At 34.2% G+C, this 58,792-nt stretch overlaps 3 protein-coding genes and 1 pseudogene across 4 annotated transcripts in view; 3 read left to right on the top strand and 1 right to left on the bottom strand.

Moving 5' to 3' along the window:
- Window positions 1–16,581: 16,581 nt before the first annotated feature.
- Window positions 16,582–24,839, top strand: LOC123202232 (probable LRR receptor-like serine/threonine-protein kinase At1g06840). Of its 2 annotated transcripts, XM_044618058.1 has the most exons (20): window positions 16,620–16,809; window positions 17,428–17,578; window positions 17,741–17,812; window positions 17,929–18,000; window positions 18,829–18,972; window positions 19,069–19,140; window positions 19,274–19,345; window positions 19,542–19,616; window positions 20,008–20,076; window positions 20,192–20,260; window positions 20,606–20,677; window positions 20,787–20,873; window positions 21,082–21,150; window positions 22,243–22,745; window positions 22,850–23,011; window positions 23,111–23,394; window positions 23,523–23,574; window positions 23,639–23,889; window positions 24,022–24,156; window positions 24,241–24,839. In XM_044618058.1, exons 1-20 carry the CDS (start codon window positions 16,716–16,718, stop codon window positions 24,589–24,591), a joined length of 2,856 nt encoding a protein of 951 aa, XP_044473993.1. In that variant the 5' UTR covers window positions 16,620–16,715; the 3' UTR covers window positions 24,592–24,839. The 2 variants fall into 2 exon arrangements, with proteins under 2 accessions (XP_044473995.1, XP_044473993.1); XM_044618060.1 differs by lacking the exon at window positions 24,241–24,839 and having other exon boundaries at window positions 16,582–16,809; window positions 24,005–24,133.
- A 1,573-nt stretch (window positions 24,840–26,412) lies between these two features.
- LOC123202239 lies at window positions 26,413–27,708 on the bottom strand (annotated as a pseudogene).
- Window positions 27,709–34,204: 6,496 nt separating this feature from the next.
- On the top strand, window positions 34,205–38,449 carry LOC123202238 (probable ATP-dependent RNA helicase ddx6). The gene is made up of 9 exons (XM_044618065.1): window positions 34,205–34,518; window positions 35,147–35,343; window positions 35,518–35,756; window positions 36,115–36,366; window positions 36,462–36,636; window positions 37,077–37,165; window positions 37,257–37,330; window positions 37,458–37,532; window positions 38,296–38,449. Exons 1-9 carry the CDS (start codon window positions 34,205–34,207, stop codon window positions 38,447–38,449), a joined length of 1,569 nt encoding a protein of 522 aa, XP_044474000.1.
- Window positions 38,450–51,863: 13,414 nt separating this feature from the next.
- The window catches only part of LOC123202237 (probable LRR receptor-like serine/threonine-protein kinase At1g06840), an 8,242-nt gene continuing 1,313 nt past the window's right edge, over window positions 51,864–58,792 (top strand). Inside the window, exons 1-18 of the mRNA XM_044618064.1 lie at window positions 51,864–51,881; window positions 52,058–52,160; window positions 52,756–52,909; window positions 53,072–53,143; window positions 53,261–53,332; window positions 54,143–54,286; window positions 54,383–54,454; window positions 54,588–54,659; window positions 54,861–54,935; window positions 55,328–55,396; window positions 55,512–55,580; window positions 55,926–55,997; window positions 56,107–56,193; window positions 56,402–56,470; window positions 57,513–58,015; window positions 58,120–58,278; window positions 58,378–58,661; window positions 58,788–58,792. The exon at window positions 58,788–58,792 is cut by the window's right edge and continues 47 nt beyond it. Coding sequence (XP_044473999.1) covers window positions 51,864–51,881; window positions 52,058–52,160; window positions 52,756–52,909; window positions 53,072–53,143; window positions 53,261–53,332; window positions 54,143–54,286; window positions 54,383–54,454; window positions 54,588–54,659; window positions 54,861–54,935; window positions 55,328–55,396; window positions 55,512–55,580; window positions 55,926–55,997; window positions 56,107–56,193; window positions 56,402–56,470; window positions 57,513–58,015; window positions 58,120–58,278; window positions 58,378–58,661; window positions 58,788–58,792 — 2,099 coding nt within the window. The remainder of the gene's footprint in view (window positions 51,882–52,057; window positions 52,161–52,755; window positions 52,910–53,071; window positions 53,144–53,260; window positions 53,333–54,142; window positions 54,287–54,382; window positions 54,455–54,587; window positions 54,660–54,860; window positions 54,936–55,327; window positions 55,397–55,511; window positions 55,581–55,925; window positions 55,998–56,106; window positions 56,194–56,401; window positions 56,471–57,512; window positions 58,016–58,119; window positions 58,279–58,377; window positions 58,662–58,787) is intronic.

The following is a 58,792-nucleotide window of genomic DNA, read 5'->3' as shown; positions in this document are numbered from 1 at the left end:
CTCAAGACTGGGCACATGGTAAAAGAGGCCCAGAACCGATATTGGGTACACCCAAAGGCTATTATCAAATAGATAATTTACCAACAAATGATATTCACTTCCAAGAAAAATATGAATATCATGGTTATGATGATAAGGGTGATAGGGATTATAATGGTGGCAGTGATATTGGTGATGATATTGTTAATGATGTAGGGGTTGGTATGTTAGTGATAGCACCTGAAAGTTTGGTTGACATTGCTCCAATGCATTATAGTTCCAATCCATTTTTTGGTAGTCCAAAACCCTACCAAGACATTGAAAATGAGAGAATTGAAATTCATATAGCTACACCATCAAATGGCAGATTCAAAATGACAGACTAATTTGCATCTAAACAAGTTTTAATAGATACATTATATAGAGATACATTAGAAAATGGTTATCAATTCAAGGTTTCAAGTTCAAATAAAAAGAGATAGGATATAAAATGTGTGCATCAACAATGCAAATAAAAAGTAGGAGGGGTGAAGTTAAGTAACAACAATATATTTGTGTTGCAAAAGTTAGGAACACATACTTGTTCTCACGATGTCATAAGACCTTATCATAGGCAAGCAGAAAAAATGGCACTTCAAAAAATATTACAGACATTATTTACTGCAGATGACCATATGTATAAGGTAAAAGATATTATAACAGATATGACAGATAGGTATTGAAATGATATATCTCATGTACAGGCTTGACATGCAAAAAATTGGGCATTGAATGAGATAAGAGGTTCACCCGAGAAGTCATTCATATTATTACTGATATTTTGTTATAACCTTCAACAACAAAACCTTGACACTATTACATAAATAGACACTGACTCGGATAATCGATTTCAATTTGTCTTTATGGCCTTAGGATACGCCGTTAGAGCATTTAGTGAGTATTGTCGTCTTGTTATTTGTATTGACAGGGTGTTCTTAAAAGGTCGATATTGGGATAAACTTTTTCTTGCAATGGGTAAAGATGAAAACAATCAAATTTATCCACTAGCTTTTGGAGTTTGAAGAAAGGAGGAAATGATTACTTGGACCTTGTTTCTCCAAGCATTACATAGATGTATTAGGGATCTCTCAAATCTTGCAATCATCTCAGATAGGTACCATGTTATCACTTGTTGCATGGGAGAAGTGTTTTCTAATACACATCATGGTAAACGTAACCATCATGTAAAGGGGAATATGCATACTTGATACAAACAAACAAAATATATAGAAGTATTATTTTGACGAGGTTTTGCATATGATTAAAACTAAAAACCCCACTACAATAGCTTATTTGAAAGGAATTGACTATGCATGGTGGGCTCGTCCTCACTTTCTCAATATCCGATATAATATTATGACCACAAATATTGTTGAGTCATTTAATACTTTGGCATAACAAGCATGCAAGTTGCCAGTGATGATACTCCTTGAATTTCTACGTTTGACTTTACAAAAATGGTTTTATACTTGTCGCAATATGACTGGTATGATCATTTGTGAGTGCAGATAATTTGATGCTTGTATAAATTCATAAATTACTAATATTTCAGTATTTGTGCAATCATGCAGGTACTTGTACTCATCCTCTGACTTTGTGGGCTAAAGACAAATTAGCTAGTCATATTCGCAAATAAGCCAATATAATTGTCAAACTAATAACCGTTGATAGATATGAAGTGCATAGTTCTGACAGACCAGTCGCTAAAGTCAATCTTGTAACAAAAGAATATAGCTGTAAGAAATTTCAACTATCAAAAATAGCATAAATACACGTTGCAGCAATTGCCAGATTTCAAAACCTCTCAAATTGTTATCCATAGGTGAATAAGGATTACTCAACTAAATATTGGAAAACAATTTATAGGGAGAGTGTAGAACCATTGGGCAATCCATCTGAATGGGTACACCCCACAATATAGTTCATCCACCACAAATGGAACATCGACGTTCCAATCGTCCTTCTAAACATAATAGGAGATCGTCTGAAGAGGAAGAAGTACTTCAAGTAGAATGCAGTAGATGTCATCAAAAAGGGCATACACGTTTAGTTTGTACAAATCCATTACCGCAGGCTCCAACATCTTCATCAGTTATTGATTCGTTAGGAAGAATATAATTTAAGATAATGTAAATCAGATATTTTAATTGAGATTATTAACTTAGATATATTGTATTGGTTAGATATATTGTTTTTGTATTTGCTTTCTTTTAATGTTCAATTGCTTTTGCATCTAGTATATGTTGAGTGTCTTGAAGACGATTGCAAATTTGTCTCTACAAAAGGAAATGGTCGGTATTGGTTTAGAATGTTGCTAGCTTGCCTCTTTCATTTCTTACCCCATACTAATTCATTTTCGTTAGAATAAAACTTAAGCATGCAACTTGAGCATGAAAAGCAAATTTGAGATGTATAAGTTGCAAAAAACTTTGGTTAGGACGTTTAGCCTGTAACGTAATTATCAAAGTGAACTAACAATAAAGGCAAAACTATTTAGTAATCATCATCTATTTGATTTATACATTGGTTTAAAAAATTTCGGCAGCATTTCCTTTATAATTCCAACAGTTCCCTACATGTATAAACCAAAATCAAATATCCAACACTCCAATATATATATATATATATATATTGAGGATTAATCAACCCGATTGTGCCCAAACATTAAGTAAATAAAAAATTAATTTAGGATATGCATCTAATCAACACATGCCTAAACCTCAACCAACCAATACGAAATAAATATGCAAATTTTTCATAATATACATAAGTTTAAGTATAATACGAAAAATCATGAAGAATGTGAATTGCCACCATGCTTCCATATCTTCGATACAACAATGCAACGCATGTGGGAAGCGTTTTTTGCATGAAAATCAAAATCACGTCCACTGGCAAAATATTCTAAAATATATAATGAGAATGTCTCGTAATCACTGAAAGCGGGGCCTTATTGGGGTACATCGACACATCTCATAATCATCAACGACTCTAATTTTGGCTCAAAACCTGAGGACTCCCAATAATTTGTCTCGTTTATAATAGATGGAAGATAAAGATAACATGTCATCGCCTGAGTGAACCTCTCTGTAGAGTCAAAAGTGCTTTGGATAAGTCATACACAGTCAAAGCATATGCATTTAAGTCTAGATGTACACCTACAATGGAAAGAATATTATACCATCAATATCATTGTGGCTAATATGCCTAATAAAATAATATATCAATATCAATTTAAATATAACAAACCCAATCCATGTGAGCCTATGAGATATAACCTCAATCTAAGTTTGGATTATTTATTCTTTTGATCAGCTCTAATAATAAATGTGACCACTGATAATTATCGAATCCATATTTTTTCCCATCCTTTATTTCATGCGGTAACCACTCATCGAAAGACGTCTTCACATAAGTCTATTTAGCTTATGGAAACACATGTCATAATACCACTAAATAATTATCAATGTGCTAAAGGAACAATATTATAAATATAGTGAGAAAGCATTGCAAAATAAAAATATGACGTCAAAATAATCTCATGTGTGAGTTCAAAAGTATATACCTGATCCAACAGCCATTGGTTATCTTCACAAAATAGCTTTTACCATTGATTTTTAACACATGGTCCGTACAGATAAGTGACTATCGTTGCCTCTTTGGGAATGTCCTTGTACCATTGCAAATATTCAAACATGTTATTTTCTTCTCCTTTTGGATACGATGGCTGAAAAACCTCTCATGCACGATGTTATTTGAAAGGATCAGTGACATTAGTTGACACTGGAGTGACACTGTACCATTGTAAAAACATCTCGTGCTTCGAAATGATTTACCCTTCTTGACAATTCTTCCTCGTAATGCCCTACGAGTACTCGAATGTTGCTATATTGGAGTTTCATTTGTGACATTAGTTGATTGATGGATACCTGCATCATCATTACTAGAGAACTCAATCACTATTTCTGTTGACTTATCCTAGAATTAGAAAAAGAATAGTATTGAAGACAAAATTAATCATTTATTTAAAAAAAATAATAGATTCTAAATAATTAATAATATGATTAAAAGACTTAACTCTTCACTAGGGTTTGCATGGTACCTATGTTGAAGCTCTATCAACTTGGTTTCAATTAATGCTTGATGTGTTTCAAGTATCGTTTGACGCTCGTTGATGTTTCCAAGTCATTCGTTAACTTTGTATATGAACCCTTGGAGAAGCTCCTAAAGTCATTCAAGTTTATCTTCATGTATTTGTGCAAATGCGGTTATATCCATTCCAGTAAGTGTTTCTTCTGTCAGTCGAGGTGATGATATAACAAGGCTACGCTCAAGTAGTTGTATAGCTAATGGCACAAGATTACGTATAATTATACTTTGTCACCTATACAGGAGTACTCCAACTTGAACGTGAAGATTGGATTTCTGGGGGAGATGTTATAGCGGCAGAAGTAGTATCACATCCTTCTCGATCATTAATGTATTCCATAACATCTTTCAACTAAGATGACTATCTTTCAACTGTGGATGCAATCAAACGAGGAGTAACATCCTAAAAATGTTCAAAACAGGTTAGTCAAAAGGTCAAAATAATAGATGTTTAATAGTATTAGATTATACAACATAATAACTTACTTCAAAAGAGTTCAAAATATGATCAATCTCCTCCCAGTTTAGACCTTCTAAACTTTTTCACCTTAACATTCGGGGAATCCTCTTTAGAGATTTACAAACCATAAAACCTTTTAAATAATTAAGTGTTTCGTATATCTAGATCTGTCATACAAAAAATATATTATTAATATATAAAATAATCAGAAATATATCAGTATTGAGACTAAATGTAAATATTACAAAAAAGTGAACATTACTTGAAATCCCACTACACATCCTCGCATCCCCGTAAGTTAATATTAAGATATTTTGTGAATATGGTAGATACATTTTCAAAACTTTATTATACTTTTTTTGTAAAGCCTTATCCAAAGATTTAACAGTCATCCTCCAAACAAGCATACCTCATGGATATGAGTTAAATGTATCCTAATCATCAACTCTATGAAAACATGCTTTGATACAATTTTTCTATTGTCTGATCCCAACAATCCATAATGAAGCAGATATAAGGTAGATATTTTAACGATATCTTCATCATTATTTTCCCAAATCCTTTTCTTTACTAAATTTCAATCCTATTATTAGAGTAAATTCAACAGGGTTAAATCTACAGTCAACCCAATTAAGCCGAAACCATAATTCTTCTCCTACCATTCCTTTGTTGATTTGCAGAAACAACATAAAATGCAATAAACTAAAGCTATATTTCAAAGTTTTCATATTTAAAAATCACTCGAAACAACTCTTTTTGAACAATTCATTCTGGGCATGAGTAAGAGTATTTTCGATTTCCTTTATCGTTTCCATGTGATCTCTAACTTTTAACTTTACGAAAAAATTATGAGCATCGTTATACCTTCTTTCCCCAGAGTGCTCATTAACTCCAATTCCCTGGTAAACCCACTGAAAATGTGAAAGGGTTTACAATGTTAAAATATCAACCAATATAATCCATCAAAGTGTAAAAGTGTGCATAAAAGTGTAAGTTGGTGGGTGGAAATTGTGAGGGGTGCGTGAAAGTGTAAAAGAATGCATGAAAATGTAAAAGGGTGCATGAAATTGTAAAAAGCATGTGAAAGTGTGAAAAGGTGTGTGAAAGTGGGAAAAGGTGTGTGAAAATGTGAAGAGGTGCATGATAGAGTGAAGGGGTGCGTAAAAATGTGAAAATGTCAAAGGGGTACATGAAAGTGCGAAAGGGTGTATAAAAATGTGAAAGGGTACGTGAAAGTGTGTAAAAGTGCGTGAAAGTGTGTAAAAGTGCATGAAAGTGTGAAGGGGTGTATGAAAATGTGAAAGGGTACGTGAAAGTGTGAAAGGGCATGTGAAGGTATGAAAGGGTGTGTGAAAATGTGAAGGAGTATGTGAAATTGTAAAGGGTGCATTAAAGTTTGAAGTGTGAAAGGGTACATGAAAATGTGAAGAGGTGCATGATAGAGTGAAGGTGTGCATGAAAGTGTAAAGTATATGTGAAAATATGAAAGGATGCGTGAAAATGTGAAAAGGTGCATGAAAGTGTGAAAAGGTGCATGAAAATGTGAAAGGGTGCTTGAATGTGTGAAAGGGTGGGTGAAAATGTGAAGGAGTGCGTGAAAATGTGAAAGGTACTTCAAAGTGTGAAAAGGGTTCATGAAATTGTGAAATGGTGCGTGAAAATGTGCAATGGTGCATGAATATGTGAAGAGGTGCATGAAAATGTGAAAGGATGCGTGAAAATATAAAATGGTGCATGAAAGTGTGAAAGGGTGCGTGAAAATATAATGGAGTGCATGAAATTGTAAAGGGTGCATCAAAGTGTGAAAGTGTGAAAAGATGCATCAAACTCTGAATAGGTGCATGAAACTAGGAGAGGGGCCATGAAAGTTATGAAAGGTGCATCTGTAAGTGTGAAGAAATGCATGAATGTATAAACGGGTGCACGAAGGTCCATTAGTATGGCTAAAATAACTTTTCATTCTCCCTTAATAACGAACCAACACAATCAATCCAGCAAAATCAATGACATTATATTCTAAACTGATAATACTGTAATGAAACCTATCAACATTCAAACATCCAATGAAATAAAAACCTAAATCCCAAGTTAAATATCCCAAACTCTAACTTAATTAATGTTAACAATGTATACGTACCTAAGATAACTCAAATGACATTGTTATAGTTTTTCCGACATCGGTTTGCCGAGTGTGAATCGAGGGTGGGGTAGTTTTGGTCTTGGCTGAAACTGTTGATCTTCTTATTATGTTTGCTTTGTCTGTCAAAAGATTATTAATTTTCTCATTCAACGTACCATTTCAAGTTGGACGCACCTTTCACACCTCCTTCAACGTTGACATACCCTTTCACGCACCCCTTCAGGTTATGATGCACCATTTCAAAGTGACGCACCTTCACACACTCCTTCAGTATTGCTGCACCCTATGACACACCCTTTCATGCACCCTTTCATGCAGCTTTTCCAACACACACCTTTTCCAAAGTAACACACCCTTTCACACACCCTTTAAGCATTGTCGCATCATATGATGCACCCTTTCACATACCCTTTTACGCACCCTTTCAATGTTATTGCACTCTTTCACACACCCTTTAAGGTTATGACGCACCCTTACAAAATGATACAACCTTTCACGCACCCCTTCATCTTTGCCACACCCTTTCACGCACCCCTTCAGCGTTGTCGCACCCTTTTAATTAAGATTTCACGCACTTTTTTACAATTTCACGCACCCCTTTAGAGATTGACAAACCTTTTTACGATTTCACTTACCCCTTGAGAGAATTACACACCCTTTTACGATTTCACGCACCCCTTCATAGTTGATGCACCCCTTTTATAGTTTCACTTATCCCTTCGCATTTTCATGCAACCCTTTACACTTCCGCACATTTTCGCATCCGCTCGAAAAAATGCACCGTTTCAAGAAAATGCCTACCCTTTCACTCATTTTCGCACCGTTTTGAAGAGACGCACACCCTTTTTCACCTGACACAACCCATACACATCCTGTCTTGGTTATGTCCATCATTTTGTAAAGGTATAAAGATATATAAATATCAATTATTATATCAAAAATTAATCTGTTTTTTATCTATAAATCTTATTTATTATAGAAAAATTAAACTTAATCGGTATACTTTGAAATATAAGAGTTTAATTTGTGAAAACTATTATAAATAGAAAGAAATAGGATGAAGGATATTTTTGGAATGAAAAATATCATTTGATTGAAAAGGTAAAAGTTGAAAAATCTTGTCGAAAAACATTTAGGCGGCAAATTCTGTGTTATTTTAATTAATTTCCCCCTAAAAAACCAAGTAAGCTCACAGAAAAAGAAAAACTTATACAAAACTACAGTAAGACGATAAACATCGCTATTCTAATCAAAACACAGAAAGAAAAATAATCAAAAATTTAAAGAAAGGAATATGTTTACAAAGATATCCAATCCATTGCAAACAAACCTTGTGGTAAAGGTAGAGGTTTGCACAATCCAATCTACTGTAGTTTGAAAGTTTTTTCAAACCACTAAAAAAAACTGTTTGAAAATTTTTTAACCAAATCAAACCATTTTAAGCTTTAAACCAAACTAAACTGGAAAAACATGATTTGGTCTAGTTTGGATTACAGTTTGAGCCTATTAATATCATTCACTTTAAAATATATATTACATTATAAAATTAATTAAATTATAGTTTTCTTGAATATAATATAAATATGTAAAATAAATATAAAATATATATGCAAAGAAAATGAAAAAATAAATACAATAAAACAAGTTGTACACCTTATTACTTATTAAAAAATTTTGTCAAATATAATTTTTTAAAAAATAAAATGGTTTACGGTTTACAGTTTGATTCAATTTAAAAATTGTTTAAACCATAACTCAAATTAAAAATTATTTTACAAACTATTTTACAATCTAACTGTAGTTTAAAACAAATTATGTACATCCTTAGATGAAGGAGCTGCAGAACTTGGGAGCGGGAAAGCGGAAGGAATGAGGAAAGGATAATATGAAGAAACCATGATCTCTTTTATCAACTACATTTAAACTCAGTCAGTCAAAGAAACAGTCAAATAACATTCTTCACCATGTAAGGCTTGAGAATGAACTTGAAACTTACGTTAATAACCTCAAAGTGGGCACAACTTTACTTGCATGACTTTTTCTCTTTTTGACATGTACAAGCTGATGAATTGAAGAGAACTGGAGAAAGAGTTACCTTTTCCTTAATCGTGGCAGCCATTTTTCTTAATCGTGGATAGAGAGATGGGCTTTTCTTGTTTGTGATTCTTTATCAGAAATGGCTGCTACGATTAAGAAAAATACTATTGTTTCATTCATATTCTCCTTACAAAATATTGTAAAACAATAGCAAAATAATGATCTAGCATTGTGTAAACTGGTGCATATTCGTTTGGCAGTCAATCTTCAACTTCCTGTCAAGTAAGTAAATAATAAAAGTAGTTTAAGTTTGATCTCTTTCACATGAAGACTCACTTTTTCATCTCCCCATTATATGGGTGAGAATTTTGGGAATAACATACTGAGAAGGAAAAACAAACTGCTATTACTTAAAGTTCAATTAATGACTTCCAATCCTCCAAAAATAGGGAAAACGTATTGCTCACGTAGTTTTCCACAGCCTCTTTGATGTGTGGATTGGATACTAATGTTGCTTTTTGTCCACTAAATACCAATAACGTAGTTGACACTTTAATCAACGTCTCATTACCCTCATATGTTAGTAGTTCTAATTTTATGACAAATTTTATATAAAGAAATTTGAAGGACTTGAAGATTGCCCATCATGTTACATCTTTATTCTTTTTTGCAAGTTCTTTTCAGATTTCTAGATCCTGCCCGTTTTGGTTGGACAAACAAATCTAGAACACCAAATAAGTCAAAGTTTCACAAACAAGTAGAAACTTAAACCCAGGTTTTCTTTTTAAAAGTTTTAATATTTTATTAATTTTGTTAACCTTAAAGTTTGTTTTACTAAGAAAATCTTAAGCTTAGAAAATTAAATTAAAAAAGAAAAACCCTTGAAGTGCTCATTAGGTTGCATCTTTTCTTTTTTTGAAGTTCTTTGCCGTGTCGCTAGCGTTTTTGTTCTACTTCCTATTAGGCTTGGATATAACCTTAGTCCAGGAAATACTTAAAAATATAATGGTTGACCATAAATAAAAAGAGAAAATACTCTTACTTCTTGTTATTCATGTAAGTTTTCGTAAAGTTTTGAAGTTGGGGCCAAGATGATTCGAGAAGCAGAGCAAACACGCTGCACTTGTACATTATCGAATTAAATATCAAAGGAAACATGGACATGGAGTAGGGCTGGATTCGATAAGTCTGAAAAAAGTTTGGCTCAAGGGAACACCTAGCTTGGTGAGAGTTGCAGTCTGGAGGATTGCGGGAAAATGGTGAGAGTAGTGGACAGTGATGGTGATGGTGATGGTGTGGTTGATGTGGACGAGTTCATGACCATGATGACTCACTCCATGAGCAATGGCTAGAGAGATGGGCTTTTCTTGTTTGTGATTCTTTATCAGAAATGGCTGCCATGATTAAGAAGAACACTATTGTTTCATTAATATTTCCCTTACAAAATATTGTAAAACAATAGCAAAATGATGATCTAGCATTGTGTAAACTGGTGCATATAAGTTTGGCTGTCAACCTTCAACTCCCTGTCAAGTACGCAAATAATAAAGTGGTTTAAGTTTGATTTCTTTCACATGAAGACTCACTTTTTCATCTCCCCATTATATGGTAAGAATTTTGGGCATAACATACTAATAAGGAAAAACAAACTGCGATTATTTAAAGTTCAATTCATGACTTCCAATCCTCCAAAAATAGGGAAAACGTATTGCTCACATAGTTTTCTACAGCCTCTTTGACGTGTAAATTGGATACTAATGTTGCTTTTCATCCACTAGATACTAATAACATAGTTGACACTTGAATCAAGGTCTTCGTCTTTTAGGGTTAATGTTATTCTCATGTGTTAGTGGTTCTACTTTTATGACAAATTTTCTATAAAGAAATTAAAGGACTTGAAGATCGCCCATCATGTTACATCTTTATTCTTTTTTTCCAAGTTCTCTTCATGTTTCCAGACCCTTCCCGTTTTGGTTGGACAAACAAAACCTAGAGTACCAGGTAAGTCAAGGTTTGAAAAACATAACAAAGACTTAAACCGAAGTCTTCTTAGTTAATGTTTTAATATTATATCAATTTTACTAACCTTAGAGATTATTTTACTGAGAAAATCTTGTTTGTTGTTTTGTTGAGAGATTCTCCACTTGAATTTTCTACAACTTGCCTCTTGATGTCGGCACTAATTTTGCCTACACTTCAACTAGGAAAACAATATTATGTTAATATAGAGTCTTCTTTCTAACATTCAAGTAAATCTTGATAACGTAGTTGACACTCTGGCCATATTATGCCAGTGTTTTTGCTTCTGTGATGAATTTTCATTGTCTAGATCCCTTTCTTTTCAAACTCTAATATCTTTACTGAGCTTAGAAAATTAAATTTTAAAAAAAAAAAAACATATCAAAGATGCTGACTTGTCTTAAAAAAAAAAAAACCTCTAATATCTATTGATGTCGGTACTGATAGACAGGTTATTGTGATTGGCTCCTAAACCTATCAAAGCTGCTGACTTTTCTAAAAAAATTTTATGTGGCCGCTCTCAATAGTGTCCGCGCAATTGAATATATGCCTGTATGCATTGAAGGAACTTCAAAGGTTTAAAAAGCTTGTAGTTGCCTTTTTATAAGTTACTTTGTATTTCTCATTTCAATGGCATCAAGTGGGAGCTGTTTTGCCAAGAGAGAAAGCAGTGCTGAGAGAACCTTTTTGAATGCCCTTTGTTGTTGAATTGTCTATGGCATCGGATCTTGCAAACAATTTAGCTGCTGGTGACCAAATCATTTTGGAAATGATATTGCAATTGGAGGGTAAAAATTGCATTTGGGACTGGGAAATGCTACATTCAACTTAATTGTTTGGGGTGATGGATAAACTTGGATTGACTTGATCATGTACTTTATGACGTACAATTAAAGGCGGCTTTGGGCTCTGCCGGATATGGCCACCAGGAAGATTAATTTGGTCTTCCCGACGTGGCCCCAACATTTCATGATTCAAGTTCAGATCATGCGAGTTGTGTAACAAGTAAACTTACAGAAAGTCCATCTTCACTGTAGTAGTAAAAAACTGAAGCAAAATCTTCTCCTTACTCAAACGAATGTGAAAACAAGAGGACCAAAAGGTTGCTTCTTTTATTGTCTGTCAAAATTTCTTATGAAGAAAATAGAAAGCTTTATTATCTTTTGGGGTTTTAGATGAACTGACAGGATGACTGTGCCATCTCAGAAACCTTTTTCCCTCCACCTAGAAATGTCTATGGTGATCTATGTTATATGGTGCATCTCCTGGATAAATATCACTCCAAGAAAACTTGAACAAGCAATTACATCTTGTATCTATCACTCTCAAGAGCGTGAATAGATCTTTCATCCCGTAATAGTGAGAAGCTACAAAATGATCTTCCTATACTTCTCTGCTAGGTAGCACGGAAACGGAAACGTGGAAACGGAAACATAGAAACGCATTTTCTTAAAAAAGTAGGAAACGGAAATGTGGGAAAACGTGTAAATATAAAAAATATAGGGTTTTTTTTATAAACATGAAATTTTTATAAAAAATACAATAACCTATATTTTAATTAAAAAAATACAACAATTGATTTTTTCCAATCAATTTAAAATAACATATAACAAAATAATTTTATATCAAAAATAAATTAGAAATTCAAGTTCTTGAAACATGTATGCATAAATTAAATCAATACTTATATATTCATCTTTTAAGATGGAAAATAAACATGTATATAAATCAATATATTTTATCAAAATATAAATAAATCAACCTACAAACTCAATATTATTTCATCAAAATAATAATTTCCAAGGGTCAATATCAAAGTCATCAAATAAAATATAATGAAAAAAATTTAAAAACTAGTAAAATATTTATTGTATTTTCTCTATTTGATCATTCTCCTTATCCATTATGTCATTTGTATCTTCATCGAAAAAAACAGACTCTAATTCTGGTTCATCTAATGACAGGTTGGCTAATTGAAAAACTCCCACATCTTCCATACTCCCAAAGTCATCTCCACTAACATCCCACATCTTCTCCTTACCATCATACTACTTAGAGTTAACCCTTGAAATAAACGAAGATTATTATAAGCAAAAACCAAATCTTCTACATGTTTTGGAATTAATTTATTCCTTCTAATTGAATGAATGAAGGAATAAGTACTCCAATTTCTTTCACAACAAGAGGAGGAACTAGGTTGTCCAAGTACTCTGAATGCTAACTTTTGAAGCAATGGAGCATTTGAACCAAAACATGCCCACCACTTCATCGGTTCTGTATTAAATCTAGCACCAATTGAATCAGGATCTTCAAACGGTCCACTTTTGAGGGAGAAGTTAGCATACTCATCCAATGCTTTAAAACGCTCATCTTCAGAAAAGATCCTTCTAAAACATTTGTTCCTCTCAATAGATACTTCCCCATCCATATGAGGAGGCACTCTACCTTCACCTCCTTCAAGCTATTGTTCACTATAAAACCTTCACAAATAATAGATATATCAAATAGTTAACAAATTAATACCCAATTTAATAAATAAATATACCAAATAAGTATGAAAGAAATATATAATTCAATTAGATATTTACTTTGGATTCAATGAATGAGCTAGACAATGGAGTGGAGTATTACTTTTTGCCCAACGATCATAAAGAATACTATAGATCACTGAATAGAAAGGAGAATCTTGGGTAGAAAACTTTCCTTCATGTTCATAAATAACTTATTTAACTTTTTCAATCATAGAATCCTAATTCTCATAAATCAAATGAAGACATGACTTATTTGTATCACACATTCGAATCATATCATTAATCGGTGCAGTAAAAGCAAGAATGTTATTGACCTTCACCCACCAATTCTCATCCAACACCTTATCACGAACAAATCTTGCTTTACCTTAATCGTCTTCTTTATATTGTGCCCATTGTTTACTTACAATTATTGATTCTAGAGCACCCTTAATTAATTTAAATCTTTTGAGCATAACAACAACAGAAGCAAAACGAGTATCCGCAACTGAAAGTAATTTCAAAGGACTAAATCGATTAAACATAGCCAATCGCATTGAATGGTTCATTATGAAGTTTTTAATTACCATAACATCACCATAAACATCAGTTATCTAATGACATTCATCATATGTCTCTTGATTAGATTCCACATTTTTAGCTGCACATATATTTTTCAAAGCTAGATTCAAAGTATGCACAACACATGGGGTCCAATAAATATGTGGAAACATACCTTCAATGATTTCCCCAGCACCTTTACAATTTTTAGCATTATCAGTTATTACTTGAACTACTTTTTGATGACCAACCTCATCAATTATCTCCTTCAATAAATTAGCAATGAAATATTTATCTTTAACTTCACCTGCACAATTAACAGCTTTAATAAACATCGGGCCTGATTCACAAACTACCATGAAGTTAATTAAAGGTCTCCTTTGTGGGTCACTCCATCCATCACTAACAATACTAACCCCTTTTTCCATCCAAGTGCTTTTAATAGGTTCCAATAACCTTTCCACATTTGTTTTCTCTTGCTGAAGTAGTGTAGTTCTTAATTTATTGTACCCAGGAGGCACATAACCACCCAATGAATGATTAGCTGCAAATGAAAAGGCACTAATATAGTTTGGATTCCTACCAAAATTAAAAGGGAGACCACCAGTGTAAAACATTCTAGCAATTTTTTCATTTAATTGAGCTCTAGTTTGTATGTCAAAAGATTTAGCAATAGAAGAATCATCAACTTTTCTCTTCTTTAAAAAAAGATTTGACCCACTCGGTGATGGTAAGGATAAAGACAGGTTTACATTAGTAGTACTGCTAGGCAATGACACTTCCTTAGGTTGAGAATTATAAACCTTATTGGTAGTTTCATCATCTAATTTTCTCAAATCTATTAAATCTTCAAATTTCATTTTAGAACAAGCACCGATTCCTTTCCCCGTAATTTTTAATAGGTGAGCTTTAACTCTAGTATAAGTCTCTTGCCTTTCTTCTTGACAAAAATTACAAACCCATTTGCATGTAACCCCCTAATTCTCCAAGTTTCTCAATTTTTGTGACATATTTCCACAATGGATTTTGGTCTTCATCGTTATTCTTTTTTGCAGAACCCACACTACTACTTTTAGAATTTGAATTTTCCTTACCAGTAGCAGAATCCATTAATGATTAACTCAAAGTCAGTATCACCAACAATTTGCTAGAATTTATCAAAAAAATCAACCAAATCACATAAATCACCGACTATTCTTCTTGGCAGCTTACTATACAACTGAAATAAAAGCACAAATTGGAAACATAAATAAATCAATTTAATTATAGGAAAACTTTTATCTATAAATAATATTCAAATCAAACAACAATAACTAAATTACAAACTATAAAATCATTCGATTAAATTATATAAAATCAAATATTCAATAAATATTAATAAAATAAATTATGGATTATAATTACAAATTATATTCATGATATAAATATATTGCAAAAATTAACCAAATTGCATTGATATAATATATATGTATATATATATATATATTAGGGGGAATAGAGCATATAAAATAATTTAATGTTTTAAAATATATTTTATAATAAATTAGAATTCCAAGGTTGACACATCTGGAAGAAAGCATTCATTGACGACAAAGGCTAATGGAGTCTAATTCTACTTTGAGCAAAAGGCAGGCTAATGTAGAGTACATATAATAATTTAATTTAATATATGTTTTATAATAAAATAAAAGTCCTAGAAAACTAACAAATATTGGAAAGCTAACAAATCTAGAAGAGGCATGCAGAATTATAATCTTGGCCCAGAGATGCATTAAATTCAAATCTATATAAACTAATTTATATCATAGAAGGGCAAGAAAACTCAGTTTTTTCAGAGAGTTTTTTTTCTTCCAGCCACTGTTCAGAGAAGCAGAAGACGCCCAAGACAGTAAAGAAGAGAAGAAGATGCCCAAGACAGCAAAGAAGAGAAGAAGATGCCCAGCAAAAGAAGAAGACGCCTAGCAGATTGATGGCAAAGGAGATTGACAGCAAAGAAGAGAAGAAGACGCCCAGCAGATTGACAGCAAAGAAGAGAAGACGCCCAGAAGACTATTACGCACAGAAAATTATTTTTGTTATTTATTTTCAAAATCTTTTCAAAATCTATTTATGATACACTTTCAGAATCCTGGTAGGCATAGGAAACTCATTCTATTAAAGAAACGCGTTTCCATTTTATCTAAAATTACCGAAACAGCCCCGAAACGTTTCGGTAACGTGGAAACGCACACTGTGCGTTTCCGTGCTTCTTAGCTTCTCTGCGTCAACAAGGAAAAACTATCTTCCACTATAATAAACGTTAAGATTTCTTACCGCTGCTACTATAACCTAACTTATAAGAAGACAACATTTTATCAGAAACATACTTTTTGTTGGTCTGTCTTGATCAATTTGCTTTAGCTTTCAACGACCATAGGGCTGCTTGACTTCATTTGGTTGAGTTTTTTGGCCCCCAGCTCCTAGGTTTCGGATTCACATTATTCATTTATTTCTTGTCAAGTAAGATATTATCTTCGGGTGTTTTAAGATATTTTTCTTGCAATAAATTTGATAGTTCCACTTCTGGCTGGAATTATCTTTTTGTTTTTGAACTCAAGAAGAAGAAAAGTCAACTAATGATCGCCATTCGCCAAGTCAGTCTATAAGACTAGCATTTTGATAGAAAACTTGAGTTCATTGTTCCTGTTCCCCTTTCATCATGCTTCATGATCTTCTGGGGTTTAAATGCACATTCTTTTTGTGGGAATCAAATATTCTGTTAATTCCAAATTATCACTGACACTTGCAATTTCTGCTATTGGTAGCTTTTTAGGGTATCAAGATGATGGGGACGAGATTTTGTGGATTTCTTTATGTGGCGTCTTATGGTTACTTGGTGGTTTTTGCAGTTGCTCAGATTACAGATCCTTCAGAAGGTGATTCTTGCTGCAATTTAAGTTTTTTTTTTTTTTCCATTTTCTTCTTATCTCTCACTACCAAGTTTTCATATGTAGCTTTTCTCATCTACAAGTTCTTAATACATTTATAACATCTATCTGCTTTTGAACTTTTCTGCACTAAATTCCACATTATATCCTGAATACCAGATGATTTCTGCTGCCTAATTTACCATCAGTGTAAAGTCAGTCAAGTGTTTGAAGTCATACAAATAAACCGAAAGATCTAAAATACACCAAACAGCCCACCTGGTTTCCAAGCATCCCACCAGGTGTAAAGTACAATTTTTTATCACAAGGTGCATCATTTGTGCACATAAATTTCATAGTTTGTGAGATACATTTACATAAATAATCTGCCTCATCATGTTCTGCCTATTCTTGAACTATCTTGTTTTTGAAAAAATTCTACAGCAAGGGACTGATGAGGTCTTGAATTTAGGTGTTGGGTTGTATGTGTCATTTCTACTTTTTCAGAGGGTTTAGCATTAAAAGATAATTACTACCTCATCCCCTGATTGTTGTAGAGGTATCTATATTTGGTTTCAATAACTTTAGAGAGCATCCAGGAATGTATTTGCTAATGCCCATTTGCAGTCAGTGCATTGGTAGCAGTCCGAAGCAGATTAATCGATCCTATGGACAGTATAAACTGGAACCAGGAAGATCCATGCCTATCAAATTGGACTGGAGTTCTTTGTTTTGACTCAATTAATGGGACAGATGGTTACCTCCATGTTCAGGAGCTGTATGTCCTTCCAATACCCATTTTTACCTCTTTCATGTTTGCTTTTTACTTGGAATTTCCTGATGTTAGTCTTGCTCTTAGTTGCCTATATTCTGGCTTGGCGAATCTTCATATTCTAAAGATGTGACAGTTAATGATTCTAAATTTTTATCTTTGATACAGGCGGCTGCTGAACATGAATCTTTCAGGATCATTAGCACCTGAGCTTGGACTATTATCTCATCTTCAAATTTTGTGAGACATAAAATTCACAGAAGTTGATATCTTAAGAAAATGAGATTTTATCTTATATCTTCCAAGTTAATCATGCAGTTTTGCCAAAAGATTTTTCATTTATTGTCTGCTGGCAGGGATTTCATGTGGAATGATCTGACAGGAAGCATACCAAAGGAGATAGGGAATGTGTCATCTCTATCACACTTGTAAGTTGTAGATGCCGGTGTTCACAAAATTATTTATATCCAAATAGGGCAAAGGACTATTTCTCACTCAAGTTTTAGCTCAATCTTAATAATACACCCACGACAGATTAAAAACTCAAACACTCACTCATCCCTAAATTGCTTGTTAAATTTTTTATTAAATATAAGGTTAAAACTGTTATTTAATAAAAATATTTAAAAATATATAATTTTATTTCATTTTTTCCCTCAAATTTTAAAATTAAACATTTAACCCTCATACCTAAACTTTGAAAAGTGACTCTCCCCCCCCCCCCCCCCAATCTCTAAGTTTTTTTTTCACCCCTCCCTCCAACCACCGACGATCAGTGTGACACATTGCTAGACGACACTCGTTATCCTTCACTAGACGATGAAGCGTTGTCCATTCTCTAAACGATGCCCTTTGTCCAGATCTGGACGACTCCATCTTGTTCCTTCGCTGTCAGTCCACCATTCGCCAAAGAAAATGGTTGAATTTTAGGTTTGGTATCTTAGGAGGGAAAAGTAAATTTTTTAAAACTTAATCAAGGAGGGGAATGTTAGTTTTTCAAAATAAGGGGGGAATAAGATATAATTTTAATTATTTTAATATTACTAATAAAATAACGATTTTACCTCTTAACCCAAACAAAAAATTTTTTGTGTATCCTAACAGATTAAAACTGTGGTAGGTATTTAGATTTTTCATCTGTTACGGATATATATTTGTCATTTTATCAAAACTAGGGTGCAAAACTCTTCTTTTCCCATCCAAATATGATGTTGTTAGAGAATACTATACTTTGTATGATGTACATGCTTGTGCAGACTCTTGAATGGAAACAGATTATCAGGATCTTTACCAGAAGAGCTAGGCAAGCTTTCAAACCTGGATAGACTCCAAGTGGACGTCAACAGTATCTCGGGCACAATACCAAAATCCTTTGCTAACTTGAGCAGAGTTAAACACCTGTAAGTGGATTTTTGATCCGAAGGATTGTACCATGCAGCAAGGCAATTATATTTCTTCCCCTCATTTTGTCTTCTGATGTGTCTTAAATATTGCAGTCACTTGAACAACAACTCAATTGTTGGTCAACTTCCACCTGAGCTTTCCAAATTATCCGAACTTCATCATTTGTGAGTTTATAAAACAGATTTTGCTTTTATCATATATTTTCTGCAGTATTGTTTTTGTTTGGACTGTTTCTCTGTACTAAAAGCTGTTATCTGGTCATGAATGATATGTAATTGATTAAACACATGCTTGCAGGCTTGTGGATAATAATAACTTGACCGGATATCTCCCACCAGAATACTCAGAGATGCCAGCTTTGCGCATACTGTATGTTAGTCTGCCCCATACTGTCACAATTTTTATTTTTACTTGATCTTAACTATTCCTACATATCTGCTTGATTGCATTTGCTTCATTGATGGTATGAATTAAGGGCATTCCAAATGGGGTTAGGTTTACTGGCAACTTGGTTTATCAGATTGCAAATTACTGATTATATTGCTCTTCTTTTTTCCCTCTGCAGCCAACTTGATAACAACAACTTTGCTGGCGCAGAAATTCCACCCATGTATGGAAACTTTCCCAACTTATCAAAACTGTAAGTGCAGCTGTTATCACACTCTTCTACTGAACAATTATGTGAATTGTTAGGCCTTGAGATCTTTTTTTTCTTTTAACATACCAGTGATTGTATAATTCTAGTCATACAGCACATGAACTTGTAAGGAACTCCAAGAGAAGAGTTTCTATGAACTGATTATAAAGCAGGATCTACTAAAAGTTACTTCAATTTGAGTTTGAAACCTGAAGTACCTGTGCAATGCTCATGTCGTGGCCACGGTTGATATTGAGAACATGGATGCTTCAGGTTGCAAATATCACTACTTGGTCACTATTGTTGGAAGCAACAAAATGATAGTTTGTTTTGCCATACATCAAAGAATAGGCTAAGCTGATGCTGCTTTACTTTTCTCTCCCGAAATTGGCAGAAGTCTTAGAAATTGCAGCTTGCAGGGAGCTGTTCCTGATCTTAGCAGGATTACAAGGTTTTACCATCTGTAAGTTTGAGTATTGTTCTAATTTTGTATCAGATTTTTTGTAATTCTCTTCCAGTAGGTTGCATTAGCTCTTGCAGAAATTCAACTTGTATATTTTTTACTGGACTTGTGACAGGGATCTTAGCAGGAATCAACTCAATGGACACATACCATCAGATAAGCTTTCTGATTTTGTGAGAATCATGTATGCAACAGCATTTAAACTTGTCACTCTGCTTTTTCTCAACATCCTAGTCCAATAGCGTAGCCTACTGTCAAGACATCGTCTACTTTGAATACATAGTGCATCACAATTTTCTTTTTGGGTTTTGCAACCTAAAACATATCTTAACAGCTTAAAACCTTATAAACTATTTAACCAGTTTTATCTTAGTATCTCCAAACGATGTAGGATGTCTATACATATCCAACATCTCTCCTTTGTTTTCCCAGTGTAGAATTTGCCTATAGGTGTGCTTTTACAGTTTTGTTCAAAATAGATAACTAAAATGGAGAGGATGTCAGAGTAATTTTACTTTTGCCATATCAGTGATCTGTCAGAAAACAATCTTACTGGATCCATCCCAGAAAGTTTTGCAGAGCTTCCTTTTCTTCAGAGACTGTGAGATCATATATACTTCTAACTTTTCCTTGTCATTTCCAATGAATTATTATGTCCATGATCTTTCTAAGCACTCTGGATAAGATTTTCAAATTATCTTCTACTTCAGGTCACTTGAGAACAACTTTTTGAATGGTTCCATCCCAGCTAGCATATGGCAGAAGAAGCCCATCAATTCAAATGATAGATTGTCACTGTAAGATCTCAAAAATGAAACTTTTTTCGTTTGATGTTATGCTTCACTAATTCCTGGATGTCTCATTGACAACTTATTATTCTGAAATATGAAGTAAGTGTTCTTATTTGTTAATTTTTTTGGAGTTAGCTTCATTGGTTTTGTTAGCCTGGCTCTGTAAAACATATCTCTTGCTTGTCATTTATCTTTGTTCCCATTCAAAATGCAGGGATCTGCGGAACAATTCATTCTCAAGCATTTTAGGAGATCTAAATCCTCCAAACAGTGTCACAGTCAGGTATGTTGTTTTCTTATTAGGAATATGTTGCTAGTCAATTACACTATGAATGAGGATGTTACGAAACCTAAAAAGACAAACAGCAAAAATGCACAAATACTCAATACAGAAACACAAGTATTTACTTTAGAAACACAATGCAGAAAAACCACGTGTAGATAATGGAGAAAATTTCACTATGAATGAGGAAGAGATTTCTATGCTCTCTCTTTCTGAGCTTGTAATCTTAGTGCACTCTAATTGTGGCACACACTCTCACTTACGTTACATACTCTTGAATATAACTTTGGTGTACAAACTCTAGTTGATAGTTATTTGACACGTATCTTATTGGTCACATTTCCACAATAAGTCGTACATGCAGTATAATAGGTCACTCCAATCCATAAGTCATACCCATTATGTTCGATTAGACTAACTAGCAAATAAGATCCTAACCCCTACTAGAATTCAAGTCACCACTTGAATTCAATCGTGATGGACTGCGTCTAAAATAGACAATACCTTGACAATAGGTCGAGTTATTTAACCGGATTATTACAAATGGCATTAAAACATCAGAGAGATGTTAGGTATATATGCAATAATAAAAGAGGATTGGCATTTGCGTCTAAAATAGACAATACCTTGACAATAGGTCGAGTTATTTAACCAGATTATTACAAATGACATTAGAACAATGGACGATATGATGGGTATGTATGGGATAATAATAGAAGATTGGTTAAATAGCTTACTCCTTAGCCATGGATGCTAGGTATGTATGAAATGATAAGAGAAGATAGGTATAAAAGTACAAGACAAATGCTGGAGTATTTATGGGATGATAAGAGAAGATTAGTTATATAGTTTATGAACTTCTTCAATGTCAAAAGCAAAACCGGACTTTGTGTCCAAAAGAGACAATATCTTGATAGTGAGTCAAGTTATTGCTCCAAGATGTTATATGTTTATTATATTTTTCCTCTTTACTACTTGATTTTCTACTATCTTCCGCTCATTCTTATCATTTGGAATATTGGAAAAGCTGATCTGCATATTGCTCCTTAAGTTTGCAATTCATTTCTTATCATTTTATCGGTTTATGTTTAGGCTTGGCGGCAATCCTATCTGCACAAATGCAAATATACCAAACATAGGCCAATTTTGTGATTCTCAAACAGAAGATGATGGGACACCTACAATACCGACCAATTCAAAGTGTCCTACTCAGGCATGTCCCCTGGATAATTTCTACGAATATGACCCAGCATCTGGTGATTTATGTGCCTGTGCAGCACCTTTGCGAATTGGATACCGGCTAAATAGTCCAAATTTCTGTTATTTCCCTCCATATGCCAACAATTTTTCAGCATATGTGACTACTTCTCTCAACTTAAGTTTATATCAACTATCAATTGATTCGTTTGTTTGGGAGGAAGGACCTCGTCTAAGGATGTATTTGAAGCTGTTTCCTCCAGCCAACACAACTATGTTTAGTCTAAGTGAGGTGCACCGAATTGGAAGCATATTTACATCCTGGGCATTTTCTGGTAATGAAATATTTGGACCATATGAGCTGCTCAACTTCACTCTCCTTGGACCTTATGCCAGTAGTATGTATCTAAGCTTGCCATTGCTCTTTAATTTGTTCTAATAAAACTGTTTATCCGCATGTTGCAATTTATAAATGCTCTCTTGATTTTTACTTATGATTCAGTGATTCCTGTGACAAGAAGGACTAGTAGTATTAGTAAAGGCGTTTTGGCAGCAATTTTAGTTGGAGCCATTGCCGGTGCTGTGGCAATAACGGCAACTCTAACATTCGTGGTGACAAGAACACATGCCAGAAGTCAGCAATCAATGTCAAGAAGGCGTTTGTGTGAGCTTTCTTATACAACTACCTATGATTTATTTTTGCAAGATCTTCAATATTAGCATACTACTGGGAAAGAAGTGTGAACTTCCTTACACTTCGCAGCCAGAAAAATTTCAACAAAAATTGATGGAGTGAAGGCCTTCAAGTTCAAGGATTTGGCATCGGCAACTGACAACTTTAATAGCTCAACTCAAGTTGGTCAAGGAGGTTATGGAAGGGTTTATAGAGGTGTTTTATCTGACAATACAATTGTCGCCATAAAACGGGCAGAAATAGGATCTTTCCAGGGCCAAAAGGAATTCTTGACAGAGATAAAATTATTGTCAAGATTACATCACCGGAACCTGGTTGCTTTGTTGGGCTATTGTGATGAAGAAGAGGAGCAGGTATGTTCTTGTAGATGCCAAGACATCTGATTTGTGAATATTTTACCCAAGAAAAAAAAAAAAAGTCTATACAAATTTGTTCAATCACAGATATGAACCATCTGCTTGTGTTCTTGGCACTTATGCAGATGCTGGTGTATGAGTACATGCCTAATGGCACCTTGAGACACTGGCTTTCTGGTATGAAACCCCTTCTATTTTTCTTTTCCTAGCTTAAAATTTTGATGGTGAAATTTAAATGTAGGTAAAGATAAGGCACGCCTCAATTTCAGTATGAGGGTCCGCATTGCATTACATGCAGCTAAAGGGATTCTTTACCTCCATACTGAAGCAAACCCGCCTGTGTTCCATCGAGATATCAAAGCCAGCAACATACTTCTGGACTCTAAGTTTATTGCTAAAGTTGCTGATTTTGGACTCTCGCGGCTTGCTCCGGCCCTGGATGATCAAGGAACCATGGCAACTCATGTTTCCACGATTGTCAAGGGAACACCAGTAAGTTTGAATCTATATAACTTTGCTCAATCACATGTTCCAGGATCATAAAGGTTTACAAAATTAATCTTTCTCAACAAATATCCATCTTCATAACAAGTATACACATATCCAGTGATCATATACATGCAGGGCTACCTTGATCCAGAATTCCTTTTAACTCATAAGTTGACAGACAAAAGTGATGTTTATAGCCTCGGAGTTGTATTCCTGGAGCTTTTGACTGGCATGGAACCAATATCACATGGAAAAAACATAGTTCGCGAGGTACTTTCTCACACAGAAAACTCTTTCTTGAATATCTATTCTCTGTTGCATTTTGTCTTATGAGAAAACAAAACCTATATCCAGGTGAATGCAGCTTGTGAATCGGGCTTGATGCTCTCCATCATAGACAATAGAATGGGACCCTGCCCATCTGAGTGCTTGGAGAGGTTTGTAGCTTTGGCCCTCAATTGTTGCCATGACAAGACAGAACGTCGGCCATCCATGTTGGATGTAGCAAGGGAGCTGGAAAACATAATGAAGATGATGCCAGAAACTGATGCAACATTTTCTGAATCCACCTCCATACATTTTACTGGTAAATTGACATCAGAATCAGCTTCTTCATCGTTCATGACAAGGGATCAATATTTTTCATCTCATATATCAGGCAGTAATCTTGAGAGTGGTGTCATTCCCACCATTTCCGCTCGTTAACACCCAGAAAAGGAGTTTTAATTTGGTTTTTCATGTGCCGTAGTACTGTAGTAGTGGTAGTTTGAAGTCTTACTATTTAAGTATGGAACTCTTTAGAAAAGGTAAATGTAAGGTGGGATTCAATATGAGCTAAGCCTAGAGTTGGCTCAAGCTCAAACTTATTTTAACTGGAGTATAGTATTATCAAATGATCATCGGTGAAGTAAACAGTATTATTAAAATGATGAATAATATCGTCGAATAAAAACACAAGGTGCTCTCAAATTAAATTGAAACCCCAGTTTGAGATCATTAGATTAATAGTATTCACATCATTTCGAATCAAATCAATCCCTAGTTAAGAGAACTTTGAAGGATGGAAACATATTAAATTCCTTGAACTATTTGTGGAAATTTGTATTTATGGTTAAATTACTGAATATTATGGTGTTTATATACCACTGTTTTTAAACCTAGATTTAGTTAAAGGTCTTGTTGATGGGTTGATTGGTTCAACCAATTATTCAAATCGATGATATCAGCATAATATTAACATAACAATTGGCATAATTAAAATTTTAAAATAAATTTTAGTCAAATCACATCAACATGACTTGAGCACTCCTTCCCTTTCAAGTTGACTTTTAAGAGTGAATTTGACATTAGATTAAATTTAAGTCAAGTCAATTTAGACCTCAATCTTACATTTCATAAGTGAGAGAAATAATTTACAATTATCTCAGAGTTAAGAATGCGTATTAGAATTTACATTTGTCTCATGTCATCAAATTGTTAAGTTGAGGGATAGATTTGAGTTTAGTTGAATTCCAAAAATTATCAATTTGGTTTAATTTGAATTTAAAATGATCGATTTAAGATCAGATTAGCTTATTTAAATATTAAGAGAGTAAGAAGAATTGTAGATGAAAAAATAGAGAAAAATTGTAGAAGAAGTTACAAGAATAGTCGGCGAAGTGAACTTCAATTAGAACCAAGCTAAATAACGATTTGAAATTAGTTCGAATTAAATCCACCTTTAGTTAGACTGTTGTAGAATATTTTATGTTGATATTGAAATAGTGATAACATATGTCATTGAATTTGTATTACACCAACTCTTGTAACATTTTTTAATACATAAAAATAAAAATTGATGTGAAATATCCAATGAGTCTTGTCTTATCACCCAAAATGATGTGAAATATCCGAACATATTCTACATCTCTCTCGTGACTAGCAAGCAGTGAAGATTCACATGCCCCTTGGTATTCATTTCCAACCTCTATCTGCAACTAGTGAAGATTCACTGTTCCAAGCATGCATTTGTCTTTGAATTCTACATAAATTTCGCGCTAAATCAAGACACAAATTGGTGGAGAATTAGAAGGCTCTACTGATAAGTCTAAAATAAGACAAAACTAATGATTTTAAACCTATAAAAGGTATACACAAGGCTAAACCTTAAAAGTGGGTTAGCTTGAGATCCCATATGGGCAGTTTTATTGTGCCAGATTAAGAAGCCCACGACACAATACACATAGACAAGTGATCAATGTGTGTATATGTGTGTGTGTGTGACACAATACACATACACAACCAGTGATTTCAAACCTATAAAAGATTATACAAAAGGCTAAACCTTGTATACAAGTGTAACCAGCAATTTTAACCTGTGATTGTAAACCAATGAAAGGTTATACACCAGTTTGAACCTTCAATGTGTATGTGTGTATGTGTGCATGTGTCTGTGTGCCTCACTCTCATTCTTGAGAAGGTTATACACAAGGCTAGACCCTGAGTGTGTGGGTGCATGCATGCACCTCACTATCATTCTTAGAGATCTTAAGCTTTTAGATTTTGGTTTTCCCTCCTCAAGGATGCATAGTTATCTCAATGGGACATGGCTGCACTGGTGACACCACTGCTTATTCTACATGACAGGAACCCATCTTCAGAAGTTCCAGATAAGGATTGAAAAGGACTAAAAATGAGGTTATGAATAACATCGTTAAGACTTGAAAAACATGTCCAGTCAGCATTGGATGAGCCTGGAAGAGAATATGAAAAACATCGACCAAAGTTAGAACTGAAAAGGAGAAAGCAAATAAACAAAATAACTCACTTTAGCAACACCAGTCATACTAATTGAGACTTGATAGGCATCTCAAAGAAAAATACATCATATATCTTCAGTTAAGAGGAATCATCAAGGCAACTTTCCAAGGTTTACTTATGATTTTAGAATCATTAATCTTGAATGTCTTACCTTCAAATATTTGTCAACTGCTCTGCAAAGCCCATCATCAATAATTTGAGCATAATTAGGTAATATCTCAATCATAGCAATGAATTTCTGCAAACTCAAGTAAGGATCAGGAGCAATCTCTACTGGATACACATCGTCTTCCTACTTTTAACAAAGAACCATGGCCTAGAGAACCAAAGCCTTCCAATTCATAACCACAATTTAAATTTTCTTTATCTTCAATCCACTACAGGAAATTAACTAGTATTTTATGGATAATGTCAACATCGAATAATGAATCACCAGCCTAGATGGATGGTATAAGGAGATCATCAAGTGAAACCATTTCCAATCGAAAAGCGATCCTCCTTTACAGTTCAAGCTTGCAGGAAATACTCGTATCTATAATGATTGCCATCTTTGGAATCCCAAAAAGAAAATTCTATAGAATGGAAGAGCTTTTCTCAGTTGGCAGAAGATTTGCAAGAGTTTCCACTATAGTTCTCTGGTCATTTTCTACTGTTGTAGGGCTCAATTTCATCCTTACTGGATTCCAAATTCCAAATTCAACATCTTCCAATACCCTGTAATGTATTAAAGATGTAGTAATGTTATCTAGCCAAACACCTAAGCTTCCCCTTGCACAGATAACTCTGATAATACTTAATCTAAAGCAGTGAGAGATTTTCAATCCATCAATCAAGGCACCCAACAGTGAAATTAGCGGATTCGCCACCACAATCTAACTGAGACCAACCTGATGCCAGTTGTTACTTGAAAGCATTCATGGTAATAGCCTCCACACATTTCTTAACAATCCCCACCTTATCTACCAAGGAAGGTAGCATCTCACATGTAGAAAGGACTTCCACAGATATTTCTAGACATTTCATACAGTGTTGGCAACAAGAGTTGTTGACTCTTCCTAACCAAGCAGGTTGCACAAAATACCCAACTAACAATAATATTCTACTCTTACTCACCCCTCAATTCAACCACTCTGAACCCGTTCTTTTCAAATCCTGAAACCCTTTCTTTTCCAGTCTCAACATAACCAAAGCGATAACAAAAACACAGACTCTGAACAAAAATACTAAGAATAAGTACAAAAACCCTTTTTTTTACTTTCTGTGAAGCCTAAAAAAGGGAAATCAATTAAAATAGACACCGAATTTGCCGCCTCAACCTTTTGCAGCAAGATTTCTTAACATTTACCTTTTTAAGCAATTGATATTTTTCATTCCAAAAATACCTTTTATTCTATTTCTTTCCATTTACAACAGTTTTCATAGATTAAGCTCTTATATTTCAGAGTATACGAATTAAACTTATTTTTTCTATAATGAATAATATTTACAAATGAAAAACAGATTAATTTTTAATATAATAATTGATATTTCTATACCTTTATACATTTACAAAATGATGGATATAACTAAGACAGGATGTGTGTGGGTTGTCTCTTTGAAATGGTGCAAAAATGAGTGAAAAGGTGGGCACTTTCTCAAAACGGTGCATTTTTTCGAGCGGGTGCAAAAATGTGTGAAAGTGTAAAGGGGTGTGTGAAAGTCTAAAAGAGTGCATGAAAATATGATAGGGGATGCATCAACTCCGAAGGGGTGCATGAAATCATAAAGAATGCATCAACTCCGAAGGGGTGCGTGAAATCATAAAAGGATGCATCATTCTCTCAAGGGATGTGTGCATACATGCATGAACAATTTAAATTGGTGATACATCTGTTGTAATGAAAACACTTCCATTAAAAAATTAATTCATTAAACTAGAAAAGAATTCATTTCTTTCATTAATATTTAGATGGCGATAGATTTGGGGCAGATGAAAGTATTTACTGCAATATTTATAAAACAATTATTTACTTGTTCTAGAAAGAACACTTTCTTATTATTTCATAAACATATCTTTTTTCAGTTATTTTCATTATTCCAAATTTGCTTCATTCTAAACCACCACATTTTTGTTTCCTAAATCCATTAATCGGAAAAAATGGTAGGAGTGATGTTCATGCTTGGATTTGGTGGGTAATGGCATAGTAAAGGTGGTAATAATTTAAAATATATTAGTGGAGTTCCGAAATTATTTTCAGCTAATAAAAGAATCAATTAAGACGAATTTGTAGAAGGAGTATGTTCTCGTTTGGGTATCAATCAAAGTTATAATGAGATAAAAATTTATATGTCAAATCCAACAAAGTTTAGTGATTTGCCTTATTTATTAAAAGATGATTACGATATTCAAATGATGATGCAACTATATAAGTCACACAAAAGGTCTCCCTTATTTCTTGAAATAGTGATACAACAAATTTAATTTCGAGGTAATTATGAACAATATTCACAACCAGAACAAGAGATTCATCAAGGGATTCATCAAAATCCATCAACTAAAGTTCATTACATAGATAACATATATACACAACTAGAAAGTGTACCAAAAAATAGCAGGGTAAATATAAACCATGATCAAGACGATATTGAGAATAATGTTGGTTGGAATCCTCCATCCCAAGACTTGGCACATGGTGAAAGAGGCCCAGAACCGATATTGGGTACACCCAAAGACTATTATCAAATAGATGATTTACCAACAAATGATATTCACTTCTAAGAAAAAGATGAATATCATGGTTGTGATGATGAGGGCGATAGGGATTATAATGGCGGCAGCGATATTGGTGATGCTGAAATGGATAGTGATGTTGTTGATGATACAGGGGTTAGTACATTAGTGATAGCATCTGAAAGTTTAGTTGACATTTTTCCAATGCATTGTAGTTCCAATCCATTTTTTGGTAGTCTAGAACCCTATCAAGACGTTGAAAATGAGGGAATTGAAATTCATATAGTTGTGCCATTAGATGGCAGATTCAAAGTGACAAACCAATTTGCATCTAAACAAGTTTTAATAGATACATTATATAGAGATGTATTAGAAAATGGTTATCAATTTAAGGTTTCAAGTTCAAATAAAAAGAGATGGGATATAAAGTGTGTGCATCAATAATGCAAATGGAAAGCAGGAGGGGTGAAGTTAAGTAACAACAATATATTTGTGTTGCAAAAATTAGGAACAATACTTGTTCTCACGATGTCATAAGACCTTGTCATAGGCAAGTAGAAAAAAAGGCACTTGGGAAAATATTACAAACATTATTTATTGCAGATGACCGTGTGTATAAGCTAAAAGATATTATAACTGATATGACAGGTAAGTATCGAATTGATATCTCCCATGTACAAGGTTGACATGCAAAAAATTAGGCATTGAATGAGATAAGAGGTTCACCAGAGAAGTCATTCATATTATTACCGAAATTTTGTTATAACCTTTAACAACAAAACCCTAGCACTATTACACAAATAGACACTGACTCGGATAATCGGTTTCAATTTGTTTTTATGGCTTTAGGATACTTCGTTAGAGCATTTACTGAGTATTTGTCATCCTGTTATTTGTATTAACAGTAGGGCTAGATTTGAGCTGAGTCGGCTTGAGCTCGAAATTGAGCTCAGCTTGAACGAGCCAGGTATTAACGAGCCTGAACCTGAGCTCAAGCTTCAAGTTTCAGAGGAACTGAGCTCGAGCCTAAATACGAGCTGAAAACAAGCAGCTCGCTATGGCTCGCGAGCCACTAGCTTGTTATGGATAGTGAGCCTCTGGCTCGTTATGGATCGTAAGCCACTAGTTCGTTATGGCTTTCGAGCCACTGGCTCGTTATGGCTCGTGAGCTAAACAGCTTGACCCGGCTCGCGAGCCGATTCTTATTTAACAAAAACAGTACCATTTTTGGTTAAATAAGAAGTTCATTCCCTTTAACCTTGTTTATTTTTCCAGTTGCGTAAAAACTCTCCTCCTCCAAACTCTAAGCTCCAGTTCTAGTTCCAAACTAAAGTACAACCCTCCACCATCTGAAGTTTCGACCTATAGCTATTTTTCAGTTTTGTCGATAGAGGTTTCTCAAGCGTTTCTGTTCAAGTCTTCTGATGTGCCAATAGAAGATTCTAGCAATCGGGAGTTTTATGGCGAGAAGTTTGACGACGACGGTAATATGGATGACACAAATATATTTCAGGTTTGTGTTTTTCCATTTTTTTCACTTTTAATTTTTTAATTTTTGCCTTAAATTGATTGAACCCTAATTTTGGAATTAGAGTTTCTAAAATGGGGGTTTTTAATTTTTTAGTTGAGTAGATCTAAGTTTTTTTTCAGTTGTGGTGTTTTAATGTTTCATGATCTTTGATAATTTGTTCACAATGTTTAGTATATGGATTTGCGTTCAATGTGTAGATCTACTTGTTGGTGTTACTGTTTGCGTTCAATTTGATGTTCATGTATAATTTGATTCCTGAAGTAGATCCAATTTGTTATAATCTACTACTGAAGGGTCTTATGATATCATTGTAATCTTATTTGCTACATGTTCAAATTTGTTGTGGTTGTTATGTTGTGTCATGCATCATTAAAGATCCATCGTAAGTTAGTGTACTTTGTTTAGGTCTATATTCTAAAGTCTTTGTGTTTGAAGAGAAATCTAATCATTTCACTCTCTGTGGAGGTTAAATGCAGGCTGTAATTTTTTTTGAAGTTGTATCATTTTTTTTTTTTTGTTTTCTTTTATCCATGTTAAATCAATTATGTTTGCTTCTAGTTTTTTTTGCTGTTTGATTACCCGTTGTTGGATACCAAATTTGACTAATTTGACGAAGTATGATTCTGGATACTGCTTCAAAAAAAAAAAAGGCTACTTCCATGCTCTATCTCTCTTAATTTGGTTAACCTCCTATCTCAATACTGTGTGGTGATATGATCCGTGAAACTATAGGATTGATCAATTTAATTTGTGTGAGACCTAATTTAATACTGAACTGTTCTAATCCTTTGTCTCATTTAAACTAGTAATATATCTTTATTCTCTATGTTCTGTATCCTAGGAAGAATTAAAGTGTTCACTGCTTAAACTGGAATTATGATTATTTCTTTTAGCTTGTGCTGTTACTGGAATTATGTTCATGTATCTAACTGGGTCGTGTTTTTAAATTTTTATTTAAATTGTATCTAACTATTGGCATGTGATTGTGATGTAGAATATGACGTCAAGAAGAGTAGAACCATCTGAAACAAGTCGAGCTTCATCGCAAGTATCTACTACAAGCATGATGGCTCCTTTTATATGTGCATTCATTAAGAGAAAATCAGTGCAAATTGAAGCACCTATTGATGATATGGATATTGATTTGGCTGCAATAGGAGATTTTGATGTCTTAGTTTCAAGTGAAGAAGCTGAAGCAGCTGAACGTCCTGAAAGCCAAACGGAAGCACCACCTTCTGTTATTCCATCTACTAAGAGGTGGAAAATATCAGCTGTTTGGGAGTGTTATCTAGAAGATATGTTTGTTACTATTGGCGATGCTACATATGTAGTTTGCAAGTATTGCTAGAAAAAGCTGAAATTGCAAAAGACCAAGGCTACTTTCCATTTGACACGACATATAGGTCAATGTGTTGAAAATAAGAAAGCAATGGGGAAAGACTCAGTCATAGGGGGACAAACTATTTTGGGTTTTGAGTGTTCAACCTTAGGGGTACCTACTCCAACTATGGTGAAAACAAAGACTAATTATGAGCATCCCAAGGTCAGTTTGAGTTCAATTATTAACGTATATTATTACTATAAAATTGTTATGAAATTAATTGTATTAACTAATGCAATGATTATGGTGTTGGTGTTTCAAGTTCGAGAGGCTTTAGCCCACATGGTTATGATATTTGAATTGTCGTTTAATTTTGTCGAGCACCCCAACTTCATTAATTTTTGTCACGTTCTACAACCTCTTTATGAAAAAAGTTGGAAGAAAACAAGTAAAAGCTTATTGCTTTAGGGTTTATCAAGCAGAGTGTGAGAGATTGAAGAAGACTTTTGAGGAGACTAGAAAGATTAGTACTACTACTGATCTTTGGAAGTCAAATCATCAAAATATTGAGTATATGGTACTCACGGCACATTGGGTAGACCAGTCGCAGTCTTAAATAAACAAATTATAAATTTTGTGCACCTACCTCCACTTAGGAGAGGAATAGACATTGCAGCAGTAATTTTTGACTGTCTTAAAGGTTGGGAGATTGAAAATAAGGTAAAATCAAATTTGCAAATTGTTTATCAAAACACATATAATTTTATCGCATATCATTTCATTAATATTCATTAATTTTGTTTGTAGGTGGAAACTGTCACAGTAGACAATGCTACTGCAAATGATAGTTGTGTTAGAAGATTGCAGGAAGATTTTCAAAAACAGATACCTTTGTTTTATAATGGAAAACTTTTCCATGTTAGGTACACTGCCCATATTGTAAATTTGTTAGTTCAAGATGGGGTGGCCCTGATTAAACCCTTCATAGACAATATTCAGGAAAGTGTGAAGTTTATAAAAGCTAGTGAGGCAAGACAAAAAAATTTTGCAAAAATTGTTATGCAGTGTGGAATAAAAGAGAGGAAGCTAGTTTTGGATAGTGCTACATGATGGAATAGTACATACAAAATGCTAATGACAGCACTATAGTTCAGAGAGGTCTTTCTTCGGTTTATGTTTGTTGAGTCAAGCTATATATATTGCCCGACAAGGGAAGAGTGGGAGAGATTGGAGGTCGTCTGTGACTTTTTAGAAATATTTGATGATATAACAAAATTAATTTCTAGGTCACAGTATACAACTGCAAATAGGTATTTTCAAGAAGTGTTTAGGATAAAAGAGGTCTTTAAAGAGCGAGAATTTGATGAAGATTATTCTATATCAATGATGGTGCAAGCAATGTCAGAAAAATTTGACAAATATTGGGATGAGGTGAATTTCCTTATGGCGATTGCTAGCATCATGGATCTCAGGTAATTAATTTACAATTGATTGGGTTTATTATAATATATATGTTTATAAAGAACATGTTTCTAACTAATTAGTTTGCTTGTCATGATTTCAGGATAAAGTTTCTTATGATTACTTTGGCATTTCCCACTTTATATGGTGAAGAAAATGCCCTTGTGGAGATAGAAAATGTCAAAAGGGCGTTAGAAAAATTATACGAAGAATACGTTGACATGTTGTCATCAGGAAATTCATCAATTGTATTTGCACATCCACAACATCAGCCAAAGACCCAACAAGCACCATCAAATACATCAGGTACATTAGATCATTGTCATTAAATGAAACTTTATAACATATCATAAGTTCTAACATTTAATTTGTAGGTAAATCATCAAGCTCTCAATATTCAAAGACTAGACATTATCGTCCTGGATATAGTTGGATGCGTTTGAAGGATCATAAGGAGAAAACATACTTAGAAGAAACCAAGAAGTCTTAGTTAGAAATGTATCTGGATGAACGTTGTGTTGAGATACCTGATGATGATGTTAACTCAGGCGACTTTAATGTGCTTCACTGGTGGAGAGACAATCAATATAAGTATAAAGTGCTTTCACAAATGGCAGTCGATATCTTTGCAATTCCTATTACAACAGTGGCTTCGGAGAGCGCATTTAGTGCTTGTAGTAGAGTAATTGACATGTACAGGTCAGCTCTATCGCTAGAAACAGTCAATATGCTTATGTGTGGAGCTGATTGGATGAGAACACGTTATAATATGAAGAAACAAGATGAGGTCGTCAATAACTTATCGCAACTGTATGATCTTTAAATTGATTTTTCATTTAACTGTTGGCAGCATGATTAATAGCTTTCATTAATTTTTAATTTCTTGAAGATTGAAGTTGAAAACGAGATTGCTGAGGTTATCTTGCCAGATAAATAAAGATATAGAGTGGATCTCTTACATTCATTGATGAAGGTGAATTTTTTGCTTTATGCCATGATTTAGAGTGGTAATTCTTTTTTCCATCAAATTCCTTTTGTTCATCGGTCACTCTGTCAACCAATTTGCTAATAAAAATTGTTCAGTTACCCCTTACCAGAAAGCTTATTCTCTGTTGATTTCAGGAAGCTTCTTTCATGGGCATGGTTAACTTGCTCATTATTTATTCCAGAAATGGCTGTGAAATCAGCAACAAATATATTTCAGGTGATCCCTATCTTTCCCTGAATTCTTAATCTTATATGAGTTAGGGTAAAATCAAAAAAATTTTATATGTGGAAAGAAATTTTTATGTTATTAAAGTTTGGGTAGGAAAGAAATATTTACTGGCGAAAACTTTCTTTGAACTTGAATTCGGGAATCCCGTTCTGCCTCAACCATAAGCTGATTGTGAAACAGGCTCCTTGGGGTTCATAACTGACCCATATACGGCAATCACAGCACTGCTAGCTGGGTTCATTCACAACATGGCCAACGCATTCTTTTTCGCTGGGTTGCAGCTACAAGGGATTCTTCAAATTTGTTGGCGCATGAGGCTGCATTTGCTTTGGGTCAAATGCAAGATGCTGAAGCTATCCCTGCTTTGGAAGCAGTTTTGAATGATTTTTCTTTGCATCCGATTGTTCGTCATGAGGCAAGTTTTTGGAGTCAAATAATTGTCTTGTTTGGAAAACCTGTGAACTTGATTCTCCACTTGAGTTGCTTAAGAAAAAACATTAATTGTGTTATTGAAATAAAAAAAAGATGAAAAGTTTGGTGTTTTCAATGTTCTTTTGTGTTTTAACTCTTTTCTTCTGATTTTTTTTGTGCAGTTGTTATCCTTGTTCCAACACTAGAGTTGGCTCTTCAGACATCACAAGTCTGTAAGGAGCTCAGAAAGCATTTGAAAATCCAAGTCATGGTTACCACGGGTGGTACCAGTCTTAAGGATGATATCATGCGATTGTATCAACCAGTTCACTTGCTTGTTGGTACTCCAGGAAGAATTCTTGATCTTGCCAAAAATGGTGTTTGCATTTTGAAATATTGTTCAATGCTTGTAATGGATGAGGTAGATGTTTGATTAAATTATATCTGATCTTTTGATGGGTGGAGTGTCAGTTTTATGACAAATAAGTTTAATCTTTTTTCGCATTTTACACGAGAGGACTAGCATTTCGAAGAATGAGGAACTGAAAAATTTTCTAGTGAAATAAAAGCAAATATTTTGGTGTTTTTTCTTTTCCTGTTGAAAGAATTAAGTTTTACGGACATGCCTTTTCCTCTTAATCTAAGCTAAATTCCTGGTTCATGAGAATTTTTATAATTTGGAAATAAAAGTATTCCTTGTGCATTTTAGCTATTGCTGTTTTCTATATTTCAACTTTATGGAATGCAACAATCTAATATTGCAATGGATTGCTTTGCAGGCTGATAAGCTTTTGTCGCCTGAGTTTCAACCTTCAGTGGAGCAGCTCAATCGTTTTCTGCCTGCAAAGCGTCAAATTTTGATGTTCTCAGCCATATTTCCAGTCACTGTGAAGGACTTTAAAGATAGATGCCTGCAAAAACCATATGTTATTAATCTTATGGATGAGCTTACTCTCAAGGGTATCACTCAATATTATGCTTTTGTTGAAGAAAGGCAGAAAGTCCACTGCCTAAACACTCTTTTCTCTAAGGTGTGAGCTAAATCCAATTACATATTCTTTCATCTCTTACTTTTTCAAATGTGAGATACAACATGATATTGTAACTTGTCTGTCTGGTCCTGCAAATAAATCAGTCAATCATTTTTTGCAATTTGGTGAATCGAGTTGAACTGTTGGCAAAGAAAATTACAGAACTTGGCTACTGTTGTTTTTACATTCATGCAAAGATGCTGCAAGACCATCGCAATAGAGTCTTTCATGACTTCCGCAACGGTGCATGCAAGAATCTTGTTTGTACTGGTATGTTATCAGTGCTTGTTCTTTTAACATAAGGGATTCATCAAGATTAGTATGATTATGTAGTTATCTCTCCTATTTATTTATTTATTCTAAATATGAGGATCTGTTGAATTTGTTGTTTGAGGCTTTTAAGGATGTTAGATTTTGCTCATCTTGTTTTATGTTTATATAGAAGAAAACAGAGAAATAATGTATTTGGTGCTGTATCTGAATTACAAGATTTTCAGAAACATAAATTTTTACAAAAACTAATCTTAAGCTTAAAATAAAGTGAAGGTATTTTTTATCTATTATTATGAAATAATATTTTAACAGAGTTATTTATGTGCTCCAAATGGTGAAGTTTCTCTGTTGATTGGAGAATCGTTTTAATTTCCTTACTGAAGAAAACCTTGTAATATTGTGTATCAGATACTAATGATTACCAATGCTTGATGCAGACCTGTTTACAAGAGGTATAGACATTCAAGCGGTGAATGTCGTCATTAACTTTGATTTTCCCAAGAACTCTGAGACATATCTGCACAGAGTAGAGTATGTTGGACACTTTTTTTTTATTTTCTTTTTTAAAGGAGTTAGTTTCCTTGTATAATTCTAATGGAAGTTTATCTTACTTACAGGTTGGTCGATCAGGAAGGTTTGGACACCTTGGGTTAGCTGTGAATCTGATTACTGACGAAGACCACTTTAACTTGTATGGTTCTTTTTCCCTTGAATCCACTACCATGTTTTGTGAAATATTTTGCTACGCATATGTGTTTTTTATCGAGCAAACACGTTCATTTGCTTTGTTTGACTTGTAAACCTTTTCACCTCAACAGGTATAGGATTGAGCAAGAACTTGGAACTGAAATTAAGCAAATTCCTCCACATATTGATCAGGCAATATACTGCCGGTAACTTATGGCATTATCTTGCCATGTAGCCATGTTGGTAAAAGTGGTGAGTAATAGCCATTGACTTTCGAATTATTTATAGCTTTGTGGTTAAGATGCTTTGTTAAATGTCATGTGGTAAATATTGTGTCACATATGCATGTTTAAAGTTTATTGGTTTTTGATGTGCTAAAATTGCTGAAATGATATTCTGGCAGTATCACTAAGATCAGTTAATATTATGCTTTGCGGAATCAGACTGTATCTTCTTTGGGCTAGGAACAGCAGCTTCTCTTTTACCATCTGTAATGACAAAATATTTAGACCATTGAAATCAAGCACTAAAGTTGAGATTATTCTTAGCATGCCATATACACATTATGAATTGTGGTTTCAGGTGCAATCTTTGGTTATTCCAACTTCATTTATAGAGTGCTATAACATTTGGCATTGCATTATAAATCAGGGCTCTTGATTCCAACCCTTTTTTTCAAGTAATGACAATGGTCTTTTTCATTTTCTTTATTTGTCTATTTATAGGGTGAAAAGCAGGTTATAATCATAGTGCCCCGTTATCTTTTACTTGTCAAAAAGATGATATTGAATTATCCTTAGCACAATTTTCATACCGTTACATAGCTCTAGGTGGATAAGAGTTGTGCCACCAAGCTCTTTTTTTCTATGGAAAATTTATTTTGGAAATTGGAGTGTGTTTTAAATTTTTAATTGTTTGTCTGTAGTGTATGTGCTAATTAATGATGCTTGTTAATTGGTTGTTGATTAGGATTGCAGACGCTATCCATTTGGAAGTCCTTAGCTCTGCGACTGAGGAAGGAATTACGGATTTGGAATTGTTGGTTAAAGATTTGTGGCTGCTTCCTGGAATGTTTTTCCAGGTGTCCGGATATTCTAGCCCTAAATATCTAAAAGGATTGTAAGAGAGCTTTAGATTGGTTTATAAATCCTAGATAAAAGCTGGGTCTAGTTCATAGTTGCGTTTGATTATGTTAGACTGGTTTGGTTCTTGTATGTTGGTATTTTAGTTTTAATGCTGCTTAACTTTGGGAGGATATTTACGTTTTTCTGTTCTGTTTTGAACTTGAATAAAACTAGTTTAGAGATCAAATCTTATTTATTTATTTTTATATATATTTATAAATTTGAAAGTTACATAATAATAGTATTACTCTTTGCTGGATGATATATCTTTATAGGTCAATAATAAAAGATTAGAACATAAAAAATTTATTAACTATTGCTAGAAAAATTATTTATACAAGTACAAAGATACATATGTTGTCAGTGTTTTATATTGACATAAATTATGACATAAAAAATATAAATAAATATAGATATCTAAGTGAATGAATTTTGATTTTGTGATAAATATAATAAGGCTGACAATTATTGTATAACAATTATTCAGAGATTGCGATTAAATGGCAGTTTTTAGAACCCAATGAATGCATCATCAGTTTATGATTCTTTACTTGGTGGTTGGTGGGGGGGCTAGCTGTTTTTGAGAAGAAAACACTTGAAAAGGTATAAAGGGGTCAAAACTTAACCGCTGAAGCGAATGGCATTACATGTAAAAGTCACAAGTAAAGAAAATCAAAAGCAGAGGAAGCCTGGAAGCCATTTGCCTTTCTACATTACTTCTCCGTTTGGGTTATCTTTCAAGAAACACACTTCACTATTTTCTCTTCTCTCTCAAAATATATAAATAGATTGATTTACAAATAATAAAAATGTATTAAACAATGTTTAAACGAAAATAACATTTTGAAATTGAAACTGTGATCTTGTGAACAAGCTTGTTAGGCTTGGCTCGACAGCTCGCTCGATAGCTCGACTCGACAGCTCACTCGATAGCTCGGCTCGATAGCTCGCTCGATGGCTCGGTTCATTAAGAATAAGCGAGCCTAGCTCGATATCTCAGCTTGTGAAACATATTCGATTTCAGCTCGTTTATAGGCTCGCGAGTACCTTGACTCGGTATGCATTCCGAGCCAAGCTCGTTAAAGGCTCACGAATAGCTCGCGAGCCAACGAACTCGAACACGAGTTAGATTTTCATTACGTTCGACAAACTCGAGCCGTGGCCTGGCTCAAATGAACAGTTATCGAGTTGATACCAAGTTTGCCTATGTTTGAGCTTAGTTCAGCTCGAATCTAACCCTAATTGACGGGGTGTTCTTGAAAGGTCATTATTAGGGTACACTTTTTTTTTCCAGTGGGTAAAAATAGAAACAATCAAATTTATCCAGTAGCTTTTGGAGTTGGAGGAAAGGGGGAAACGATTACTTAGACCTTATTTCTCCAAGCATTACACAAATGTATTGGGGATCTCTTAAATCTAGCAATCATCTCAGATAGGCACCATGTTATCACTTGTTGCGTGAGAGAAGTGTTTTCGAATGCACAACATGGTAGGTGTAATCATCATATAAAGGGGAATATGCATAGTCGGCACAAACAAACAAAATATATAGAAGTATTATTTTGAGGAGGCTTTGCATATAATTAAAACTGAAAACCCCATTGTAGTAGCTTATTTGGAAGAAATTGACTATGCATGGTGGCCTCGTGCTCACTTTCTCGGTATTCGATATAATAATATGACTACAAATATTATTGAGTCGTTTAATACTTTGGCATGACACGCATGCAAATTGCCAGCGATGATACTCCATGAATTTCTACGTTCGACTTTACAAAAATGGTTTTATACTTGTCGCAATATGGTGGGTATGATTATTTGTAAGTGCAGATAATTTGATGCTTGTATGAATTCATAAATTACTAATATTTCAGTATTTGTGCGATCATGCAAATACTTATACTCATCCTCTGACTTCGTGGGTTGAAGAAAAATTGGCTAGTCATATCAGCAAATTAGCCAATATGATTATCAAACCAATAACCGTTGATAGATATGAAGTGCATAGTTCTGACAGACCAGTCGCTAAAGTCAATCTTGTAATAAAATAATGCAGCTGTAAGAAATTTAAACTATCAAAAATAGAATGCATACACGTCGCAGCAATTGCCAGATTTTAAAACCTCTTAAATTGTTATCCATGGGTGAATAAGGATTACTCAACTAAATATTGGAAAACAATTTATAAGAAGAGTGTAGAACCATTGGGCGATCCATCTGAATGGGTGCACCCTACAATATAGTTCATCCACCACAAATGGAACATCGATGTTTAATCGTCCTTCTAAACATAATAGGAGACCGTCTGAAAGGGAAGAAGTATGCCAAGTAGAATGCAGTAGATGTCATCAAAAAGGGCATACACGTTTAGTTTGTACAAATCCATTACCGCAGGCTCCAACATCTTCATCAGGTATCGGTTCGTTATGAAGAATATAATTTAAGATAATGTAAATCAGATATTTTAATCGAGATTATTAACTTAGATATATTGTATTGGTTAGATATATTGTTTTTGTATTTGCTTTCTTTTAATGTTCAACTGCTTCTGTATCTGGTATATGTTGAGTGTCTTGAGGATGATTGCAAATTTATCTCTACGAAGGGAAATAGTCGGTATTGGTTTCGAATATTGCTAGGTTGCCTCTTTCATTTTCTTACCCTATACTGATTCATTTTTATTAGAATTAAACTTAAGCATGCAACTTGAGCATGAAAAGCAAATTTTAGATGTATAAGTTGCAAAAACTTTGGTTATGACTTTTAGCCTGTAACGTAATCATCAAAGTGAACTAACAATAAAGGCAAAACTATTTAGTAATCATCATCTATTTGATTTATACATTGGTTTAAAAAATTTCGGCAGCATTTCCTTTATAATTCCAACAGTTCCCTACATGTATAAACCAAAACCAATGATACAACACTCCAATATATATATATATATATATATATATATATATATATATATATATATATATATATATATATATATAGGATCAATCAACCCGACTATACCCAAACATTAAGCAAATAAAAAATTAATTTAGGATATACATTTAATCAACCCATGCCTAAACCTCAACCAACCAATACAAAATAAATATGCAAATTTTTCATAATATACATAAGTTTAAGTATAATACGAAAAATCATGAAGAATGTGAATTGCCGCCATGTTTCCATGTCTTCGATGCAACGCATGTGGGAAGCGTTTTTTGCATGAAAATCAAAATCACGTCCACTGGCAAAATACTCTAAAATATATAATGAGAAGCAATCACTGAAAACGGGGCCTTATTGGGGTACCACACATCTTATAATCATCAACGACTCTAATTTTGACTCAAGACCCCAGGACTCCCAATAATTTGTCATGCTGATAATAGATGGAAGATAAAGATAACATGTCATCGTTTGAGTGAACCTCTCTATAAAGTCCAAAATGCTTTGGATGAGTCATACACGGTCAAAGTCTATGCATTTAAGTCCAGATGTACACCTACAATGGAAAGAATACTATACCATCGATATCATTGTGACTAATATGCTTAATAAAATAATATATCAATATCAATTTAAATGTGACAAACCCAATCCACATGAGCCCATGAGATATAACCTCAATCTAAGTTTGGATCATTTATTCCTTCGATCGGATCTAATAATAAACTTGATCATTGATAATTATTGAATCCACATCTTTCCCAATCCTTTATTTCATGTGGTAACCATTCATCGAAAGACGTCTTCACACAAGTCCATTTAACTGATGGAAACACATGGCATAATACCACTAACTAACTATCAATGTGTTGAAAGAACAATATTATAAATATAGTGGGAAAGCATTGCAAAATAAAAATATGACATCAAAATAATCTCATGTGTGAGTTCAAAAGTATATACCTGATCCAACAACCATTGGTTATCTTTACATAGCGGCTTCTACCATTAATTTTTAACACATGATCCGTATAGATAAGTGACTGTTGTTGTCTCTTTGGGAGTGTCCCCGCACCATTGCAAATATTCAAACATGTTATTTTCTTCTCCTTTTGGATGCGATGGCTGAAAAACCTTTCGTGCATGATGTTATTTGAAAGGATCAGTGACATTAGTTGACACTGGAGTGACCCCGTACCATTGCAAAAACTTCTCATGCTCTGAAGTGATTTACCCTTTTAAACAATTCTTCCTCGTAATGCCCTACGAGTACTCGAATGCTGCTATATTGGAGTTTCATTTGTGACATTAGTTGATTGATGGATACCCGCATCATCATTACTAGAGAACTCAATCACTACTTCTGTTGACTTATCCTAGAATTAGCAAAAAGAACAGTATTGAAGACAAAATTAATCACTTATTTAAAAATATAACAATAGATTATAAATAATTAATAATAGGCCAAACGACTATTTCCCACCCAAACTATGTTGAATTCTCAAAGTTCCCCCTATTAACTATGAAAATATCGTTTACCCACTCATGGCCGGTTAAATTTAACGGAACTCTAACCACTAAAAATTTAATCTCATTTCCCCCCCTAAAAGTTTAAAAACTAACTTTTCTCCCCTAAGCCAAGTTTGAAAAGATCACGTTTCCCCCCTTAGGGTTTAATTTCCAAACCCCTTCACTTTCTCCAATGCCATCATTGATCATCCTCTCTCTCGATGATTTCTCTTCCATCGATGGCCCTCCTCAACTCTACCCCAACCCATCTGGCATCGTCTCTCTTCGTCTGGGAAGACAGTCGTCTAGGAAGACGATCATTTTTCTAAATAAAGATGACAAGTCTTCCCAGAGGATGACGAGTCATCTCGTCTTCATCGTCTGGAAAGATGATTTCTCTTCCCAAAAGAAGACAAGACAGTATCAGATGGGTTAGGGTGGAGTTAAGGCATGTCGTGATGGAAGAGAAACCATCGAGAGGGAAAGACGGTCGGCGATGGCACCGGAGAAAGTGAAAGGGTTTGGAAACTAAACCCTAGGGGGGGAGATGTGATCTTTTCAAACTTGGCTTAGGGGAGAAAAGATAGTTTTTTAAATTTGGGGGGGAATAAAATCATATTTAAGTTTATTTTTAATATTAAATATAAAATAATGATTTTACCCTTACTACTGTTAATTTTAACTGCTCATGGGTGGGTAAACGGTATTTCCATAGTTAATAGGGAGAACTTTGAGAATTCAGCATAGTTTAGGTAGGAAATAGTCGTTTGGCATTAATAATATGATTAAAAGACTTACCTCTTCACTAGGGGTTGCATGGTACCTACGTTGAAGCTCTATCAACTTGGCTTCAATCGATGTTTGACGTGCTTCAAGTATCTTTTGACGCTCGTCGATATTTCCAAGTCGTCCGTTAACTTTTTACATGAATCCTTAGAGAAGCTCCTGAAGTCATTCAAGTTTATCTTCATGTATTTGTGCAAATATTGTTATATCCATATGAGTAAATGTTTCTTTTGTCGGTTGAGGTAATGATATAACAGGGCTACGCTCAGACGGTTGCATAGCTAATGGCACAAGACTACATATAATTGTACTCTGTCACCTACAAACAGGAGTACTCCAACTTGAACGTGCAGATTGGATTTCTAGAGGAGATGTTATAGCGGCAAGAGTAGTGTCATATCCTTCTCGATCATCAATGTATTCCATAACATCTTTGTACTAAGATAACTGTCTTTCAACTATGGATGCAATCAAACGAGGAGTAACAACATCCTAAAAATGTTCAGAATAGGTTAGTTAAAAGGTCAAAATAATATATGTTTAATAGTATTAGATTATACAACATAATAACTTACTTCAAAAGAGTTCAAAATACGATCAATCTCCTCCCAGTTTGGACCTTCTAAACTTTTCCACCTTAACATTTGGGGAATCCTCTTCAGAGATTTACAAACCATAAAACCTTTTAAATTATTAAGTGTTTCGTATATCTAAATCTGTCATACGAAAAATATATTATTAATATATAAAATAATCAGAAATATATCAGTATTTAGACTAAACGTAAATATTATAGAAAAGTGAACATTACCTGAAATGCCACTACACATCCCCACATCCCCGTAAGTTAATATTCGGATATTTTGTGAATATGATGGATACATTTTCGAAACTTTCTTATATTTTTTTTGTAAAGCCTCATCCAAAGATTTAACAGTCATCCTCCAAACAAGCATACCCCATGGATATGATTTAAATGTATCTCAATCATCAACTATATGAAAACGTGCTCTGATACAATTTTTTTATTGTCTGATCCCAACAATCCATAATGAAGCATATATAAGGTAGATATTTTAACGACATCTTTATCATTATTTTCCCACACCTTTTCTTTATATGTTGTTGTCAAATCACCATATGTCGTAGGTTTGTTACTTGCAAAATACCTCAGTTTGAAATGTGATTTTTTGGTAACCTTAGTCTTACCTATCTCTTTACTAAATTCCAATCCTGTTATTAAAGCAAATTCAACATGGCTAAATCTACAGTCGACCCAATTAAGCCAAAACTATAATTCCTCTCCTACCACTCCCTTGTTGATTTACAGAAATAACATAGAATGCAAATACTGGAGCTATGTTTCAAAGTTTCCATCTTTAAAAATCACTCGAAATAACTTTTTTTGAACAATTCTTTCTGGGCATGAGCAAGAGTATTTTTTATTTCCTTTACCATTTCCATGTGACTTCTAACTTTTAACTTTGCAAAAAAATTATGAGCATCGTTATACCTTTTTTCCCTAGGGTGCTCATTAACTCTAATTCCCTGGTAAACCCGCTGAAAATATGAAAATGTTTGCAATGTTAAAATATCAACCAATATAATCCATCAAAGTGTAAAATGGTGAATGAAAGTGTAAGTGGGTGGGTGGAAATTGTGAGGGGTGCATGAAAGTGTGAAAGGGCGTATGAAAATGTGAAAGGGTGCGTGAAATTGTAAAGGGTGTGTCAAAGTGTGAAAGGGTGTGTGAAAGTGTGAAAAGGTGCGTGAAAATATGAAAAGGTGTGTAAATGTATAAAAGGGTGCGTGAAAGTGTGAAAGGGTGCATGAAAATGTGAAGAGGTGCATGATAAAGTAAAGGGGTGCGTAAAAATGTGAAGGGGTGCATGATAGTACGAAGGGGTGCATGAAAATGTGAAAGAGTGCATGAAAGTGCGAAAGGGTGCATGAAAATGTGAAAGAGTACGTGAAAGTGTGAAAGGGTGCATGAAAGTATGAAGGGGTGTGTGAAAGTGTGAAAGGGTGCGTGAAAATATGAAAGGGTGTGTAAATGTATAAAAGGGCACGTGAAAGTGTGAAAGGGTGTATGAAAATGTGAAAAGATGCATGATAGAGTGAAGGGGTGCGTAAAAATGTGAAGGGGTACATGAAAATGTGAAAGAGTACGTGAAAGTGTGAAAGGGTTATGAAAGTATGAAGGGGTGTATGAAAATGTGAAAGGGTGCATGAAAGTGTGAAAGGGCATATGAAAGTGTGAAGGGGTGTGTGAAAATGTGAAAGGATGCATGAAAATGTGAAGGAGTACGTGAAATTGTAAAGGGTGTATCAAAGTGTGAAGTGCGAAAGGGTGTATGAAAATGTAATGGGGTGTATGATAAAGTGAAGGGGTGTGTGAAAGTGTAAGGGGTGCGTGAAAATGTAAAAGGTGCATGAAAGTGTAAAATGTGCGTGAAAATATGAAAGGGTACGTGAAAGTGTAAAAAGGTGCGTCCAAATGTGAAAGGTTGTGTGAACATGTGAAAAGGTGGGTAAAAATGTGAAGGAGTGCGTGAAAATGTGAAGGGTACTTCAAAGTGTGAAAGGGGTTCATGAAAGTGTGAAATAGTGTGTAAAAATATGAAATGGTGCATGAAAATGTGAAAGGGTGCATGAACGTGTGAAGATGTGCGTGAAAATGTAAAAGGGTGCGTGAAAATATGAAAGAGTGCCTGAAATTATAAAAGGTGCATCAAAGTGTGAAAGTGTGAAAAGATGCGTCAAACTCTGAATAGGTGCATGAAACTAGGAAAGGGGTCATGAAAGTTACGAAGGGTGTGTCTGTAAGTGTGAAGAGGTGTGTGAATGTATGAACGAGTGCGTAAAGGTCCATTAGTACGGCCAAAATAAATTTTCATTCTCCTTTAACAAAGAACCAACACAATCAATCCAACAAAATCAATCACATTATATTCTAAACTGATGATACTGTAATGAAACCTATCAACATTCGAACATCCAATGAAATAAAAACCTAAATCCTAAGTCAAATATCCTTAACTCTAATCTAATCAATGTTAACAATGTATACGTACCTGAGACAACTCATACGACATTGTTGTAGTTTTTCTGACATCGATTTGCTGAGTATAAATCGAGGGTAGGGTAGTTTTGGTCTTGGCTGAAACTATTGATCATCTTGTTATGTTTTCTTTGTTTGTCAAAAAATTATTAATTTTCTCATTCAACGTACCACTTCAAGTTGGAGGCACCTTTCATGCCTTCTTCAACGTTAACGCACCTTTTCATGCACCCCTTCAGGTTATGACACACCCTTTCGAAGTGACGCACCCTTTCACGCACCCCTTCAGCATTGTCGCACCATATAATGCACCCTTTCACACACACTTTTACGCACCCTTTCAGCGTTGTCGCATTCTTTCATGCATCCTTACAAAGTGACATAGCCTTTCACACACCCCTTCATCTTTGCCACACCCTTTTACGCACCCCTTCAGCGTTGCCACACCCTTTTAATTAAGATTTCATGCACCCTTTTACGATTTCACGCACCTTTTTAGAGATTGACAAACCCTTTTACGATTTCACTTACCCCTTGAGAGAATGACACACCCTTTTACGATTTCACGCACACCTTCGGAGTTGACGCACCCCCTTCATAGTTTCACGTATCCCTTCGCATTTTAACGCACCCCTTTACACTTTCACACATTTTCGCATCCGCTCGAAAAAATGCAACGTTTTGAGAAAAGCCTACCCTTTCACTCATTTTCGCACCGTTTCGAAGAGGCATACACCCTTTTTCACATAACACAACCCACACACATCTTGTCTTAGTTATATCCATCATTTTGTAAAGGTATAAAGGTATATAAATATCAATTATTATATCAAAAATTAATCTGTTTTTCATTTATAAATCTTATTCATTATAGAAAAATTAAACTTAATCTGTATACTTTGAAATATAAGAGTTTAATTTGTGAAAACTATTGTAAATAGAAAGAAATAGGATGAAGGGTATTTTTGGAATAAAAAATACCATTTGATTAAAAAGGTAAATGTTAAAAAATCTTGTCAAAAAAGGTTTAGGCGGCAAATTCGGTGCTATTTTAATTAATTTCCTCCTAAAAAACCAAGCAAGCTCACAGAAAAAGAAAAACTCATACAAAACTATAGTAAGACAATAAACATCGCTATTCTAATCAAAACATAGGAAGAAAAATAATCAAAAATTCGAAGAAAGGAATATGTTTACCAAGACATCCAATCCATTGCAAACAAACCTTATGGTGAAGGTAGAGGTTTGCACAATCCGATCTATTGTAGTTTAAAAGTTTTTTCAAACTACTAAAAAAAACTATTTGAAAAAATTTTAACTAAATCAAACCATTTTAAGCTTCAAACCAAACTAAACTAAAAAAACATGATTTGGTCCAGTTTGGATTACAGTTTGAGCCTATTAAGATCATTCACTTCAAAATATATATTACATTATAAAATTAATTGAATTATAGTTTTCTTGAATATAATATAAATATGTAAAATAAATATAAAATATATATACAATATATATGCAAAGAAAATGAAAAAATAATACGATAAAACAAGTTGTACACCTTGTTACTTATTAAAAAATTTTGTCAAATATAATTTTTTAAAAAATAAAATGGTTTACGGTTTACAGTTTGATTCAATTTAAAAATTATTTAAACCATTACTCAAATTGAAAATTATTTTTTAAAAATTATTTGACAAACTATTTTACAAACTAACTGTAGTTTAAAACAAATTATGTACATCCTTAGATGAAGGAGCTGCAGAACTTGGAAGCGGGAAAGCGGAAGGAATGAAGGAAAGGATAATATGAAGAAACCATGATCTCTTTTATCAACTACATTTAAACTCAGTCAGTCAAAGAAACAGTCAAATAACATTCTTCACCATGTAAGGCTGGAGAATGAACTTGAAACTTACGTTAATAACCTCAAAGTGGGCACAACTTTACTTGCATGACTTTTTCTCTTTTTGACAAGTACAAGCTGATGAATTGAAGAGAACTGGAGAAAGAGTTACCTTTTTCTTAATCGTGGCAGCCATTTTTCTTAATCGTGGATAGAGAGATGGGCTTTTCTTGTTTGTGATTCTTTATCAGAAATGGCTGCTACGATTAAGAAAAATACTATTGTTTCATTCATATTCTCCTTACAAAATATTGTAAAACAATAGCAAAATAATGATCTAGCATTGTGTAAACTGGTGCATATTCGTTTGGCAGTCAATCTTCAACTTCCTGTCAAGTAAGTAAATAATAAAGTAGTTTAAGTTTGATCTCTTTCACATGAAGACTCACTTTTTCATCTCCCCATTATATGGGTGAGAATTTTGGGAATAACATACTGAGAAGGAAAAACAAACTGCTATTATTTAAAGTTCAATTAATGACTTCCAATCCTCCAAAAATAGGGAAAACGTATTGCTCACGTAGTTTTCCACAGCCTCTTTGATGTGTGGATTGGATACTAATGTTGCTTTTTGTCCACTAAATACCAATAACGTAGTTGACACTTTAATCAAAGTCTTCATCTTTTAGGGTTTGAAGGACTTGAAGATTGCCCATCATGTTACATCTTTATTCTTTTTAGCGAGTTCTTTTGAGATTTCCAAACCCCACCCATTTTGGTTGGACAGACAAACCTAGAGCACCAAGTAAATCAAGGTTTTACAAATATAACAAAAACTTAAACACAAGTCTTCTTTCTAGAAGTTTAATATTTCATTAATTTTGTTAACCTTGGAAATTGTTTTACTGAGAAAATCTTGTTTGTTGTTTTATTGAGGGATTCTCCACTTGAATTTTCTACAACTTGCCCTTTGATGTTGACACTAATTTTGTCTACTCTTCAACTGGAAAACGATGTTATGTTAACATAGAGTCTTCTTTCTAACATTCAAGTAAACCTTGGTAATGTAGTTGACACTCTAGCCATACTATGCCAGTGTTTTTGCTTCTGTCATGAATTTTCATTGTCTAGATTCCTTTCTTTTCAACCTCTAATATCTTTACTAAGATTGGAAAATTAAATTTTAAAGAAAAAAAAAAAACCATGAAGTGCTCATTAGGTTGCATCTTTTTCCTTTTTCGAAGTTCTTTGCTTTGTCGCTAGCGCTTTTGTTCTACTTCCTATTAGGCTTGAATATAACCTTAGTCCAGGAAATACTTAAAAATATAATGGTTGACCATAAATAAAAAGAGAAAATACTTTTACTTCTTTTTATTCATGTAAGGTTTTGATACAGTTTTGAATTTGGGGCCAAGATGATTCGAGAAGCAGTGCAAACACACTGCACTTGTACATTATCGAATTAAATATCAAAGGAAAGATGGACAAAGAGTAGGGTTGGATTCATCTTCAAGAAATTCTTAAACAAGTTTGATTCAAACGAATTCAAGTTTCTAAAAATTAAATATTTTTAACTCCAATTTTAGAGTGTTTGTCATCAAACTCATGAGTCTGCATCCAAATTAGACTAATTACCAAATTCTGCTTGAATCCATTCGATCAACTGATCCAATATTGGCTCTGAAACATTACTTGCTAACGCTACGGCCTTGCTACCCCAATATAATTGAATAAATATTTTAATTAAAAAACAAATTCATGCGGAAAGTAAAACCCTTGTGAAAAAATTATATTAAACAGTAAAAAAGTAAATTTTCTATGATTGAATCAATCAAATGTAAAAGAAAAAAGTAAGAATTTTTCTTACAAAAATCTGATAAATGAAAAAGTAAAGGGGGTAAAGTGGAAAACTAAAAATTTGTAAGTTGATGTTTGTGGTATTAGCAACTCGTAAATCGAATTACGAACTGTATTGTATATTGTTTAATTTTTTTATATTGTTTTCCAACTGAATATATCTTGAGGAGCAATATTACATATACATATTTTGAGTACATAAATTATGTATAATTATATAATTAGGCTACTATTATACAGAGACGCAAAGGAAATGTTAACCCATGATGCCGTGGCTCCTTCTCGTCCGTAAGCTCTACTAGATAACACTATTGTTTGACATCTGCATCTATTATGGGTACTGATAGACAGTTTGTTGTGATTGGCTCCTAAACCTATCAAAGCTGCTGACTTGTCTAAAAAAATTTTATGTGGCCGCTCCCAATAGTGTCCGTGCAATTGAATATATGCCTGTATGCATTTGAAGGAACTTCAAAGGTTTAAAAAGCTTGTAGTTGCCTTTTTATAAGTTACTTTGCATTTCTCATTTCAATGGCATCAAGTGGGAGCTGTTTTGCCAAGAGAGAAAGCAGTGCTGAGAGAGCCTTTTTGAATGCCCTTTGTTGTTGAATTGTCTATGGCATCGGATCTTGCAAAAAAAAAATTGCTGGTGACCAAAACATTTCGGAAATGATATTGCAATTGGTGGGTAAATAATTGCATTTGGGACTGGGAAATGCTACATTCAACTTAATTGTTTGGGGTGATGGATAAACTTGGATTGACTTGATCATATAGTTTATGACATACAATTAAAGGCGGCATTGGGCTGTGCCGGATATGGCCACCAGGAAGAGTAATTTGGTCTTCCCGACGTGGCCCCAACATTTCATGATTCAAGTTCAGATCATGCGAGTTGTGTAACAAGTAAACTTACAGAAAGTCCATCTTCATTGTAGCAGTAAAAAACTGAAGCAAAAGCTTCTCCTTACTCAAACTAATATGAAAACAAGAGCGTGGATAGATCTTTCATCCCGTAATAGTGAGAAGCTACAGAATGATCTTCCTATACTTCTCTGCGTCAACAAGGAAAAACTATCTTCCACTATAATAAACATTAAGATTTCTTACCGCCGCTACCATAACCTAACATATAAGACGACAACATTTTATCAGAAACTTAATTTTTGTTGGTCTGTGTTGATCTGTTTGCTTTAGCTTTCAAGGACCATAGGGCTGCTTGACTTCATTTGGTTGAGTTTTTACGCTGCCAGCTCCAAGGTTTCGGATTCACATATTTCATTTGTTTCTTGTCAAGTAAGATATTATCTTCGTGTGTTTTAAGATATTTTTCTTGCAATAAATTTGATAGTTTCACTTGTGGCTATAGTTATCTTTTTGTTTTTGAACTAAGAAGAAGAAAAATCAACTAATGATCGCCATTCGCCAAGTAAGTCTATAAGACTAGCATTTTGATAGAAAATTTGAATTCATTGTTCCCGTCCCCTTCATCATGCTTCATGATCTTCTAGGGTTTAAATGCACATTCTTTTGCGGGAATCAAATATTCTGTTAATTCCAAATTATCACTGACACTTGCAATTTCTGCTTTTGGTAGCTTTTTAGGGTATCGAGATGATAGGGATGAGATTTTGTGGATTTCTTTATGTGGCGTCTTGTGGTTACTTGGTGGTTTTTGCAGTTGCTCGGATTACAGATCCTTCAGAAGGTGATTCTTGCTGCAACTTTTAGGTTTTTTCTTTCTTATTTTTTCGCCATTTACTTCATATCTCTCACTACCAAGTTTTCATATGTAGCTTTTCTCATCTTCAAGTTCTTAATACATTTATAACATCTATATCGTTTTGCACTTTTCTGCACTAAATTACACATTATATCCTGAATACCAGATGATTTCTGCTGCCTAATTTGCCATCAGTGTAAAGTCAGTCAAGTGTTTGAAGTCATACAAATAAACTGAAAGATCTAAAATACAGCAAACAGCCACCTGGTTTCCAAGCATCCCACCAGGTGTAAATTACAATTTTTTATCACACGGTGCATCATTTGTGCACATAAATGATCTGCCTCATCATGTTCTGCCTATTCTTGAACTATCTTGTTTTTGAAACAATTCTACAGCAAGGGACTGATGAGGTCTTGAATTTAGGTGTTGGGTTATATGTATCTTTTCTACTTTTTCAGAGGGTTTAGCATTGAAAGATAATTACTTCCTTATCCCCTGATTGGTGTAGAGGTATCTATATTTGGTTTCATAACTTTAGAGAGCATACAGGAATGTATTTGCTAATGCCCATTTGCAGTCAGTGCATTGGTAGCAGTCCGGAGCAGATTAATCGATCCTATGGACAGTCTCATAAACTGGAACCAGGAAGATCCATGCCTATCAAATTGGACTGGAGTTCTTTGTTTTGACTCAATTAATGGGACAGATGGTCACCTGCATGTTCAGGAGCTGTATGTTCTTCCAATACCCCTATTTACCTCTTTCATGGTTGCTTTTTACTTGGAATTTCCTGATGTTTGTCTTGCTCTTAGTTGCCTAAATTCTGGCTCGGCGAATCTTCATATTCTAAAGATGTGACAGTTAATGATTCTAAATTTGTATCTTTGATACAGGCGGCTGCTGAACATGAATCTTTCAGGATCATTAGCACCTGAGCTTGGACTATTATCTCATCTTCAAATTTTGTGAGACATAAAATTCACAGAAGTTGATATCTTAAGAAAATGAGATTTTGTCTTATATCTCCCAAGTTAATCATGCAGTTTTGCCAAAAGATTTTTTCATTTATTGACTGCTGGCAGGGATTTCATGTGGAATGATCTGACAGGAAGCATACCAAAGGAGATAGGGAATTTGTCATCTTTATCACGCTTGTAAGTTGTAGATGCAGGTGTTCATAAAATTATTTATATCAAAATAAGGCAATGGACTATTTCCCACCCAAGTTTTAGCTCAATCTTAATAATACACCCATAACAGATTAAAAACTCAAACATGCATTTATCCCTAAATTGCCTGTTAAATTTTTTGTTAAATATACGGATAAAACTGTTATTTAAAAATATATTATTTTATTTTATTTTTTATCTCAAATTTTAAAATTAAAATTTAACCCTCATACCTAAACTTTGAAAAGTGACTTCCCCCCCCCCCCAAATTCTAAGTTTTTTTTTCACCCCTCCCTTCGACCACCGACGATCGGTGCGACATATCACTAGACGACACTCGGTGTCCTTCACTAGATGAGGAAGCGTTGTCCATTCTTTAGACGATGCCCTTTGTCCAGATTTGGACGACTCTACCTTGTTCCTTTGTTGTTGGTCCACCGTTCGCCAAAGAAAATGGTTCAATTTTAGGTTTGGTATCGTAGGGGGGAAAAGTAAATTTTTTAAAACTTAATCAATCAGGGAAATATTAATTTTTCAAACTAAGAGAGGGAATAAGATATAATTTTAATTATTTTAATAATACTGATAAAATAACGATTTTATCTCTTAACCCAAACAAAAAATTTTTTGTGTATCCTAACAGATTAAAACTCTAATAAGTATTTAGATTTTTCATTTGTCACGGATATATATTTGTCATTTCATCAAAACTTGGGTGGAAAATTGTCCTTTTCCCATCCAAATATGATGTTGTTAGAGAATACTATACTTTGTATGATGTACATGCTTGCGCAGACTCTTGAATGGAAACAGATTATCAGGATCTTTACCAGAAGAGCTAGGCAAACTTTCAAACCTGGATAGACTCCAAGTAGACGTCAACAGTATCTCGGGCACAATACCAAAATCCTTTGCTAACTTGAGCAGAGTGAAACACCTGTAAGAGGATTTTTGATCCAAAGGATTGTACCATGCAGCAAGGCAATTATATTTCTTCCCCTCATTTTGTCTACTGATGTATCTTAAATATTGCAGTCACTTGAACAACAACTCAATTTTTGGTCAACTTCCACCTGAGCTTTCCAAATTATCCGAACTTCATCATTTGTGAGTTTATAAAACAGATTTTGCTTTTATCATATATCTTCTGCAGTATTGTTTTTGTTTGGACTGTTTCTCTATAGTAAAAGCTGTTATCTGGTCATGAATGGTATGTAGTTGATTAAACACATGCTTGCAGGCTTGTGGATAATAATAACCTGACCGGATATCTCCCACCAGAATACTCAGAGATGCCAGCTTTGCGCATACTGTATGTTAGTCTGCCCCAAACTGTCACAATTTTTATTTTTACTTGATCTTAACTATTCCTACATATCTGCTTGATTGTATTTGCTTCATTGATGGTATGAATTAAGGGCATTCCAAATGGGTTTAGGTTTACTGGCAACTTGGTTTATCAGATTGCAAATTATTTTACTGATTATATTGCTCTTCTTTTTTCCCTCTGCAGTCAACTTGATAACAACAACTTTGCCGGTGCAGAAATTCCACCCATGTATGGAAACTTTCCCAACTTATTAAAACTGTAAGTGCAGCTCTTATCACACTCTTCTACTGAACAATTAAGTGAATTGTTAGGCCTTGAGATCTTTTTTTTATTTTAACATACCAGTGATTGTATAATTCTAGTCATAAAGCACATGAACTTGTAAGGAACTCCAAGAGAAAGAGTTTCTATGAACTGATTATAAAGCAGGATCTACTAAAAGTTACTTCAGTTTGAGTTTGAAACCTGAAGAACCTGTGCAATGCTCATGTCGTGGTCACGGTTGATATTGAGAACATAGATGCTTCAGGTTGCAAATATCACTACTTGGTCACTATTGTTGGAAGCATCAAAATGATAGTTTGTTTTGCCATACATCAAAGAATAGGCTATGCTGATGCTGCTTTACTTTTCTCTCCCGAAATTGGCAGAAGTCTTAGAAATTGCAGCTTGCAGGGAGCTGTTCCTGATCTTAGCAGGATTACAAGGTTTTACGATCTGTAAGTTTGAGTATTGTTCTAATTTCGTATCAGATTTTTTGTAATTCTCTTCCAGTAGGTTGCATTAGCTCTTGCAGGAATTCAACTTGTATATTTTTTACTGGACTTGTGACAGGGATCTTTGCAGGAATCAACTCACTGGACACATACCATCAGATAAGCTTTCTGATTTTGTGAGAATCATGTATGTAACAGCATTTAAACTTGTCACTCTGCTTTTTCTCAACATCCTAGTCCAATAGCCAAGCCTACTGTCAAGACATCGTCTACTTTAAATGCATAGTGCATCACAATTTTCTTTTTGGGTTTTGCAACCTAAAACATATCTTAACAGCTTAAAACCTTATAAACTATTTAACCAGTTTTATCTTAGTATCTCCAAACGATGTAAGATATCTATACATACCCAACATCTCTCCCTTATTTTCCTAGTGTGGAATTTGCCTATAGGTGTGTTTTTACAGTTTTGTTCAAAATAGATAACTAAAATGGAGAGGATGTCAGAGTAATTTTACTTTTGCCATATCAGTGATCTGTCAGAAAACAATCTTACTGGATCCATCCCAGAAAGTTTTGCAGAGCTTCCTTTTCTTCAGAGACTGTGAGATCATATATACTTCTAACTTTTCCTTGTCATTTCCAATGAATTATGATGTCCATGATCTTACTAAGCACTCTGGATAAGATTTTCAAATTATCTTCTACTTCAGGTCACTTGAGAACAACTTTTTGAATGGTTCCATCCCAGCTAGCATATGGCAGAAGAAGCCCATCAATTCAAATGATAGATTGTCACTGTAAGATCTCAAAAATGAAACTTTTTTCATTTGCTGTTATGCTTCACTAATTCCTGGATGTCTCTTTGACAACTTATTATTCTGAAATATGAATTAAGTGTTCTTATTTGTTAATTTTTTTGGAGTTCGCTTCATTGGTTTTGTTAGCCTGGCTCTGTAAAACATATCTCTTGCCTGTCATTTATCTTTGTTCCCATTCAAAATGCAGTGATCTGCGGAACAATTCATTCTCAAGCATTTTAGGAGATCTAAATCCTCCAAACAATGTCACAGTCAGGTATGTTGTTTTCTTATTAGGAATATGTTGCTAGTCAATTACACTATGAATGAGGATGTTACGAAACCTAAAAAGGCAAACAGCAAAAATGCACAAATGCTCAATACAGGAACACAAGTATTTACTTTAGAAACACAATACGGAAAAACCACATGTAGATAATGGAGAAAATTTCACTATGAATGAAGAAGAGATTTCTATGCTTTCTCTTTCTAAGCTCGTAATCTTAGTGCACTCTAATTGTGGCACACACACTCACTTACGTTACATACTCTTGAATATAACTTTGGTGTACAAACTCTAGTTGACAGTTATTTGACACATATACTTATTGGTCACATTTCCACAATAAGTCGTACATGTAGTATAATAGGTCACTCCAATCCATAAGTCATACCCATTATGTTCGATTAGACTAACTAGCAAATAAGATCCTAACTCCTACTAGAATTCAAGTCACCACTTGAATTCAATCGTGATGGACTGCATCTAAAATAGACAATACCTTGACAATAGGTCAAATTATTTAACCGGATTATTACAAATGACATTAGAACATCGGAGAGATGTGAGGTATATATGTAATGATAAAAGAGGATTGGTATCAGTGCATGGAAGATATGATGGGTATGTATGGGATAATAATAGAAGATTGGTTAAATAACTTACTCCTTAGCCATGGATGCTAGGTATGTATGAAATGATAGGAGAAGATTGGTATACAAGTACAAGACAAATGTTGGAGTATTTATGGGATGATAAGAGAAGATTAGTTATATAGTTTATGAACTTCTTCAATGTCAAAAGCAAAACCAGACATTGTGTCCAAAAGAGACAATATCTTGATAGTGAGTCAAGTTATTGCCCCAAGATGTTATATGTTTATTATATTTTTCCTCTTTACTACTTGATTTTCTACTATCTTCCGGTCATTCTGGTCATCATGAAAATTACAAATACTTTTAATATTGGAAAAGCTGATCTGCATATTGCTCCTTAAGTTTGCCATTCATTTCTTTTCATTTTATCGGTTTATGTTTAGGCTTGGCGGCAATCCTATCTGCACAAATGCAAATATACCAAACATAGGCCAATTTTGTGATTCTCAAACAGAAGATGATGGGACACCTGCAATACCGACCAATTCAAAGTGTCCTACTCAGGCATGTCCCCTGGATAATTTCTACGAATATGACCCAGCATCTGGTGATTTATGTGCCTGTGCAGCACCTTTGCGAATCGGATACCGGCTACAAAGTCCAAATTTCTATTATTTCCCTCCATATGCCAACAACTTTTCAGCATATGTGACTACTTCTCTCAACTTAAGCTTATATCAACTATCAATTGATTCGTTTGATTGGGAGGAAGGACCTCGTCTAAGGATGTATTTGAAGCTGTTTCCTCCAGCTAACACAACTATGTTTAGTCTAAGTGAGGTGCACCGAATTGGAAGCATATTTACATCCTGGGCATTTTCTGCTAATGAAATATTTGGACTATATGAGCTGCTCAACTTCACTCTCCTTGGACCTTATGCCAGTAGTATGTATCTAAGCTTGCCATTGCTCTTTAATTTGTTCTAATAAAACTGTTTATCTGCATGTTGCAATTTATAAATGCTCTCTTGATTTTTACTTATGATTCAGTGATTTCTGTGACAAGGACTAGTAGTATTAGTAAAGGCGTTTTGGCAGCAATTTTAGTTGGAGCCATTGCCGGTGTTGTGGCAATAACTACAACTCTAACATTCGTGGTGACAAGAACACATGCCAGAAGTCAGCAATCAATGTCAAGAAGGCGTTTGTGTGAGCTTTCTTATGCAACTACCTATGATTTATTTTTGCAAGATCTTCAATATTAGCATACTACTGGGAAAGAAGTGTGAACTTCCTTACGCTTTGCAGCCCGAAAAATTTCAACGAAAATTGATGGAGTGAAGGCCTTCAAGTTCAAGGATTTGGCATCGGCAACTGACAACTTTAACAGCTCAACTCAAGTTGGTCAAGGAGGTTATGGAAGGGTTTATAGAGGAGTTTTATCTGACAATACAATTGTCGCCATAAAACGTGCAGAAATAGGATCTTTACAGGGCCAAAAGGAATTCTTGACACAGAGAAAATTATTGTCAAGATTACATCACCGGAACCTGGTTGCTTTGTTGGGCTATTGTGACGAAGAAGAGGAGCAGGTATGTTCTTGTAGATGCCAAGACATCTGATTTGTGAATATTTTACCCAAGAAAAAAAAAAAGTCTATACAAATTTGTTCAATCACAGATATGAACCATCTGCTTGTGTTCTTGGTACTTATGCAGATGCT

This window comes from Mangifera indica, chromosome 18 (genome assembly GCF_011075055.1).
Source record: "Mangifera indica cultivar Alphonso chromosome 18, CATAS_Mindica_2.1, whole genome shotgun sequence".
In the NCBI taxonomy this organism is placed as follows: domain Eukaryota; kingdom Viridiplantae; phylum Streptophyta; class Magnoliopsida; order Sapindales; family Anacardiaceae; genus Mangifera; species Mangifera indica.
The sequence above is the reverse complement of the archived record's forward strand: the minus strand, read 5'-3'. Positions and strand labels throughout refer to the sequence as shown.

What these genes read in the sequence shown, in the direction of transcription:
- LOC123202238 (XM_044618065.1), top strand. Translation starts at nt 34,205, where the DNA reads ATGTATCTGGATGAACGTTGTGTTGAGATACCTGATGATGATGTTAAC. An exon ending in CAAGAATCTTGTTTGTACTG is followed by an intron (nt 36,637 to 37,076) that starts GTATGTTATCAG and finishes TGCTTGATGCAG; the next exon opens with ACCTGTTTACAAGAGGTATA. An exon ending in CTGAGACATATCTGCACAGA is followed by an intron (nt 37,166 to 37,256) that starts GTAGAGTATGTT and finishes TCTTACTTACAG; the next exon opens with GTTGGTCGATCAGGAAGGTT.
- LOC123202232 (XM_044618058.1), top strand. Translation starts at nt 16,716, where the DNA reads ATGATGGGGACGAGATTTTGTGGATTTCTTTATGTGGCGTCTTATGGT. An exon ending in TCAAATGATAGATTGTCACT is followed by an intron (nt 20,874 to 21,081) that starts GTAAGATCTCAA and finishes TTCAAAATGCAG; the next exon opens with GGATCTGCGGAACAATTCAT. An exon ending in CTTGAGACACTGGCTTTCTG is followed by an intron (nt 23,575 to 23,638) that starts GTATGAAACCCC and finishes ATTTAAATGTAG; the next exon opens with GTAAAGATAAGGCACGCCTC.